This window comes from Eubalaena glacialis, chromosome 16, assembly GCF_028564815.1.
Source record: "Eubalaena glacialis isolate mEubGla1 chromosome 16, mEubGla1.1.hap2.+ XY, whole genome shotgun sequence".
In the NCBI taxonomy this organism is placed as follows: domain Eukaryota; kingdom Metazoa; phylum Chordata; class Mammalia; order Artiodactyla; family Balaenidae; genus Eubalaena; species Eubalaena glacialis.
In genome coordinates, this window is record NC_083731.1 from 68,762,489 (window position 1) to 68,827,715 (window position 65,227).

Sequence of the window (65,227 nt, forward strand, 5' to 3'; positions counted from 1 at the left end):
TATGCAGGCAAGGGAAAGAGCCCTACACTGGTCTGGAACGACTGAAAGATACCCTTTCTGTTCAGCTGAATACCAGGCTGAGCGTCAGAATTTCATTATCCTGTATCACCCAGGAAAGGGAATGGGAGTGGTTATTGCCACCCACCAGCGCTCAGAAACGACTATTTTATGTTCTTGATGCCCTTGAGCACAGTCCAAGTGTATTTGTGTGGTTCTAACAGGCCTTTGAAGAAAAGGTGGGGTGGGGTTGGAGCAGGGGCCTTTGCTGTGGCCGCCACTTCCTGCTTTGTAAGGCTTGCAAACAAACTCACAGGAGTCTGATATAGAAAACTCAGAATGTCACTTCATGTATGTTAAGTGAAAAATGCAGAGTAGATGTGAAACTTGTAGTCACTGCCCAGAACATTTTCCCCCAAAGCAAAGCTATACAGGAAGTTAAGTGATCGTCAGGGTGCTTGGTAAGTCCATCTCCTGAGCCTCGATTTCTCTGTCTAGAAAATGGGGGTAATAATTCCTACCTCCCATGGGTTGGTACAAGGATTAAACAAAATAATGTATGTCACACACAGCACATAAACATGATTTTATAAACCTTGAGCCCAAAAGTCAATTGCTGAAATAAATTTAAAAACTGATTATATATAATTTTATAACTAATGACAACGTGAATAACCATATCCTATTAGTTAACTGAATTCTTGGCAATCAGACCTGTTTGGTTCAGAAGTCAGAAAGATTGGACCCTTACTACAATGGACCCCAAGTTTGTGTCCCCTCAAAATTCGTATGTTGAAATCCTAACCTCAGTGTGATGGTGTTAGGAGGTGTCGCCTTTGGGAAGTGATCAGGTCATGAGGGTGGAGCCCTCATGAATGGGATGAGCGCCCCTATAAAAGGGACCCTACAGAGCTGTCTTGCCCTCTTTCTGCCATGTGGGGACACAGCAAGAAGACGGCAGTCTGTAACCCAGAAGATGGCTTCACCGGCACCCTCATCTCAGAGTTCCAGCCTCCAGAACTGAAAGAAATAAATGTTTACTGTTTATAAGCTACCCAGTCCATGGTATTCTGTTAGAGCAGCCCAAACTGACTAAGACGGTTACCAAGGTTAATTCTGAAGTATCTAACGAAGGCCACACTTAAGATGCAGGGTGGTAAATGCTGTGTTGCACAAAGCTGTCCTGTAAAATCCCCCTCAAGGCAACATTTTGCTTGGTGTTAATGTTTGTATTCCTGGTATCAAGCCTTTAAGACTGTATGCTTTCACTTTGCTTTCTGGTAATTCCCTGGAAATCTTTAAAAGTATAGCCTCCTTCGATGAATTTCACTGGAGCTTTTGCACTTTACTGCCTTTGTCAGCTCTAACTATGACCTGTAACAAGGTCACCTCCCAATGAATAGTGTCCCATGATCCTGTTTACAGTCCAAAGTAGTTATTTGGCCTCAGGACTTTTTCAGTTTGGAAGAATTATACTCAGCGGATTTTCTTCAGTCATCCAGAATGTTAGCCCAGGGCATCTTAAATCCACTTAATTGCCCTCTCTGAATCTTGCTGTTTTCTCTTGAGTGTTCTGAGTTTTTCTGGAGATGAGAAATTTTACTAGAGGAAAGTGTTTAAAGTCACAGGAGAAACAGGTGCAGAGTAAGGATGAGTCCAAAAGGAGATGAGGGAGAGGAAGCCCTTTGGTAAAATTCTAGACTCTCTGTCAAACAGCAAGTGTCATGGAGCAGCTATTATGTACAAAATACTGTGCTCATTGATGGTAAAGAGAAGCATAAAGACGTGATGTCAACGCTAGATTTGAGAGATAAGCTTTCAACTTATGAAAAGTTAAATAATATAAGAGAGGAACTTCCCTGGTGGTCCAGTGGTTAAGACTCCACGCTTCCACTGCCGGGGGCACTGGTTGGATCCCTGGTCGGGGAACTAAGATCCCGCAGGGCGGCCAAAAGGAAAAATAATAATAATACAAGAGAAGTACCAAGCTAGGCTGATGGCCGATGCTATTAATTAGTGAAGTAATAGCATCAGCAGAGTCATTCTTTTTTTTTTTTTTAATTTATTTATTTTATTTTTATTTATTTTTGGCTGAGTTGGGTCTTTGTTGCTGCGTGCGGGCTTTCTCTAGTTGCAGCAAGTGGGGGCCTGTCTTCACCGCGGTGCACGGGCTTCTCATTGCAGTGGCTTCTCTTGTTGCGGAGCACAGGATCTAGAGCGCAGGCTCAGTAGTTGTGGCTCACGGGCCTAGCTGCTCCACGGCATGTGGGATCTTCCCAGACCAGGGCTCGAACCGGTGTCCCCTGCAATGGCAGGCGGATTCTTAACCACTGCGCCACCAGGGAAGCCCAGCAGAGTCATTCTTTCACAACGTACTTGGTCCCAGCCACTGGGATGTAATAGTGAACAAGCCACATGGTGAGGCATCCTGGAGGACTGGCCATCCATTCCAATTCAAGTGAGGAGAGAGGGAAATGACGGTGTGAACAGAGGCACTAAAATCTGGGATGGATTTATGGGACCAGGAGTAAATCATTTGAATTATTTCTTCCAAAGCACAATACCTGACATGAGAGAAACTTGTTAGGAGGCTTAATTTTTTTTTTTTAAGAGAATTTTTTTTTAATTAATTAATTAATTTTATTTTTGGCTGTGTTGTGTCTTCGTTGCTGCGCGCGGGCTTTCTCTGGTTGCGACGAGCGGGGGCTACTCTTCGTTGCGGTGCGCGGGCTTCTCATTGCAGTGGCTTCTCTTGTTGCGGAGCACAGGCTCTAGGCCCGCGGGCTTCAGTAGTTGTGGCTCGCGGGCTCAGTAGTTGTAGCTCGTGGGCTCTAGAGCACAGGCTCAGCAGTTGTGGCGCTCGGGCTTAGTTGCTCCGCGGCATGTGGGATCTTCCCGGACCAGGGCTGGAACCCGTGTTCCCTGCATTGGCAGGCGGATTCTTAACCTCTGTGCCACCAGGCAAGTCCCGAGGCTTAATTTTTGATAGAGCAGCTCTGAGCTGTCCTCAAATTAGGTCAGTCACTTTCACTTTCTGGTCAGAAAAGGCCCTGTTGTGCTGGAACCTGGCATGACATGCGGGATAAAGGTCTAGGACAAGCTTGGGGCACAGTTCTGAAGAATTGGAGGAAAGTGGAAGCTGACGCACCTGTGCTTGAACCCAAAAGGCCTGGGACCTGCGCCAGCACCCTGTTGCACTCCCAAACTCCCTGTGTTCTAACTCCGGGCATCAGTGGCCCTGCTGAGCTGGGGCAGCTCTTCCTGTTCTAACCAGGGAAGCAGGGGCTCCAGGGTTCTCTAGGGTGGGAGACCCCTGTGAATAGACCTGTCTCACCTACCGCAGCACCTGGTCTGATTCCATTCCCTGGAGCTCAGTGGGACCCTTTGAGGAGGAACTAGAGAAAGGCTAAGACGTCGTTTGCATTAACAGAGTCCGTCTTAAAGGAATAAGGAAACTTAGAGGTCGCCCAGGCTCACGTCTTTGCTGAGAGATGGTCAGACGCAGCTTGTTAGTGATGGAGCCAACCCAGAGCTCCACCACGCTTCCCGTCTTTTGTGGGAAGCGTGATGTCATTCAACTCCTGGGCTAGTGTGTGCCACCAGCTGTTGTAGGTAATCTCAACTCCCATGTGTCTCTGACACTATTATTTGCCTTTTTCTTCGTCTCTGAGTCCTCTTTTTATCTTCCCTTGGTTCTTCACTTCTTTCTCAGAAGAAAAGGTAGTATCCTCCACCCCAGAGTTTATCTCATTTGTCCTTTGGTAAGTGATGGGTCGGCCATCCCTTCCCAGGGGCACTGCCCCCTCGCTGGCTCTCTGGCCCATGTCTCCATGTTGGCCTCTTCGGAGGTGGCTCCTCAACCATTGCTCATCTCACTGTCCCTGGGAGCCCACAGCCAGAGCTGTGGACTCCCCTGCTGCTTGTATAACTTCAGTTAGTCTACATTCGTTTCTAGCTCCTACTTATTTCCTGAGCTCTAGAGCCGTATAACAAATTGACTCTTAGACACTTCCATGTAAAGTCTCTCGGACACCTTAAACCAGCATATCTCAAACAGAAGCATCTCCTTTACCTCTAAGCTGCCCTCTTCCCCACAGTCTCAGCTCTGAGTGGCACCACCAGACACCTTTGGACACAAGCCAGGCACCCAGGTGTCTGCCTCAACTACTTCTCCTCCACCTCCATGGTGATCAGTCAAGTTCTGTGCATTCTGCCTTCTTCACCTCCCCAGTTCCCACTATCACTGTTCTAATTTAGCTCTTCAACTGGGAAACCTACATTGATTCTTCAAGACTTGGGCATCTCAAGTGTCATCTCCCCCAGGAAGCTTTCCAAAAGCCTGTTCAGACCATTAAATAATTGTTAGATTCTTTTTTTTCTTTTTCATTAGACCATAAATCTCTAAAGGCAAAGTCTTTAAAGTCTTTTTTCCGCTTGTACCCAACATGGCACTTAATCAGTGATTGTTCAGTTCATGAATGCATGAATATATAAATGACCAAGGTGAGAAAATAATTCTTATTTTCCATAGCTGCACATAGGATTCATGGTCAAATGTGGGTGTTTCCATGTTTACCTACCACTCTCCACAGGTTTTATCAGTTTTTTTCCTAGGCATGTTTTCTCTTGTTCTATTTCATTCTCTGCTTTTTACTAAATACAAAGGGAAATAAGACTCAAGACTCAGTATACACACTAGTGGCTGGAAATTCAATTCTGGTTTCTTGGACCAGAGAATTAAGTGAATATAAATCTTCAAAGGAAGTTAAACTTGCAAACCACAGTTAGACCAAATTAACAATCAGAAACCCCACTGTTCTACACAGGAGAATCTTTTTACATCTCTCCCGGGGCTGGCTGTGGAAACACCACTGTTAGACAATGTACCTCCCTCCTCTTCTTGTGGGATAGTTGGCTGTTATGGTTCATTTTAAGGTAAAGTGTTGTTAGGGGGTGAGTGCAAATAATAAAATCTGAACTTGGAGACATTCATTATGGATAAGCCCTGATGGTATTCTTGTGATATTCTCACAGAAAACGGAGGCCAGAAAATAACTGTCAGCCTACTCTTGTGAATTTCCAGATTGGCATCACTGATTATAATTTACCTAACACTTATTAATTAGTCACATCTTGCTGTGTATCATATAGTCACAACTGGGAAAGCCATCCCACCAACATTTTTTCTTTACAGCATAAATGGAAAGCGAACAGTGAACATCACACACAAACCATCCTTAGTTTTTATTTTTCCATGAATTCTGATTAAAGGAAACATATTTGGGGAAAGGGTCATCCTGTTTGTTTATGTAGGACTTTTTTTAATTCGGGAAAGAGATGTTGACTCAAAGTGTGGAGGGCATTCTCTTGAACGGATCAATATGCCTCACCTAAGGTAAGTAGGTGAAAGGGTAACAGTGGTAATGTGTGTTCTTGTAGCTCTGGCTGTAGAATTTTCTCCAGGCTGCTGGAAAATCTAAATTAAGGACAGGGGTTCCTGGTCATATATTTAGGGACCGCTATCAGTTCAGAGCCCTTGTGTGATGTTAGTGGAACAAGTCTGGCATTTATCCGCTCTGAGAGGAAGGCATGTTCATGGAAGGCATGTTCATGTGACTCAGCCGGTCAAGTGAGAACCGGCCTTGACCTGTGGGGAAGGACGGTGATGATGAGAGAAACCCGACACGACATTATCAGTTTCAACATAAGCGTGGGGTGGAGACGTGGCTGCTGCTTGTTCTCCCTTCTGCAGAGGACTTTGATAGTTCACCAGCCCTGGTTGAGTGTCTGCTCGATTTAGAGCTCCTGTTATGTGGGCTGCCTAAGGATGTGCTCTTCAGCTCATAAATACAGTGAGCATTTTGAATAGACAATATGTGTGTGGCTTGCATCTCTCTAGGAACCATCCGCTAATTATTTTATGTAGGGTTGCATCGATTCTGTGCTAGTTCTCTTTAACGTAAGCTGTGATCAAATATGCTTAACTGCGTTGATAATTCGGTTCTTCGCGTTCTTACTGCATGAAACCACATCCAGCAGCCAACACGAGCAGTGTCTGTGTAAGAGGCACATTCAGACATAAATTATTCCCTTTCAGATGCCTCCGCAGAGCCTAGGCACTGACCTGTGCAGAGGCTGGGTCCCCTTCGTGCATCCCCTTAGCAAAACCCAAAGTGATGTTTGAAACTGGAGATTGTATAAGGAGTTGTTGGAACAACTGGATGCATCTGTGGAATGAATAATGTGCAATTTTTAAAAGTGTACTTAAGAAAATTATAAACCTATAAGACATATTTTGTTATTAGTTTTATGTATACACTAGTATATGTATTAGTGTTATCACGTAGGAAATCTGCAAGTAATAATGCCTGCTTAAAGTGATATTTTTCTCATAGAACCAGAAGTCTGGAGGTAAGAAGCTGCAGGCATTGGCGTAGCTTCCCAACAATGCCAGTAAGGACCCTGACTGTCTGCCGGTCCTGCCCCTCTTAGCATGTGGTCTTTTGTTACCATGCTTGTCATTTTGTGATCCTAAGATGGCTGCCACAGCTCCGGGTACCATGTCTGTATTACAGGTGGGAGGATGGGGAAGGGCAGTGCCTGTGGCCGCTGCTCCTGGGCCTGGCCCTTTTATAAAAAAGTAAAAGCTTTCTCAGACACTCTCCCTTCCCCACAGGAGCGACACCTTTGTCTCTTTGGCCGGAACTTGTCACTTGGCCATGCTTAGCTGCAGAAGGACTGGGAAAGGAAGTATTAGATTTTCCAGCTTCTGTACTGGAGGCTGGCAAAGCAGAGGAGGGTTAGGGAGAAGCTGTCCTACCAATAACATCAGAGAGCAGCCCATCAGGGAAGCAGCGAGTGGCCACAATCCTTTGGGTTGCTTCCTTTTGTGGCACTTAAATCAGATTCTACCCAGTTTCAAGTCAAGACACCTCCTTAGGTGACTTCCACTTACAGGCTACACATGGAGGTAAAGGAAGCAGTAAGAGACTGGAAGTTGTCTCAGGCTACACCTGAGGCAGAGTAGGACGGTCCCACATGTAGTCTTTGCTCCATTACTCTGATAGCAGCTCTGGTGACACGGTCACAACAATGCCTGGTAGGCAACTCTTCAGAATGGGGCACTGTGGATCCGTGCTTTGGGCTCTACCATGATGGTGACTCAGATATTTTGCCTCTGAACCTGCTATTTCTGCCTTTTCCAGCGCTTTTCCTGTGTCTTCTATCAAATGTCCCAAGAGGGAATCAGCTGGACAGCCCTCACTATCTACTGGAGGCACTCCTATGGGGCGGGTGCTCGTTCAGGCCTCTGGCTGCCTTGGCAATGGCTCCCTTGGTCTAGTAATGTGATCGGGGCGAAGGATCGCGTTCCACCTACCAGTCTTGGTCATCTCAGGGGTGACCAAGGGGACCGTGGGGGAGGGAGGCTCCCTGAGACTTTACAGAGGAGGTAATGAAACGATGGCTGGTCCTGGATTCCTAGTTCTAGGCTATTTGCTAAGCTGTGTCAGACTGGCCTTTTTTGGGGGGTGGAGGTGGGGATTGGAGCTGTTTTACTATTTACAAAGAGTTATCTGCCTTTCTAGCTTCATTTGCTCAAAGTTAAAGCCCTAAAAGTTTTCTGCATTGACTACCCAGGGTATCAGAAATCTAGAATAAATAAATAAAGCAGCAACAACAACAAAAAACCCCTACATTGCTCTGGTGGTATGTATTCCTCTGTTTTTTTCCCATTAAAAAAAATTGAGGTGAGGGACTTCCCTGGCAGTCCAGTGGTTAGGACCCCGCCCTTCCACTGCAGGGGGCGCTGGTTCGATCCCTGGTCGGGGAAATAAGATCCTGCATGACGCGCGTTGTGGCAAAAAAATAAATAAATAAAATAAATAAATTGAGGTGAAATTCACATAGATAGACCTAACCATTTAAAAAGTGTATTTAGTGGCATTTAGTGTATTTACAATGTTGTGCAACCGTCCCTCTATCCAGACCCAAAGATATGTTTTTTTGTTTGTTTGTTTGTTTGTTTTTTAACATCTTTATTGGAGTATAATTGCTTTACAGTGGTTGTTAGTTTCCGCTGTATAACAAAGTGAATCAGCCATATGCATACAGATATCCTCACATCCCCTCTTGCATCTCCCTCCCACCCTCCCTATCCCACCCCTCTAGGTGGTCACAAAGCACGAGCTGATCTCCCTGTGCTATGCAGCTGCTTCCCACTAGCTATCTATTTTACATTTGGTAGTGTATATATGCCCATGCCACTCTCTCACTTCATTCCAGCTTACCCCTCCCCCTCCCCGTGTCCTCAAGTCCATTCTCTACGTCTGCATCAAAGATATGTTTTTGAACAAGTGATCACGAATGCTGAGGATGATCTGGTCTTCTGTGTTGAAAAGACTGTTGGCGCTGCCCGCCAGACTCACCCCAGGAGCCATGCACTTATGGATTCGGTACAGACTTTAATGAAGAAAAAGCTATCTTTCTGTTACCGGACATCTGTCCCAATTCTCAGAAACCTCCTGCTCTCCCCCTTTCAAACATCCCTCAGCTGCAAAAGTTGCAGTGAGAAGCTGTTTGTTTGCTGAGGATTTGTTGTTTAACCACTTTATGGTGGCTCAGATAGCAGTTAATTCACACCAAAACCAGCAAATGATGAACAAACTGAGTCAGGTTCAAGGCCATGGGTGGACTTGGTGTGACATGAAAATAGAATCTCTCCTTTGATTCACCCACTGGGAGAGGAATTTTCCAGGTTAAGTCCTTAAGATGAGCTATCGGATGGCCAAGTCACTATTCAACCCTCACAACGTTTGTCACAGAGCCCTTTCCCCTTCTTTGGCATACTCACAGCGTCAGCTCCTGGGATCCTCACGGCAGTCCGATGAGGGAGGCAGGGCAGGGTTTGCCATCTTGCGAGAAAAGGGGCCTGTGCTCTGAGAGCATCGCCCGCAGCAGACAGTGGCTGCCTCTCTTCTAAGCACTCACCTCCTCTAACTGTAGAGATAGAAAAGGAGGGCTGCAGAGGCCCCTCTAATTACAGACTAACTCGGAGAGATTATGATTTGATTTGACTTTTATAACCAGTATTTTTCAAACTGTGGGTTTTCCATTTAGTGGGTTATGAATAGTATGAACAAAATGAAAGAATAGAATAATAAATATCAGAGTGCATTGTAGTCATAGTAAGTATTCTTTCCTGAAATGTTTGCCTCAGTCGTATGTGTGTGTGTGTGTGTGTGTGTGTGTGTGTGTGTATGTGTGTATGTGTACTGGGTCATGATGTACAATGTGTTTCCTAATGTGGGTTACAGTTTAACAAATTCAGATTTGAAAGCCGTGGACAGAAATGGCTGCGGTCCCTTCAGCACTGTTCAGATGTGAGCACTGCCAGCCTTAGGCCTCGCCTGCTGCCCTGACCCTCCAAATATTACCAGGATGGAGATGTCGTGTGTGTGTTGAGAGTACTGTGCTCTTTATCAGGGGCAAAAATTTGGTGTGACCATCTGCCCCAAAGGCAAGTTCCAAGAACCAAGAACATGACTGTCACTGGTTATACAACTTTTTGACTTTCCAGTGGTAAAAAGTGTCAGTCCTGGTTTTGCTGTCCCCACTTATTTTGTGAATGTCCTCGAACATTCTAGGGCATTTCTTTTTTTAAAAAAACTTTTAAATTTTATTTATTTTATTTTTGGCTGCGTTGGGTCTTTTTTTTTTTTTAACTTATTTATTTATTTATTTATTTATTTTTGGCTGTGTTGGGTCTTCGTTTCTGTGCGAGGGCTTTCTCTAGTTGCGGCGAGCGGGGGCCACTCTTCATCGCGGTGCGTGGGCCTCTCACCGTCGCAGCCTCTCTTGTTGCGGAGCACAGGCTCCAGACGCGCAGGCTCAGTAGTTGTGGCTCACGGGCCTAGTTGCTCCGCGGCATGTGGGATCTTCCCGGACCAGGGCTCGAACCCGTGTCCCCTGCATTGGCAGGCAGATTCTCAACCACTGCGCCACCAGGGAAGCCCTGCGTTGGGTCTTTGTTGCTGCGTGCGGGCTTTTCTCTAGTTGTGGCGAGCGGGGGCTACTCTTCGTTGCAGTGCACGGGCTTCTCATTGCGGTGGCTCCTCTTGTTGCAGAGCACGGGCTCTAAGTGCGTGAGCTTTAGTAGTTGTGGCTTGCGGGCTCTAGAGCGCAGGCTCAGTAGTTGTGGCGCACGGGCTTAGTTGCTCCGCGGCATGTGGGATCTTCCCTGATTAGGGCTCAAACCCGTGTCCCCTGCATTGGCAGGTGGATTCTTAACCACTGCGCCACCAGTGAAGACCTCTAAGGCATTTCTACAGTCGCTGGCGAGCGCACAGACCTGCCTCCCGGCCCCAAGAAGCACGCTGCAGGGAGCTCTGGCTAAAATTACCCTGCAGAGGCTACCTGTTAACCTCCTTTTATCCTGTGCCTCTCAGCATCAGGCGGCCCGGATCACTTACACTTCCCCAAATCCTTTTTTGTGGAAAAAGCCATTTATTCCATCTACTGGAGATTGCAGTTGGCCCCTTTATTTTGCTTCTGGTAAACTGAAGTCTGATAGTTTCTTAGGCAGTGTCTACGTGAAGGTACCCAGAAAGGGAGTAAAATATTTAGCCAAATGATTGACTTAAAGAAATGCAGGACTTCCCTGGTGGCTCAGTGGTTAAGAATCCGCCTGCCAATGCAGGGGACATGGGTTCGAGCCCTGGTCTGGGAAGATCCCACATGCTGCGAAGCAACTAAGTCTGTGCGCCACAACTACTGAGCCCACGTGCCTAGAGCCTGTGCTCCGCAACAAGAGAAGCCACCGCAGTGAGAAGCCCGCCCATTGCAACGAAGAGTAGCCCCTGCTCCCTGCAACTAGAGAAAGCCCGTGCGCAGCAACGAAGACCCAATGTAAATAAAAATAAAATAAAATAAAAAATAGAAATGCAGACAGAGAATTCCCTGGCAGTCCAGTGGTTAAGACTTTGCGCTTCCACTGCAGGGTGCGCGGGCTCAATCCCTGGTCCTGGTAGTGGGAACTAAGATCCCGCATGCCGCTGGGCACCACCAAAAAAAAAAAAAAAAAAATGCAGAAAATTCCAATTAAAGCCCAGAATGATTTTTTTTTTTTGGGGGGGTGCACATTGAATTGGCTAGTTTTCATAGTGTTCCAAAGATATGACTTGCCATAAGAGCAAGTAAGTAACCATTTTGGTTTCTGTTCCTATTGCATTTTTGAAGCTGTATCACTCAATAAAAATTAATTGGAAGTGCTGAGTATAAATCTCAGGACAAAACCACTAAGAAACATGAAAGGCTTTAATTTTAGACTCTTACCCTGTTAGCAATACTGGTTTTACTTAAATGGAGTGGGCCTTTTTTTTTTTTTTTTTTTTTGGCTAAACAGGGATTGAAGCCAGGCCTTCGGCAGTGAGAGCGGAGAGTCCTAACCACTGGACCTCCAGGGAATTCCCAGTGGAGTGGGCCTTTTGTATATAACATGAACGAGTCATTTGGAATAATGACAGTCATGATGACGGTAATACTAACAATGGCAATAGTGATGTTGATTATATGCAAGGCACTGTGTTCACGATTTCATTTATTTCCTTTAATTGTTACAAAAACCCTCTGAAGAAAGTACGTTTACGATTTTACTTTTAAGAGAACTGAGAATTATAAAGAAGATAAATAACTTTTAAAGTTCTCCTGAGTTGGATGCCAAATCCCCAAGCTGCATCTTTGTGGAGGGAGAGAAATTCGCCAGGCATGTGGACCCTTTGAGCCATTTTCATGGAGGTGTTTATACTTTTTTGTTCCCCCTCCTACCTGACTGTTCTGCCTGTCAACTCACCAGGTGCAAAACCGGAGGGGAGGGAATTCCCTGGTGGTCCAGTGGTTGGGACTCAGCGCTCCTTGGTCGGGGGAACTAAGATCCCACAAGCCGGGCAGTGGGGGGCCGGGGTGGCGGGGGAGAAAGAAAAAAAAAAAAACTGGAGGGGAAAAACTTCAACACATTCCTGAGTGTTTATGGAGAGACCGGGAGAAGTGAAGATCAGTTCCCAGGAGCAGGTCCCGGAAGACCCAGGCATGGACCCGCCAGAGATCCAGACGCGCAGGGGAAAAACAGAGGTCTTGTCGGGGAGGGAGATTAGTTGCAGACCCAGCTGACATGGCAGGGAGATGAGGGTGGTCAGGGGAAGAGTCAGCGAGCATGGGTTAGTGTTCTAGTGCTGCTATGACAAATTACCACAAACTTGATGCTATAAAACAATAAACATTTATTATCTTCTGTTCTAGAGGTCAGAAGTCTGGAATGGAACTCATTAGACAGAAATCAAGGGGTTTTCAGGGCTGTATTCCTTCTGGTGGCACCAGGGAAGTCCTCAGCTGTTTCTTCAGGCATTTACCTCCTTGATTTCTAATAAGCTGATTTATCTGCCATTTCCTGATTTTTCTCCTTTGATATCTATAGACTTCCTTATTCTGAAGACAAAGATTTACTCTTTACGCCCATCCACACTCACCCTCACACCTACTCACACCTACTCACACAGACACACAGAGCTCTTCACTATCCTCTAATTACAATTATATCACCAGTTTTGGTTAAACGAATATATAGGTTTTTTTTTTTTTTTATGAACATTTTTCTTCAGCAGTGCCTCGCGGCTTGCAGGATCTTAGTTCCCAGACTAGGGATCGAACCCCTGCCCCCTGCAGTGGAAGCGCGGAGTCCTAGCCACTGGACCACCAGGGAATTCCCAATATGTAGTGTTTTAGTTACTCTGACTTTGTAAATGTTATTTATAGCTGAGCCATGTAGTATACCATGATTATGTTTCCTCTTTTTATGACCTCTGGTTTTCCCTGGAATTAAAAATTGTCGTCATTTAAAAGGTTTTTGGGGACTTCCCTGGTGGCGCAGTGGTTAAGAATCCACCTGCCAATTCAGGGGACACGGGTTCGAGCCCTGGTCCGGGAAGATCCCACATGCTGCGGAGCAGCTAAGCCTGAGCGCCACAACTACTGAAGCCTCCGTGCTTAGAGCCCGTGCTCTGCAACAAGAGAAGCCACCGCAATGAGAAGCCCAGTCACCGCAACGAAGAGTAGCCCCTGCTCGTTGCAACTAGAGAAAGCCCGAGCACAGCAAAAAATAATAATAATTGGGCTTACTTTTCTGGGTGCCTATTTCAAATTCATCCCCAAACTCTCTCTTCGTAGTTAAAGCCCCCTATCACTACTTTCACAAACATCAGGTGATTTATCAGTCTCGGTTTTTCTCTGCAATATATTTCCGGGATCTCTTTGTACTCCTGCTCCGATCTAGGCTGGTTGCTATTGTCCTGAGATTGATTTTCACTGTCATCTTAGGAAGTCCTTTCCCCACCCTCCTGCGTTGGAGCTCCTATTTCCCACGTATACCTTTTAAAAAAGTTTATTCCTTAGTTTTGAGAAAATATATCCTTTGTTAGCTTTTCTGAGGCCACATACAGAAGAGGCCAATTCTTTGAGACCTTGCATGTCTGTAGCTTTTCATTTTTTTTGGTTAGATATGGTGTTGCAGTTTGGCAATAATTTTCCCTCACATTTAAGGCATTCAATCGTTGTTTTCTAGCTTCCAGTATTGCTGTTGAGAAGTTTGAAACTGTTAGTATTCTCAGTCCTTTAAATGTGACTTGCTTCTCTCTCTCTCTCCACCTAAATCAGGCTCTAAAACAAACACATTGGGTTTGCTGAGGGAAAATGACCAGGGATGAATGTAGAGAAACGAAATTCCAAATGAAAGGCTTAGACTTGAGGTCCCTGCTCTGTATCAGACACAGCCCCTCTGTAAAAAGGGAACACGTAACTGGAGTGTATCTCACAACACTTTAAGATAATCTTATTGATGTCCTGATTTTTTTCATTATCTAGTTACTCAGCTGACCTGAGCTAGTAAATCTGCTGTTAGTTGGGTACATTATTATATGATTATATAACCCCGAGAAGGTTTAGAATTAAATATAGCAATGGTGAGCTAAATCAAGCCCATAGTACTAATATTTTTAGTACTAACCTTGAAGTGTAAGACAACCCTTATGTGTCTGTTATTTATGTGCAGTGTCTGTAATAAAAATAGAAACTATACTCTAGAGAATCTGACAGAATACCTTGTGATTTCAATTTGAAGTGTGTAATTGATTTTATATTTATGATTTTAAAGTGAAGGTGCAAGAGAATTTGGTTAAGTGTGTAAACTGCATTGATTGTATTAAGAGAATCATGGTACAAATCTGTCCTGTCAGGTGCCAGGGGTCTTTGTGAGGGTCTCATGATAGTCGGTTCTGCTACCATCAGCTGTCACAAGGCTGTGCTCCTCCCCCTTTACCAAATGAGCCCCAACAGGCTGATGACACAATAGCCAAAGCACAGCTGAGATCAGAATGGAATATTTAAGTGCAAATATGCTAAAGGATAGAGCAGTGGTCAGCAAACTTCTTCCATAAAGGACCAGATTGTAAATATTTTGCTCTTTGCAGTCCAGGAGGCAAAATTGAGGATATTCTGTAGGTACTTACATAGCTATTCAAAAGGTAACTATTGGGGATTCCCTGGCGGTCCAGTGGTTAGGACTCTGTGCTTCCATGGCTGGGGTCACGGGTTCGATCCCTTTTCCGGGAACTGAGATCCCACATGCCATGTGCGGTCTGGCAAAAAAAAAAAAAAAGTAACCATTAAAAAAATGTAACAACCATTTCTATGGCTATACAAAAACAGGCAACTGTCCATATTTGGCCCATAGGCCATAGTTTGCCAGCTCCTGGGCATAAAAATTAAAAGGACACTAAAAGGATAATAAAAAGGAAAACAATGCAAAAAGTAGCGTAAAGGTAGATAAATGAGATCTCCAAGTACAGCTCACCAGAATTCATGTGAGATTCCCTGCACTATTCTTCCATTTTCTCTACTGAAGCACAACTAGGGAAGCTTTGATCAAACAAAACACACAACTGATATCAATGAGAGGAAGACGGGGTGGACCATTTTGAAAAGCCTTTCATCTCTCTGCCAGATCCCAAATTATATAGACTCTTCAAATGTGTGTATATTAATTGACTGCCTACCACATCAGGTGCTGTACTGGGTACTAGGAATACAGTAGTGAGCAAGACTGCATCCCCACCCCGAGGAGCTTACTGTCTGGTGGGGAGACTGACAAAGAAACAAGTTAATTCTACTGAAGTGCCGTAACTGTTCTGATCGCAGGATGGGTGTGCATGGGGGCACCTACTATGCCTAGATTTTAGGAATCTAAACTGAAGCCTGAAGGATGAGAAGAAATTAGCAAGAGAAAGAACTTAGTAGGTGCAACTTAGCGTGTGCAAGGTTCCAGAGGTGAAAGGGAGCAATGGCATGTTCAGGGAGCTGCAACTATTTAATACAAACACTCACAGACTTACGCAAAAGATGTGCTCTCAAAAGAGCACCTGTAACCAAGAAAAACATACGCCAAAAGCAACATTCCTACAAAACAGGATTTTTCAAACCTCAGCCCAATTGCCATTTTGATAATTCTTTGTTGTGGAGGCCTTTCCTGGGCATTGTAGGATGTTAAGCAGCATGTCTGGTTCCCACCCAAAAGATGCTAGTAGCCATCACTCAGTTGTGACAACCAAAAATGTCTCCAGGGACTTCCCTGGTGGCGCAGTGGTTAAGAATCCGCCTGCCAATGCAGGGGACACGGGTTCAATCCCTGGTCCGGGAAGATCCCACATGCCACGGAGCAACTAAGCCCGTCCACCACAACTACTGAGCCTGCGCTCTACACCCTGTGAGCCACAACTACTGAAGCCCGTGCACCACAACTACTGAGCCTGCGCTCTAGAGCCTGCGAGCCACAACTACCGAAGCCCACATGCCCTAGAGCCCGTGCTCCACAACGAGAAGCCACCGCAATGGGAAGCCCGCTCGCCACAACTAAAGAAAGCCCATGGGCAGCAACGAAGACCCAACGCAACCAAAAAAAAAAAAAAAAAGTCTCCAGACGTTGCCAAATGTCCTCTGGGGGGCAAATCTCCTGGTTGAAAGCCACTGCTGTAAGAGGTGAGGATAAAGAATTTCACTGGCTCATTCCCCAAGCATACCAGCTGGGAACACCGCCTATCCAGCTGTTCTGGTTAGGAGTAGCTATTGCTCATTACTGCTCCACTTTGCCAAGGGCAGGGGAAGGTGACCAGATGTCTCAGATACAATGTTCTCCACCCCACCAATCACTGAAGGCTATCCTAAAAGTGGTCTGATTCAGGCCTTTCATTCTGCATGGCATCAAGCATCCAGAAAAACTCAAGAGACTCCTTCCTGACAAGATGTAGGGCCATATTACAATGTATCAATATCATTCCCATAGTTTAAGTTAGTTGCATACACACTTATTAAATTCTAGCTGATTCCAAAGCATTCATTCTTCATCACAGTACAAATGTAACTACCAAGATGATGAAAACCAAGATGTGGGTGAGGAATGGTTCTTGCTGCCCAGCTCCTCATGAGGCCTGGCATAGCCCACCTTATAGATGGTGGCTTGTTTGAGGACCTTACTGTTCTAAACAGTGGCATACACAATGTGCTAATAAAGGGCCTAAATGGAAATACGGCGAAGAGTCCAGCTCCTTGAGATGGCCAGACTTTAGAACGCAGGGTTGAGAGGCAGATGAACAGGGGAGGATGGGGAACTGGATTCCTGTGACTGGAAGCTCTAAAAACCACACGGGGAGGGGCTTCTCTGCCAGGCTAAGGGCTTATCCTTGATTCTGAAGACACCGGGAAGACAAGGGAGAATTTTAAGCTCGTGAGTGACATAGCCAGATGAATTTAGAAGATATTTCTACAGCACTTACATTTTACAGAGTGTGTTTCTGCACACATCACCTCATTTAACATTCTGTAAGGAAGGTATTGTTTACATTTTGCAACTGAGGACTTAGAGAAATTAATTAATCAAGGTCAGAGAGCCAATACAGTTTGGCCAAGATTGAGTAGAATTCAGGTCTTCATTTCCATGTTGCCATCTGGGTGTCTTGACTGTAGTCAGATAAAACACACATACAAAGGGCTGTTACAGGGCAAAGGTGAGAGCAAAGAATAGGTGACTGGCACTGAGTAGTTGTTAGTAGATTTGTTTCTAGACTTACCATTTCTTTTTTGTTATTGTTGTTTCAAAACTGGTTATGATGATGTAACCATGTTACTATTCCCTAGAGCAGCGATTTCCAACCCATGGATCAGGACCCTTGGGGAACCCAAGGTTATTCAGAGGGTCCTCAAGTTCGGTGTGAATTTTCTTGATAGATGCTGAAAGTACTACCATCCATTTTATAGGGACTCCAAGAGTTTTAAAAATTTAGTTTGTATTACAGAGGGATCTTTATACGTGAAAGGGATCTTCATACTAAATATAAATTACTGGATATGATCTGTGTGTTACTAAGGATGATATGCCTACTAGCAGAGGCTGGTGGGGCACAGGAAAATAGTGGAGCTTGGGTGTCTAAAGAATCTATAGGAAAGGGTGTGTCACACAGTCATGAGTCTGGAAAGGACTTGGTGAGGTGAGAGTTGGGGTAGGAAAAGTCATGTTCTTATTTCCCTGCCCTAGAAAGGAAAGCATTCCAATGACCTTCCCCACAGCCTGGGGATTACATTTTTTTTTTTCAGGAACTGGTATTTATTATCAAAGTCATATTCGATGTCAAGAAGATGCCACAACTACAAAAAAAAGTGTGCACATTGCAATCTCAATGCAAACATACATTTGTCTTTATGGCAGGATTCATGTGAAACCTCAAACAGGTCTAAACTGTACTGACTTCAAAACAGTGAGTGGACAAAACTCCAGGGTCTCACTTAGAGCTCAAGTTGGAGAGCGGAAATTGGGGTTGTTTAAGCCCAGCCTGGGGCCTGAGCTAGAGAAACTGGAAAAGGGAATGAGAGAGAGGGGGCTCTGGGCTCTGGCTCTGGCATAGACCAGTTACCTCCTGAAACCTCAATTTCCTCATTTATAAAATGGAAATAACAATTTTTTTGGCTTGAATGAACCATTGAATATAAAGATTCCTGGAGGAGCGCTTTGCATCAATAAATGCAGGTTTTGTACACATGCATTTGCTTTTTGACCCAACAATCCCACTTCTGGGAATTTACCCTGAAGCTATACCTCCTCCAATGAACACAATATATGCAAAAGTTTCTTCATTATCTCACTATTTGTCATAGCGAAAGATTGCAAACCAACTATATGCCCCATTTATTCGTTTTCTATTGCTGCATAATATAAAACCACAAGTTTAGCTTCAAGTGACACCCATTTAGTAGTCGATCAGAAGTGTGGCCTGGTGTGGCTGGGTTCTCCACTCAGGGTATCACAAGGCTGAAATCAAGGTGCCGGCTTGGTTTCGTTCTCATCTAGAGAACTCAGGAGGATGAACCTACTTCAGAGTCATCCTTATTGCTGGCAGAATGTAGTTTCTCGTGGTGGCAGGACTGAGGATACTGCTCCTCGTGGGGTGTCAGCTCGGGACGCTCTCAGCTCCTAGAGGCACCCTCATTCCTTGCCGTGTGAAGCCTCACCGTCAAGCCGGTGTGTCAAATCCTTCTTGTGATTTGAAGCTCTGACTTTCCTTCTGTGACCAGCTAGAGAAAATTCTCTGCTTTTAAAGGGCTCATATGACTAGGTCAGGCCCACTGAATAATCTCCCTATCATAGGGGCAACTGATTTGGGACTTTATTTTTATTTTTTTTAATTAATTTATTTGGTTGCACCGGGTCTTAGTTGTGGCAGGCAGGCTTCTTAGTTGTGGCATGCATGTGGGATCTAGTTCCCTGAGTAGAGATCGAACCCGGGCCCCTTGCATTGGGAGCATGGAGTCTTAACCACTGTGCCACCGGGGAAGTCGCTGGGACTTTAATATACATGCAAAATCCTTTCACAGACTTACCTAGATTAGTGTCTGATTGAATAACTAGGAGAAGGTATGTGCACATCAGGGGCCAAGAATCTTAGGGGCCATCTTAGAATTCTGCCTATCACACTACAGGAAGCTAACTGTTAAATAACCTGGGTCCATCCACATGAGGGAGAACTATGCTGTAGTAATGAAGGATGAGAAAGGCCTCTGGGAACTGCTCTTTTTTTTTTTTTTTTAAATTGGAGCACAGTTTATTTACAATGTCATGTTAGTTTCAGGTGGACAGCACAGTGATTCAGTTATACATATACATACTTTTTCAGATTCTTTTCCCTTATAGGTTATTACAAAATAATGAATATAGTACTGAGAACTGCTTTTGTTTCCGAATCAAACTTGGGTCACCTGCTTGCAGTAAAGCCAATCTACTGACACAGGGTTGTGGTGAAGGAAAGTGCAACGTTTACTGCAGGTGCCAAGCAAGGAGTCCAGGGCAGCTAGTGCTCAAAACACCCGAGCTCCCCAATGGGTTTCAGGAAAGCATTTTTGTTTATTTATTTATTATTTATTTATTTTTTGGCCAAACCACACTGCTTGTGAGATCTTAGTTCCCCGACCAGGGACTGAACCCGGGCCCTCCGCAGTGAGAGCACGGAGTCCTAACCACTGGACCGCCAGGGAATTCCCGGGAAAGCATTCTTAAAGGCAAGGTGGGCGGGGGTGGGTGGGGGTGGGGGGGGTGGGGGTGTCACAGGCTGTGTGATCAGCTCGTGCACAATTCTGATTGGTTGATGGTGAGGGCGGTGTCACAGGGGTCAACATTATCCATCCTTAGGCGCCAGTAGGTCTGGGGGCTGTGTGCTCATGGTCATCATGTAGTTAAAGTATTCCATTTGGTGGGGGTTTTAGCATCTGTAAAACAACTCAGGAATTGTACATCAGATAACTGTTATCTAGGTGCTTCAGGGAGGAGCTAAAGCAGGAGATGGGGGAGGGGTCTGTCCTGGGAAGGCCCCATAGGGTCCTGCTCAGTTATACTCCAGAGTGATTTCCAGGATACATTATCTATTGTTAAACAGCGAAAATAGCAAGGAAGAATAAAATGTGCTAGCTTTCATGGAAGAAAAAAGGGGAAGTAAAATAAAGTATATAAATTGTGGCAGGCAGGCTCTGAGATGGCCCCCCGATCATTGCCTATTGTGTAATCCTTTCCCCTTGAGTGTGGGCTGGACTTACTGACTCTAGAAAGCAAGTAAAGTATAGCAAAAGTAGTGAGATGTCACTGTTAAATAATGTTACAAAAAGACCGCGGATTCCATGCTGGAATCTCTCTCTCTTTTTTGCTTTTTCTCTGTAGTGTGAAGCAAGCTGCCATGTTGTGAGTAGTTTTACCGAGAGACCACGATGCAAGAAACTGATATTTTCGGTGGTTGTGGGTTGAACTGTGTCTCCCAGAAAAACATACTGAAGTCCTAATCCACCTGGTATCTGTGAAGTGACCTTATTTGGAAACAGGGTCTTTGCTACTGCAATCAAGTTAAGACGAGGTCATACTGGATTAGGGTGGACCCAAATACAATGACTGGTGTCCTTAGCAGAAGGAAATTTGGACACAGACACACACACACACAGACACACACACAACGTGATGTGAAGGCAGAGGCAGAAACAGAAGTTACGCAGTTACAAGCCAAGAACACCAAGTATAGCTGGTAACTGCTAGAAGCCTGGAGAGAGGCAAGAAAGGATTCTTCCCTGCTGACATCTTGATTTTGAACTTCTAGCCTTCAGAACTGTGAGAGAATAAACCCCCCATTTTTTTTTAAACATCTTTATTGGAGTATAATTGCTTTACAGTGTTGTGTTAGTTTCTGCTGTATAACTAAGAACCCCCCATTTTTTTTAAACCATCCTGTTTGTGGTAATTTATTAAGGCAGCACCAAGAAACTAATTCACTGGCTGACAGCCAGCAGGGACCTGAGATCTGCCAACAGCCATGTGAGGGAGCTTGAAAGAGGATCTTCTGAGGCCAACTAACAGCCAGGTTGAGTGTGTTTGGAGGCAGATCCTCCCCCAGTCCAGACTTGAGAGGATTGTAGCCCCAAGTGCCATCTTGATTGCATTCTTGCGAGAGACCTGGAGCCAGAGGTAGCTACCTAAGCCCTTCTTGGATTTCTTTTTTTTCTTTTTCTTAAAAAATTAGTTAATTAATTAATTTATTTTTGGCTGTGTTGGGTCTTCGTTGATGAACGGGGGCTTTCTCTAGTTGCGGCGAGCAGGGGCTACTCTTCGTTGCGGTGCGCAGGCTTCCCGCTGTGGTGGCTTCTCTTATTGCGGAGCACAGGCTCTAGGCGCATGGGCTTCAGTAGTTGTGGCACGTGGGCTCAGTAGTTGTGGCTCACGGGCTCTAGAGCGCAGGCTCAGTAGCTGTGGCGCACGGGCTTAGTTGCTCCGCGGCATGTGGGATCTTCCCGGACCAGGGCTCGAACCCGTGTCCCCTGCGTTGGCAGGCGGATTCTTAACCACTGCGCCACCAAGGAAGTCTCTTCTTGGATTTCTGATGCACAGAAACTGTGAGGTAATAAATGTTTGTTGTTTTAAGCTGCAAAGCATAATTATACAGCAATAGATACCAAACAAATAAATACATATTCTTAATTTTGGGGGGGGAATGGGAGAATAAACTAGAAACTAATGACAATGGTTAGTGATAGGAGGTGAGTGGGAACAGAGTGCAGGAAACAGGAAGGGAGAGCTTCCTCTGAATAAAACATTTGCAAGATTTGATTTTGAACCAGGTGAATGCTTTATACATTCAAAAAATAAAACTAGATAAGATGAAAAAAGCAAACTAAAACTATGCAAATGAAAATAACAAACCTAACAGTATATCACATATGTTGCACATCGTTGAGAAGGGCCGTATTTATAAAGATAAAAAGAACTGCAAAGAAATCCTGAACTTAGAAGTTTTGCTGCTGGTATTAGTACTGAAGTCTCAGCTCTTTTGTGTATATTGTAGGATAGAATAAATGAGTAAATATATTGATGCTGATGGGAACCAGCATTTTCCTGCATTTTTACCCCCGCCATGTTTACTGTTTTTGACATCATATTTCACATCTTTTTGTTAGTAACCAGGGTTTTCATTGTGGGAGAAAAAAGATATAAATATGGAAAGAGGAAGGCTAGAATGAACCTTGCAGTGTTGAATTTTTAATTGGGGGTATCAGTATGAACTCATGATTTTAAAATATATTTGCGTAAAGACTGTACTGTTTACTGTTTTATATCTATATGAATATATATACACTTGGTCCACTGAAAGGGCCTAGAAGAAATGACATTCCAGTAGCAAACACTCAGATCTAGTTTTCCAAGTACCATTTCCTACTAAAAGGAACTAAGGTTTCTCTGCATAAGGCAGAGAAAATGCAAGGAGAGCTTGGGAGGTCCTGGGTCAGAAAGCAAGGTAATGTTCAAAGACCGATAGGATATATGTAAGGAAAAAGGAGCCGGGTAGGGGGCTTCCATGGCTCACAAAAGGGCAATTTGAGCACCACAAATAATAATGGTATTTGATTACAGTAATTTAATTAAATTGAATTTTAAAAGAATGCCAGAGTTCACACTGTTATTCAGAAGAAGGAGGAGGGGGAGGGGAATTGTGAAGGGGAGGAGAAACAAAAAAGAAAAGGAGAAAGGCGGGGGGCGGGAGTCCTCTTCTTTAGAAAGGAATGCCAGCTAATAAACGGAGAAGGAATGATAGAATTAGAAAATCTCCATTTTATAACGTTTGCGCTAAGTGTTTGCTACCACTATTGGGTGAAAATACTCACCTGGTTTCAGCCTAGCACTGCAGATATTATCTGTTGCAGAGGGAGAGAGGATCTTTGTGGAGAGAACTACCAGACCACCCTTGATCAAGTGATCAAGCTTGACATCACGGATAATAGGCCAAAAGGATACTGTGCCTGCTGATGGAAGTACACAGCATCACCTCCGACTTTTCTTACTAAAAAGTTTGACTTGAATCTAATCATGAAGAAACAATTCAATAAACCCATACTGATATAGTCTACAATTGGCCTGGACTTTTCATATATGTCAAAGTAATGAAAGTGTAATGGAGCAGGACCCCATGGGGCCTTCCGGGGACAGGCCTTCCCCCATCTCCTCTGTTTTGGCTCCTCTCTGAAGAACCTAGATAATAGTGTTTGATGCACACTTCGTGAGTTGTTTCGCAGAAGTAAACACCCCTCCCCCCCCTCCCCCCCAACAAATGGAAGATGTTAATTACTTGACAACCCCTGTGAGCAACTTGCCCCAGGCCTTCTGGAGCCTGAGGACAGATACTGTTAACCCCTGTGACACCACCCTGCTACTTCACCATCAGCCAGTCAGAGAACTGTGCACAAGCTAAGCACATACCCTGCGACCCCCCTCCCTCACCTGGCTTTTAAAAGTGCTTTGCTGAAACCCTTTTGGGGAGTTTGTTGCTTTCAGGGCGTGAGCCGCCTGTCTCCTTGCAAGACCTTGAAATAAACATTTCTCTGCTCCAAACTCTGATGTTTCAGTTTGTTTGGTCTCGCTGTGCCTCCGCCCACGAACTTGCGTTAACAAAAGATTTTTTTAAATGTGAGAGTACTAGTACTAGGGTAGTAGACTAAAGGAGTTTGTATACAGAGGCATGAAATCAAATGCAACGAATCCTGGGTAGATCTCGAACTGGAAAACAAAATGTGTGTGTGTGTGTGTGTGAGAGACCTTTAGGGACAACAAAGGAAATTTAAATATGGACAGTATATTGGATTTGACAGAAATGGTATTTAATTTCTTGCATGTTCTAATGCCGAGGTATTTTGGGGGTGAAGCAGTGTTGTTTGCAACTTTCCAATGGTTCGGGGTGAAAAAAACCTATACAGTGAGAGAGAACGCAAATACTGTGAAATGTTAGCATTTAATTTAGTGCAGGGTATACTGTTCAAGTCTTCAGTCGGTTTATAAATTTTCACACTAAAAAGCTGGGTTTTTTTAAAAAAAAGTGCAAGTTTACTTCCTTCTGATTGCAGAGGTTCACGTGAACAAAAAGAATCAGCACCCTGAGAAGGCTCTTCCGTGGCTCTTAAATTTCTCTTTCACCGCGGAGTTGACCTCGAGGCCGTCGGAGGCGTCACCGAGTCCGGGGAAGCTCCTACCCCCGCCAGCGGCGACCCGGAGTCCCGCAGTCCCGTCCCTCTGCGGCCCCTCTCCGCCGGCTGCCGGGTGCGCGACCTGGGCGTGGCCTGTGCCAGGAGCGGCCAATGGGCGCCAAGGCTGCGGGCGGGGCCGCGCAGGGCGGGGCGAGGCGGGGCTGCGCGCGGACCCCTGGGCCACTCCCGCCGCTCCCCAGCCTTTCCTCCAGTTCCCGGGCGGCCGCTGGAGCCGGTTGCTGCTGCGCAACCGGGGAGTAGGAGGTGCAGGGCCGCCGCCACCCGGTAAGTGTCTGACTTCAAGGCCGGGGCCGCGCTGGCCGCTCCGCGCCTGCTCCGGGTCGCCCCTCCTCCGGCCCGCCCTCCATTGCCCCGCGGCGCCCAGAACCACTGGGGCGGGACTCCCGGCCCCAACGCGGCGGCGCTACCCCTCTGGTCGGCCGCGGTCCCGGAGAGCCCCGGCGCCGGCGGCCCTACCCAGGGGCCACCTCTGCTCTCCGGTTTGCTTGCGGGGCCTGGCTCGGTGGGGCGCGAGGTTCCGGGGTGGGCCCCGCTCCTCGGGTTGCAGCTGCCTGTGGCCCGGCGGGTTCTGCAGGAGCGCCGGCTCCTGGCCCTCATCACTCTGTGGCGTGGGGGGTGATTTCTCTTCCAGCGTCACCGAGATCAGGCGTGAGGCCCGTCCGGCATCTCGGCGTGCGTGCCCTTGCCGCCGAGGTGCGTTTCTCCTGCCTCTGCATCCCTCACACCTGCGGTTCATTCAAGAGCGTGCAGCCCGGGCACCTGTGAGCTGCCTATTATGGGAAAACGCTCTCTGTACTTTGAATTGCTCCTGGAACACACCAGGCTGGCTCATGTTGGCAAGGACCGGTCGAATTCATTTGCTCGGAAAGTTAATGCAGCTCTGGATTTTAGCGTAATTCTAGGTGTGAGATTTCGTGTAAAACAGTTGCAATGGCATTGTCCCTGCGCAGGAATAGCAAAACGTGTCCAACTGCCCTGTAAGAGTCTAGATTCGGCCTCCTCCTCTGGCGAGGAAAGTTGAAAGGCATGAATTCTGTTCTTGACTTTGCTGCTGCCAAGCTTTGTGACCATGGACTCAGTTAATTCACGTGAAATAAGATAAATTTCTAAGATTCCCTTCAAATCCCACGTGTCATTAGTCTGATGAGCTTATTTTTCGCCCCGTACCTTTAATAAGAATGAGAATTAGGAAAAAGCCATGAAAGGCAGCCCTGCGAGGAACAAAGATTTATGAGTGCACAGAAGTTTAGAGACTGGATTGGGGTTTAAGATTGGGGACTGAAAAGGGAGCACAGTAAAAGTGAAAGAACTTAGCCAGAATTAATTATATAAAAGAAACTTGGAAAGCTTTCAGAAGTTCCAGCAGCAATTACTGTTTTTAATTCCCTCTCTTTGTAGCTGTATAGATGAGGTAAGGAGAAAATAAATGCTGTTATAGAAAATGTAGTAGAGAGGAATGTAACTTAGCATATATCTTAAGTGTAGGGAAAATCCTTTGTAGTTCTTAATTTGTATAGACATTTCTGCTCGGGAAACACTTTTTTTTGGTTGTTAAATAGATAAAAATTTTTGTACATCCCGCTCAGGAAAATCCTACCTGTATTTTGAATATGTCGATTTCCTACCCTCCCACCCACCGCTTTTTATTGTATTCTTATTATTTGCGCCAAGATTTTTAACAGCCTTTGGTAAATAGCGTTTGGCTTTGTAGTTCATAGAGGAAGGATCAGCTTTCCCTCAGGGAGAGCTCAGTTTGAGTACTTCATAGCTGTGTGACTAGGCACAGTCACTTTCCCTCTCTCAGGCTGTCTTTCCTCAATTGTGAAATGAGATAATGATACCTATTTCATAGGGTTGTGAAGGTTAAATAAAATCCTTCATGTGGAAGACATGTAGCGATGCTTGACATGTCAGGTATGAATAATGACAGTATTGTGTTCACAGTGCAGCACAGAGAAGTGGTCTCTGGGTTTTAGTTTGGCTGGAAGGTAGGGCCCCAAGAGGAGAACAAAGTGGCAAATGATCAGTAGCCATTTCCCTGCCGGATGCTGGAACTTTTGCAGGTTGTAAGCCCTTCCTTCCCTGAGTCTCCGGCTGAGCTGCTGCTCAGACACTAGTGATCGCTAAGGGACACATCAATCTCCCTGACTGTGTTGGCCTGTTAGTCTTGACACTTGAGTAGAGTTGGGATTTTTCCCAAAAATTGAGCTAGCAAGTTAAGGAATGTGTGTGAGGACAACCCCTCAAAGAGAGATCAAAACAAAGAAATGGTTTAGTTTACTGAACAGAGACTTCAGCCCAAGATAACTGAAGCCCTTCACCGCTTGCCGTGGCCAGTACAGCTTACTGGACATACAGTCTCCTCTTTCAGTATTAACCAGAACCTTTTCTTGTTTAGATGTTTGACCACTTACTGATACTCTCTGGTTGTTATTTAAACCAAATTATTCTTTATTTGACTCTGCAAACAGTAACCTGGGAAGGCACGGTGGTCTTAACTGCTCAGGAATCTAGTCGTAGCTTTGGGAAAGGAAAAGAGAAGAGCCCCAAAAGTTAATTTACCCTCGTCTTAGTTAGCTTTTAGACATTGTAGTGAGTAGACTGTACTTTCTTACAGTTTAACCAGGGATACTGGAGGGGGGACCCTTGTTTGTGGAAGATAAGTTATTGTGGGGTAATATGTGAATAGGAACTAACGGGTGTGTGCTTCATCCCACGTGATTCAAAACCCTGGGAGGCAATTCCACAACAAGGTCGAGCTCTACTTGAGTAGTTGCATATGAGTATAACCCAGAACCTCTGGGTTTTAATATTATAACTAAAAATTTAATATCAAAACCAGCAGAAGAAAAAGTAGCCAAATCTCATTAAACTTAAACTGGCAAAAGTATTGGCAGGAAATCAGAAAGTTAATGGGTGAGATGGCATGAAGTCATATGACAACATAGTTTTTTTTTTTTTTTTTTTTGGTACATTTTTCGCTGCGTTGGGTCTTCGTTGCCGTGCGCGGGCTTCTAATTGCTTTGGCTTCTCTTGTTGCGGAGCGCGGGCTCTAGGCTCACGGGCTGAGTAGTTGTGGCTCGCGGGCTCTAGAACGCAGGCTCAGTAGTTGTGGTGCACGGGCTTTGTTGCTCCGCAGCATGTGGGATCTTCCCGGACCAGGGCTCGAACCTGTGTCCCCTGTACAGGCAGGCGGATTCTTAACCACTGCACCACCAGGGACGCCTCCCAACGACATAGTTTTTAAAAAATGTTTCTAATTAGAGATCAGAAGTTATAATCCCATTCCGAATAACGTTTTTGCTGACATTTTAGAGGATATCTTGTGTGTGTGTGTCTATTTTGTACACATACATTTATGTATACACTGTAGAGAAAAAAATCTCTACTAAATAAGATGAATGCAAAGAAGAACCGGCTATAACGTCATCACTACCTAATCAGCTACCTAGTTTTAAGTGATACGTATTCCAAGGCCGTCATTTATTTGACTCATTGATGCTTGGGATTTCCCTCATTCAGTGGCTGGGGCCCTGTGTGTGTACTTTTAAGAAGCTCCTCAGCCAGGTTAGGAACTACTAATAAGGAGTCCTGTGTCCCATGCAGATGCTTGATGCATGTATAGTATCACAGCCAAGAAAATAAGAATCATAGAGGCCAGGGGGAGGGGGAATGGAGAGGAACTGCTTAATGGTTTCCTTTTGGGGTGATGGAGTATTTTGGGGCTAGATAGAGATGGCGGTTGTACAAAGTTGGAATGTACTAAGTGCCACTGAATTATTTGCTAAAATGGTTTATTTAGTTTTTCTTTGTTTATTTTTGGCTGTACCGCGCAGCTTGTGGGATCTTAGTTCCTCGACCAGGGGACCAGGGATTGAACCCTGGCCCGGTGAGTGAAAGCGCCCAGTCCTGACCACTGGACCATCAGGGAATTCCCTGGTTTATTTTGTAGTACGTGAATTTCACCTCAGTAGAAAACTCTGGGAAAAAATACGAATACTATCTTTGTATACTGTGTATTGGAAAAATTAATTATAACTGTTTAGATTGACTACCTTCTGAACATATATTTTTCTCTTAAGACTTTTCTCTTAAAGCACATTTTCATTGTTTCTAAGGTACATCTTATCAGTAGTACCTTTTCGAAGGTGCTTGGTAATATTTTCTCCTTAATTAAAATGCCATCACTCCTTTTTGATCATGTACAGCCTCAGGTGGTAGCAGAAAGAACATTAAACTTGGGATCAAAGCATTTGGGGGTTGGAGGTCCACTTCTGCCCCATCAGCCATGTGGCCTTGGACAAGTTGCCTTCGTGAAACTCGGTTTCCTTGTCTCTTTTTCTGTCCTATCCCAAACTTGTGGGGGGATCCACTGAAATCATTTATGTTGAACACTTTTGTAACGGCAAGTTACAGTGCTTCCAGACGCCACTGTTACGTAGGTATTGTTTTGCTTTTTAACTTGGACTCGGCAAAACCCAAGAATGGGTTGAGGACAGTAATGAATTATTGTCTTTATTATTAATGTGTTTTATAGTCTGTAACTTATGGTGTTAATCGTTCCCTTAGTTTTGAATTTAGTAAGGCTAAGAATTAAGTACAGATATTGAACATTTTTTTTTAAATTTTTTTTAAATTTATTTTTGACTGTGTTGGGTCTTCGTTTCTGTGCGAGGGCTTTCTCTAGTTGTGGCAAGCCGGGGCCACTCTTCATCGCGGTGCGCGGGCCTCTCACTATCGCGGCCTCTCTTGTTGCGGAGCACAGGCTCCAGACGCGCAGGCTCAGCAGTTGTGGCTCACGGGCCTGGTTGCTCCGCGGCATGTGGGATCTTCCCAGACCAGGGCTCGAACCCGTGTCCCCTGCATTAGCAGGGAGATTCTCAACCACTGCGCCACCAGGGAAGCCCAGATATTAAACATTTTCAAGGCTAATAGTGAGATGAGTTTTGGGGAGCAGGACTTGTTCTTTGGTACTGAAATACGTAAAACATGATTTTTTAAGTTCCATGCTCAGGGAGCCTTCTACCTTAGTCATCGGTAACCGCTCTGAATTTGGTTAATGTCTGTAGATGAGGAACAGATATCTGTATGTCTGTTAGGGTCCTTTTTGAGTTCCTTTGTTTTCTCTAGGTATAAGGAAGCCCCTTGGCCATCTTGTGAAGTGACGTTCTTGGCAGTAGTGACTTGTGGTAGGTGTCCTGGGAAATACAGACTTGGGAACACTCCCCAAACGTGCGAAGTAAAAACATTGGGCATATTGCTTGCCAATGACTGTAGTAAATTAGGGTTTTATTTTAAACTGACAAGAATTAGAGTTGATAGTATATACAGAGAAGTGTGCTAATTTCCATGTGTTTCCTGTTAATTGGCGCAAGGCCAGATTTGCCGACTGAAATCACATAAAACTGCAGAACACGTAATGAATGTGGGGGGGCCTGGCTGTGGCAGGTGCGTGCATATATGTCACAGTGAGTGAGGACCTATACAAGGAAAGGAGGATGGAAGGCAACATTTGTGTCTTTTTTTTTTTAAATAGATCTTTATTGGAGTATAGTTGCTTCACAATATTGTGTGAATATTGTGAATTTGAATATTGTGAATTTTGAATATTGTGAATTTGTTGTCCAAACAACATCTGGAGAATTACCATATGACCCAGCAATCCCACCACTGGGCATATACCCTGAGAAAACCATAATTCAAAAAGAGTCATGTACCACAATGTTCATTGCAGCACTATTTACAACAGCCAGGACATGGAACAAACCTAAATGTCCATCGACAGATGAATGGATAAAGAAGATGTAGCACATATATACAATGGAATGTTACTCAGCCATAAAAGGAAACAAAATTGAGTTATTTGTAGTGAGGTGGATGGACCTAGAGTCTGTCATACAGAGTGAAGTAAGTCAGAAAGAGAAAAACAAATACCATATGCTGACATATATATGGAATCTAAAAAAAAAAAAAATGGTACTGATGACCTAGTTGCAGGGCAGGAATAAAGAGGTAGACATAGAGAATGGACTTGAGGACATGTGGTGGGAGGGCGAATCTGGGGCGAAATGAGAGTAGCATCAACATATATACGCTACGGAATGTAAAATAGTTGGCTGGTGGGAAGCAGCAGCATAGCACAGGGAGATCGGCTCAGGGCTTTGCAAGGACCTAGAGGGGTGGGATAGGGAGGGTGGGAGGGAGGCTCAAGAGGGAAGGGATATTGGGACATGTGTATGCATATGGCTGATTGGCTTTGTTGTTTGCAAGGACACAGGCGGCTCACGCCCTAAAAGCAACAAACTCCCCAAAAGGGTTTCAGCAAAGCACTTTTAAAAGCCAGGTGACGGAGCGGGGTCGGAGCGGGGTCGCAGGGTATGTGATTAGCTTGTGCACTGTTGTTGTTTGTTCCTATTAGCATTTTCTTAATTGTTTTGGATTTGTTTTTGTGGGTCTTTTTTTTATGTTTCCCGCTTAGAGAAGTTTCTTTAGCATTTGTTGTAGAGCTGGTTTGGTGGTGCTGAATTCTCTTAGCTTTTGCTTGTCTGAAAAGCTTTTGATTTCTCTATTGAAAATGAATGAGATCCTTGATGGGTAGAGTAATCTTGGTTGTAGGTTTTTCTCTTTCATCACTTTAAGTATATCCTGCCACTCCCTTCTGGCCTGCAGAGTTTCCTCTGAAAAATCAGCTGATAACCTTATGGGGATTCCTTTGTATGTTATTTTTTGTTTTTCCCTTGTTGCTTTTAATATTCTTTCTTTGAATTTAATTTTTGTTAGTTTGATTAATATATGTCTTGGTGTGTTTTTCCTAGGGTTTATCCTGTATGGGACTCTCTGTGCTTCCTGGACTTGGGTGACTATTTCCTTTCCCATGTTAGGGAAGTTTTTGACTATAATCTCTTCAAATATTTTCTCAGATCCTTTCTTTTTCTCTTCTTCTTCTGGGACCCCTATATTCGAACGTTGGTGCGTTTAGTGTTGTCCCAGAGATCTCTGAGATTGTCTTCAGTTCTTTTCATCCTATTTTCGTTATTTTACTCCTTGGCAGTTATTTCCACCATTTTGTCTTCCAGCTCACTTATTCGTTCTGCCTCAGTTATTCTGTTATTGATTCCTTCTAGTGTATTTTTCACTTCAGTTATTGTGTTGTTCATCTCTTGTTTGTTTGTTGTTTAGTTCTTCTAGATCTTTGTTAAATGTTTCTTGTATTTTCTCATCCGTGCCTCCATTCTATTTTCGAGATTCTGGATCATCTTTACTATCATTACTCTGAATTCTTTTTCAGGAAGATTGCCTGTTTCCTCTTCATTTATTTGGTCTTGCAGGTTTTTACCTTGCTCCTTCATCTGTGATATATTTTTTTGCTGTCTTTTTTTTTTTTTTTATGAGTGGGATTGTGTTCCTGTCTTACTGGTTGTTTGGCCTGAGGCTTCGAACACTAGGGTTTGTAGGCTATTGGGTAGAGCTGGGTCTTGGTGCTGAGATGAGGAACTCCGTGAGACCTCGCTCCGATGAATATTCCCTGGGGTTTGAGGTTCTCTGTTAGTCCAGTGGTTCAGACTTGGACCTCCCACTGCAGGAGCTTTGGCCCAACTCTGGGCTCGTGAACCAGGGTCCCGCAAGCCACCTGGGGTGGCAAAAAAAAAAAAGTAAAAAATAAAATTAGACTAGGAAACTAACAGATATGTTGGGAAGAATATAAAAATATAGATGAATCAACAACCGGAAGGTGCATCTTTACCACAATAATAAATAAAGAGGAGGAGGGAAAAGAAAAAAAACAAGTGTGGGGGAAGTCCTTGGCTGTGGAGGGCGGGGCCTAAGCAAGGGCGAGGTTTGGGCGGTGGGCGGGACCAATGCTCAGGACCCACAGGGCTGGAAAAGGCCCTGGGGGCTGTGGGGAACAGAAGGGGCCTAGGCATGCCCCCCACCCCTGGTCTCAGAGGGCAGGGGACCTCACCTGGGAGCACAGCAGGCTCCCCGGGCCTGAGTGGCCAGGGCAAGCGCCCTCCACTCCTCTCGCTTCTCCTGCATGGCTCCTTCCGCCTACCTCTCCTGATCTCCCCAGCCTCCCTCCTATGCCCCCAGGACCCACGTGGCCTGGATGGGGTTTGGAGGGGGGGCGGTACCGGCCTGGGAGCTCAGCAGGCTCCCGGGGCCTGAGTGGGCGGGGCAATCGCCCTCCACTCCTCTCCTGATCTCCTGGCCTCAGGGGCACTGATCCTGTCTGGCCTCCACTCCTCCTCCCCCCTCAGTCCCCCTACGTCCTGCTGGTTCACTTTGGGGTTTCTCCCGTCTCCTTGAGTGTCAGAATCTCCCACCAGTGGCTGGCAGGCACCCTAGTTGTGGGGAGACGCTAGCTCTGCGTCTTCTCACACCGCTATCTTGACTCCACCTCCCGTGAGTGTCTTTTTTGTATTTAATTTCCGCAGTAGGCGTGAGTAAAGGTGTGGACTCTACCTCGGATTGGTTGTATTGGCTGCTTCAATTATGATGATGATGATGACGGAGAATTTAAAAACCTAGAGGTTAGCAGCAACTTTACTAAGAAGGAGGTGATGAGGCTCTGACCCCATAGTCTGCCTCGTTCCTTCATCCCAAGCCGCCTCACAGCTAGTAACATAACGTGAGTAAGAGAAGAGAGCTAACATTTATAAACTAGAGGAACATTTTGGTCGTTTTAAGTAATTATCATTTTAGCTTGTGACACTGGGTTGCAACATTTTTCTGCTTCTGTGTATCTGAAAGACTCCAGTACCTCTTGGGAGGGACTCACTAAGACAGTGGCAAGCAAATAGCAAATATTTATTAAGTGAAGAACAGATTTAAGATAACATGGACTACCCAGAAAATCCCCTCCATCGTACTACACTAATCACATGCATCTCAAGGTATCAGTATATCGGCTTATTGAAGGCCTGGTGAGAATTAAGGCAACTGATCAAGTGATTTGGGGTTTAGGAAATAGGGGTGCTTTGCTTTATAAGGTGAGGATCATCTTGGGAATTGTGCGTGTGGGTGGGGGCAGGGTTCAGGGGTAGCATCTGGTAGCGCTCACTCCAAGTGAAACACACGCTTAAAGAAGAAGCTGCCTGTGTGAGAAGTTACAGCACTGAAACACCTTACTTTTGTGTCCAGGAAAAACCCTGTTGGAGGCCATGCGTCTGTGAACAAAGGAGAAGGGACAGCGGTGAGCATGTCAGCCCTGAACTGGAAGCCCTTCGTGTACGGAGGCCTGGCCTCCATCACAGCGGAGTGCGGTAAGGGGCCCAGGGCGGAGCCCGGTCAGCTGCCTGCTGCACGTGATGAGGCTGAAACGTCTGGGTGTGATCATTGGGTGTCATAAGACTTACGGTGTGAGTGTAGTTCAAGCACAGAATGTGAGATTATGAAACACTTAATCTCAGAATTCAAAATTTCTTTCTTCCTTTGGGATACTTTTAAGACAAAATAGTGACTTTGGCTGCTTATTAGCAGTTTAGGGTTCAAAGTTCAGTGGGGAGACAGTTGGACCTGTTGCTCAAACGGAAGTTTCATGAATCATTGTTGGATGCCATCTGTCCCCGTTCTCCTTGTCCTTTTCCCCGCTTCATCGCTGTTAACACATTTGGCTTTAAAGGAGGTTTAGGGAGCCCCAAGGCCTTCCTGACCCGGAGGCGAGTGACTGTCATCGTGCCATCATGTTCTAATCGTGCCTGTTGTTCATGTCCTGCTGGTGACTTCCTCATCAGCTCGGTTCCAATCAGATCCTATTTGTTCCTTTGTTTATTCCCCAGATCATTCATTCAGCACATGTTGATTGACGGGAATTCCCTGGCGTCAATGGTTAGGACTCTGCACTTTCACTGCCCGAGGGCCCGGGTTCAATCCCTGGTTGGGGAACTAAGATCCCACAAGCTGTGTGGCGTGGCCAAAAACAAAACAAAACACATGTTGATTGAGATGCTGCCAAGTGCCAGGTGCTGGGCTGAGTCGCTGCTGTCCTGGGACAGAGGCTGCCCCTGAGGAGCCAGTGGGGACCAGGGCTGAGGGGTTGAGGCACATTAACCACCGACCACTGGCTTAGGCTCCCCGTGTAGATTCACTGACACAGTGACTCAAGGTTACTGTGTATGGGTTTATATGTTTGGATGGACTGTCTCTTAGGTACTACATTAAACATTTTTACCTACATTAACAGAGTCACTTTTAGGCTGTAACACACAGGTGAGAAACTCCTTTAGAAAACGCATTTATCTCCGTTCATGTTGAACCCCATATCAGCCTTCACATGTGTGAAAAATAGTAACTTACATTTTATTTTTATTTTATTATTATTATTATTTCTTGGCTGCACTGCGCGGCTTGCGGGATCTAAGTTCCCCGACAAGGGGTTGAACCCGGGCCCCAGCAGTGAAAGTGCCGAGTCCTAACCACTGGACTGCCAGGGAGTTCCCAGTAACTTATATTTTAAGATGGATTTCCTGTTTGTGTAAATCATTCCATGTACCTACCTTTGACAGCACTGCAGCCTCCTCAAATCCTAGGTAGAATAAGATGGGACATAAATAAAAATGTACAGAAAACACAGTTATGCATTTTTAAAAAGATTTAAAAAAATCTTTTGGTTCCTAATTTTTTTTTTTTTAAATAGGAAGATTGCAAAGTATCTGCCATTTCTTAATTCTGTCTCTTAGTTTACGTTATAGTCTGAATGTTTCCTCAGTAATGTATCCCTGTGTATCCTTTGTTTAGTGAAATTTCTTTCTATTAAGTGAAACATTTCCTTCTTAAAAATTTTAAGGTACTTTTCCAATTGATTTAACCAAGACACGGCTCCAGATTCAAGGCCAGAAGAATGATGCAAACTTTAAAGAAATCAGGTATCGAGGAATGTTGCATGCGTTAGTGAGGATAGGCAGAGAGGAAGGCCTGAAAGCACTGTATTCAGGGTAAGTAGACTTTCTTGTGTTTATATTTCACTGTTGAGCTTTCAAGTGAACAGACTTCACACTAAGACTTCATAGAGAAAAAATATAAGTTTGGGGTGTATTCAAGAGCAAGTAGCAATGGTTGATTTTTTTTTTTTTTTTTTTCATTTTTCATTTCAACTTTATTTTCTATATATGTGTTTTAATGTAGCGAGTGTTGTGGTGAAACTATGTTTTCATTATATTCAAATACAGATAATAATACAAAAATTGCATTTGTTTTAATAGCCCTTCCCCTTGGTTATTCTGAATTACTGAGGTTTTTGCTATAATGAAAATGATATGATATTCTCCATAGGTAAGAGTTGCAGTGAACAGCTTTTCTTTAATCCAACATTTAACAACCAGTGTGCTGCAGGCACTGGTTAGGAAAGTGAGTAAGGTGGGGTCCTGCCTATGGCAGTCAGAGGCCCTGCAGGAAACAATTCGTTCGGGTGGTTTAAATGAAGGGAGATTAATGAAAGGGCTCCTTAAGGGTTAAGGGAACGAATGAAGGATTTTGAGGTACCTAGAAACTAGCAAAGTGAGAAATTGTTACCAACCCTAGGACCAGAGGGACAAGGATGGGAATGATGTTAGCAGAGCCTACTAGGGCTGGAGCCTTGAAGGAGTCCACAGGAGTTGTTGAGAGATGCCTTGCTAGTGCCCAGGGAGAGGAAGAAATACCTCCACTTCTTCTCCCTCCCCCCCTCTCTCCCTCCCTCCCATCTTCTACTGGCTGAATCCGCCTGGAATCAGCTGGCAGGGGAGCCAGCTGGCAAGGGAGCCGGGTGGTGTCCTCCGTGGCGCCAGCCTCGGCACAGAGCAGCACAGAGAGGGGTGAGACTGGATCTGGGTGGACACATGGGAATCGGCAGCAGCCCCTGCCCTGAAGGAGCTGTGGTTGCGTGGGGACTGCGGATGTGGAAACGGGATTACGGTGGCGTCTGCCAAGTACTAGACTCCGGTTGAGGCAGGGCATCAATCCCAGACTAAGAGGCCCTGGATCTGATCTTGAAGGACCAAGAGGAGTTAGCTGGGTGAAGTTAGAGGGGAACTCTGTTCATGCAGAGCCAGTAGTGTGTGCGGGAGAGCACGGCACATTCTAGAAACTGCAAGTGATTCAGCATGGATTTAGCACGGGGGTTAGTAGCAGGAGATGGAGTTGGAACTGTAATAAGGAGTCAGGACCTGCACGACCTCGGGTCGTGCTAAGTCAGCATCTTGCTTTGGGGCAGTACACCAGGTCCAGATCCCAAACTGATGTCTCACAGCCCTCCCACCCACGGGTCCCCAAAGGTTTTTGTCTTTCAATTGAGCCAGTCTTTTAAATGCGAGAAGTTGAACATAAAAACCATTCGATCTTCTCAAGGAAGCTAACATCTGGGCCCACATTTGGTCACTTATGATAATAGTAACTGGTGTTAAGGATGCTTTCTCTGGTTTACCAAACCTCTGGCACTCACATAGTGTAGGTGTGCAGTTAGACCCAGCCCGCTTCACGCGCTCATAGCATTTGCCCGGTACCTGTAAGTGTGTGAGTTTAGTATACCTGTGGCAGACATAAGCCACTGAAGGGTTTTGAGTAGAGGGACTGACATGATCAGGTTTCCGTTGTAAAAAATTCCCGCCTGCCGTTGGGAGAAAGAGAGACAGTGACAGTGGAAGCAGGCTGACACATAGGAAGCAGAGACAAGGATCTGACCTGAGGAATTGTCTTGGGGATGGAGAGAAAGAAGGCAGGCTGTTTAGGGCAGAGGATCGACATAGTGTACGACCTCATACATGAGGGGTGGTGGGGAAGGAGGAGACGGGCTAGTGTCTCTTTCTGGTCTGGCCAGTGTGCAGATGGAGGTTCCATTCCTTGGTCTAGGACACAGAAGAGGAAGAGCGGATTGTTTGGAGAGGGAGGTTAATTAGTTGTGTGAGACACTTGCTCTGGTGGTAGGTGTAGGACATGTGAATTGAAAAATCTGGGAAGCAGCTGGAAATGCATCTTGGGATCAGTGTTGGAAACATGAATTTAGGAGTCATCACTCTTTGGACAGTTGAAGCCATGCGAGTAGATGAGCTCATCTGGGGAGTGTGTGGAGCCATGAGAGAAGAGAGGAAGGACAGAATTCCTGGGCCCCTCAGAGGACAGAGGTAGGATGTGCAGAGAAAGAAGAGGAATTGGAGAGAGTGAAGTTATGGCAGCTCAGGGAGGAGACGGCTGCAAGCAGGACAAAGAGTGGACCATAGCAAATATTGGAAAGACAAAGAGGCTTTATAAGATGCTGATGAAAAGCATCATTTAATTTAGCTACAGAGATGTCCCTTGGGCCCCTTTTGGTGAGGGGGCTATTGATGAAGAGGGTGGAAGGAAGCCGGATTGCAATCTGAGAAGGAGGTGGGAAGTGTGGCAGGAGAGCCTGCGAGTATGAATGCCACAGGGTGGTTTTGGGGTGGGGAGGGTCCCGGAGGAGGGAGAGGGAATAACTGGAACAGGGCCCCCAGGGAGGTGGGAGATGAGCTCCAGAGCAACCCTGGAGGATGCTTACAGAGGCCAGATTTTACCAGGCGCTTTGTCCTGAGAAAGGAAAGCCCTCCCATTATAATGTGAATGGGCAAATAGAACTCCGTGTTCACATACGTTTTCATTGAGGATAAATATGAGGGGCTGAGCTATCACTTAGGGAACTAATAACTTGCACACATTTAACTGAACCCATACACACACACACACACACACACACTCACACACACACTCACACACATATATACATATATTTTATTTTCTGCTCCACTGTGTGGCTTGTGGGAGCTTAGTTCCCCAACCAGGGATTGAACCTGGGCCCTAGGCATTGAAAGCGCCTAGTCCTAACCACTGGACGGCCAGGGAATTCCCAAGAATCCACCTTTAAAAAAATTTTTTTTTTAACTTTTTTCTTAAAAGATTTTTAAACTAATTATTTATTTGTTTATTTATTTTTTAAATTTAATTTTTATTTATTTTTGGCTGTGTTGGGTCTTTGTTGCTGCGCGCGGGCTTTCTCTAGTTGCGGCGAGCTGGGGGTACTCTTCATTGCGGTGCGCAGGCTTCTCATTGCGGTGGCTTCTCTTGTTGCGGAGCACGGGCTCTAGGCGTGCGGGCTTCAGTAGTTGTGGCACATGGGCTCAGTAGTTGTGGCTTGCGGGCTCTAGAGCGCAGGCTCAGTAATTGTGGTGCACGGGCTTAGTTGCTCCGTGGCATGTGGGATCTTCCCGGACCAGGGCTCGAACCCGTGTCCCCTGCATTGGCAGACGGATTCTTAACCACTGCGCCACGAGGGAAGTCCCTATTTGTTATTTATTTTGTTTATTTTTGGCTGCGTCGGGTCTTAGTTGCGGCATGCGGGATCTTTGTTGAGGCATGCTGGATCTTTCGTTGTGGCACACGGGCTTCTCTCTAGTTGCGGCGTGCAGGCTCCAGGGCACGTGGGCTCTGTAGTTTGCGGCACACGGGCTCTGGTTGAGGCGTGAGAGCTCAGTAGTTGTGGCACTAGGGCTCTAGTTGAGGTGCGTGAGCTTAGTTGCTCCACAGCCTGTGGGATCTTAGTTCCCTGACCAGGGATCGAACCCACGTCCCCTGCATTGTAAGGCGGATTTTTTACTGCTGGACCACCAGCGAAGTCCTCCACCTATATTTTTGCTGGATTTTAAACTCTTTAAGAAATCTGTCTTAGTGTAGTTTGATTGTGGAAGGCAGATACGTGATTGCGTCTCCTATGTGTGTCTTCTAGAGGATTTTAAGTGTTTTTTTAGAATTTTTTTGTCCCTTTGTCCGTTGGTTTGGCAGGATTGCTCCTGCCATGTTGCGCCAGGCTTCCTATGGCACCATCAAGATAGGCACCTACCAGAGCTTGAAGCGGTTATTTGTCGAGCGCCCGGAAGGTGAGTGGGGAGTTCTTTTTCCACTTGTGGACAGGAGGTGGGTTGTTTGTCTTTTTTATTCAAGTGGTTTGGGATCGATTTTGTTGTTTGTGACTTTACTACTGTGGAGGAGAACTTTGGGTTGGGTGTAAAATCTAGATGAATTATACTTAAAGCAAGTCAGATACCAGGTGAATTTAGTGGGGGAGCAGTTAGAAAGAGCAGTCTTACAAAGATCTTAATGAGTTGTCCTCGTTTCCACAATGTCCAGACTAGAGGGTATGTTGTTGTAGTTCTAGCCCACTTAAAATTCTCTACAATCATAGGAATTATCACCTATTTTTCAGGAAAGCAGTGACTACATTTTCTTAGTATTAAGAACTCTGAGTTCTAATATTCTCTTGCGGGTTGATTCTTCGACTTTGCTTTAATCCATAGAAGTTTCTGTCTTTTTTACAAAGAGGTGAGCACTAGTTACTGTTCTGTGAGAGCAGTGAGCAGGAGCAAAGATGTTTTAAAAGTGCTTCAGTAGATTTCTTTTTTTTGTTTTTTTAGAAGTTATATTGTATTCTGGGCAATATCGTATTCGAAAATTTACCCGCTTTTTTGCTGTTTTTAAACGAATGCTTCAGAAAAAGTTTTGTTTTTTTTTTTAGCATCTTTATTGGAGTATAATTGCTTTACAATGGTGTGTTAGTTTCTGCTGTGTAACAAAGTGAACCAGCTATACATATACATATGTTCCCATAACTCTTCCCTCTTGCTTCAGTATATTTCAAATTAAATATGTATGACATGCTTTAAAATTTTATCTCCACCTTATCTCATAGGAGGGTATCTCTTATTCTCCTACCAGTTGGTGTACGACCTCATCTTAATTGCAGTGGTCTGCACTTACACACAAAAGTGAATTATGGTTCACTTCCATGATAATTCACATGGTTACTCTTGCGTGATAATTCACATTCCTTTTTAGGTGTCAAGAAATTTTGCTAAGCAAAATCCCTAATCCTTTGAAAATTACTTGATTCATTAAGCATGTATTTCTGTAGTTTCTTAAATGAACAAGGGATGTGTAAGTGAATTACACCTGTACATGAGTTACTCATATGAAGAGCCCTGTACGTATGAAGAGTCAAATAATATGTCTTTGTTTGCAGATGAAACCCTTCTGATAAACGTGGTCTGTGGAATTCTCTCTGGAGTCATATCCTCAACCATTGCTAATCCAACTGACGTTTTGAAAGTAAGCAGTGCTACCTGTGTCTTATAGGCACACTCTGCATTTTCTTATTGTAGTCAACATTCAGATAATGAAAATCTGTGAGTATATACTCACATATACTCTGTATGTGTGAATCTTTACAATTTTAGTGCCATGAAGACTCAGAAACATACACTAGGTGGATTTCCCACTGATACAGAGAAGCTCACAAATAGGGCCCATTTTTGGAGACTGGTGATTTTGGAGGTTTTGGTGATTAACCAGAAAAAAGAAAATTAGGCTTAGATGCATTTGAATTTCATTTTTCATTGAAAATCTCCCTTGTTTTTATTGGTTCATTAAAATAGATGGGCTGTTGGGAATTCCCCGTTGGTCCAGTGGTTAGGACTTGGCGCTTTCACTGCTGAGGGTGCGGGTTCAGTCCCTGGTCGGGGAACTAAGATCTCGAAAGCCGCACGACGCAGCCAAAAAATAAAAAATAAAATAAAATAGGTGGACTGCAAGTTTTACAGCAGTCTAGGCAGCTCGTTGATGACCGTTTCTGAAGGCGTTACGTTTTCCATTAATTTGATTTCAGGAAATAGTAATGAAAATATTTACATAGCTACAGTTAGACGTAATGCATTAGATGACCTTATCAACAATACCAGGGATACAGCCTCCTTAAATCCTTTTTATAATAAGGCAAGGGACTAACTAATTAAAGAAAATCAAAATTAGGTGTGAGTTATTGGTCAAACCCTCTCAAGTTATTCCTTTCCTTCCCTTCCCGCATTCTTTTTCTTTCCCCCATTATTTAAGCAGCATTCACTGTGCTTCTACCTTGCACCAGTTGGTGTACTATATGCTTAGAATCCAAAAATGAGTCAGGCAAGGACCCCGCCTTCAGCTTTCAATCTAATAGGAGCTTCCGACAACATCAGAATTGCATGCAGCAGGGTGTTGGGTGCACTACAGTTACACACGGTGTGAATAGAAGTACCAGGCCCTTTTGCCCTAAGTTTACCCTGTGCTGGGGTAAAATTGCTAGAGAAAAATATCCACACTCCTATTAACCTCTTAAATGTATATCAGGGCTATGGAAAGGCAATTCCTGCATTTTGTTTTGTTTTCTCATGTTAGCCTGGCAATAACAGTTCCCTTTAGAATTAGAGGGTAATGCATGTGCTCCCTAAACCAAAATAAGGTACCAGTTTTTTAGTGAGAAGTCCCTTTTTATTCTTAAAAATGCAGAGAGCCTACATCAAACATTATTTTTATGTTGGAATATTGGTCATGTGAATTCCATGGCGGTTTGTAAAGTTCACTTGTAAGTTCCCGTGTAACAGAGTGTGACGGACATCACATGGCCATCCTTTGGCCAGCACGTCTGCATACCTTGGGGTTTGGCTGGTTGGAAATAATAGGGCTTGGAGTAACTAATTTAAGAAATGTGCTTGCCCATGCTTGGTGCTGCCAGGTACACTGGATACTCATTAATTATGTTAAATCTTTAGAATTAACCATGATTTTCTCTCTTTCCTACTTAGTAACTAGAGGGAGATATGCCATTTTCTTTCCTTTTCAAAAGACTATTTTAAAAAAATTTCTTTTTGACACTTAATGAGCTACTGCATGCAAGACTGGACTCTACTAGATTCTTTTTGTTGATTCTTAAGTGCCAAAGAACCAATCCTGATAAATTTAAACTAACATTGTAGTAATATTTATATTACAGTATTTTTCTTCTAATGGTTACTAAACAACAGATTGAATAATTTTTTTTAAGTCTGCATTTGGGGAGAAACATGCTAGTTTCTTTCTCACGTTAGTCTTTAATTTCTAGATTCGGATGCAAGCACAAAACAGCACCCTTCAAGGAGGAATGATAGGCAACTTCATTCACATTTACCAGCAAGAGGGAACAAGAGGACTTTGGAAGGTAAGCTTGAAAAACAGACCCAACTGACTTAGTTCTTCCCCTTTTTTAAAAAATTTATTTTTCCTATTTTTATTATTTTATTTAATCCAAATGGTATAATGGAGTAAAGGAAGAAGGATGACATCTGCCCTTGAAGAGATCTTCTTCCTTAATTTCCTTAATCTGTAAAATGAAAACATGTCATGATTTTACATAAGGAGTATGTCGTGATTTTAAAGTACCTTTTGAATAATTCATATGTAAGAAATTCTGTGAGGGTTGAATACTTTGTTTGTTTGCTTTTTTTCCCCCTAAGTTCTTATGGAGAAGGGGTTATAGTTACATTGGATTTTTTGATCTGTATGGTTTCATGGCTCTTAAGTGAAGACTGTATGCTGGTATGGAATGCTATTTCCTAGTATTCTAGGGACTGTCATCTCATAGATTAGATCCTAAAGGTCATCCAGTCTGATCCTCTCCATACATACAAGGCAACCGGAGGCTCTGAGAGGTGAGTCGTCCTGGTCAAGGTCGTACAGTTAGTGCCAGAATCAGAATTAGACTTTGGGGCTTCTGACTTCTTACCGTCTGGATTTTTCTACTCTTTCACTCTACATTTCTACCTACCAGCAGGAAAACGTAAAAATTGGCCATAGTTTGTAGGAGAGAGATATCTGACTTGTTATTATTGATATTTTTACCCAGGGCGTGTCCCTTACTGCTCAGAGGGCTGCTATTGTTGTTGGTGTGGAGCTGCCGGTCTACGACCTCACCAAGAAGCATCTGATTCTCTCGGGCTTGATGGGAGACACTGTGTATACCCATTTCCTGTATGTTTATGGATTTTAAAAAAATTAATATTTTAGGTATGCATGAGCTTAGGGTAGAAATTTGCTGCAAATTTATAGACATTTTAAAGAAAGTTTATTATAAAAGTATTATATTCTCATATTTGAAAAATTATGATACGGAAGTAAACCAGGAAAAAGTATGTCCTTACCCCTTTACATAGGTAGCCATTGTTAACTGTTTGATATGTACCTTCAGGTGTTTTCTATGCATATGCAAATATGTCTACAAAAGTATATTACATGTGCTTTATTATACAGCTACGATCATGCTTGGCATTCTCTTGCTTGCCTTTTATTATATTTTTTTATTTTTCTGCTTTATTGAGGTATAATTGGCAAGTAGAATTGTAAGATACTTAAAGTGCACAATATGGTTAGATACACGTATGCATTATGAAGTGATTACCCTCATCGAGTTAATTAACACATCCATCATTTTATGTCAGTGTGAAAACATTTAAATTCTACTCTCGTAGCAAATTTAAATTATATATAATACTGTGTTGTCAACCATAATCACCAAGTTATACATTAGATCCTCAGACCTTATTCATCTCATAACTGAAATTTTTGTACGCTTTTAGCAACTTCTTCCCAACCCCAAGTTCTGGTAAACACTTTTTGACTCTCTGTTTCTATGACATTTGGCAGTTTTGGAGACTGTTCTGATTCTTATGTGCTAATGACATCTACTGGGTAGAGGCCAGCGAGCTGCTAAACATCTTACAATGCACAGGACAGACGTCCACAACAAAGAATTATCTGGTCCAAAATGTTAGTAGTGATGAAGTTGTGAAACCCTACTCTGAGTTAGTTGATACCAGGGCTGGTCTATGGTAGTCTTGTGACTGAAAGTTTAGTAGAACCCAGGGCCCTGGTGGGCATCACATTACAGTGAGGAAATCTTTTTCTCTGATCTCTAAGAGCAATATAGTTGTGAGATGGCTAAAATTACTCTGATGCCTATTTGTAGGTGAATAGATAGATAAAATAGATCATCCTTGGAGGACGTTCCTTCCTGTTTCTATGATTCATTGACATTCCAGAACCTCAAAGGTATTCTTAGTCGAGGCTGGAATTTATAAGCCAGTATAAACAATGCTGGTGTTTAAGAAGTCTGTGCAGCTCTTTAGATGAGGGCCTCATTCTCATATATTCCATCCTGTTACCTGTTACTTTAACCTAGTTTGGGAGGAAGCTGTTTCCTGCCCTTGATAGTAGGGGCTGCAGCTCAGGGGTATGAAATTTTTTATTTTTCAAATGGTCTCTTCTTTATAGCTCAAGCTTCACCTGTGGGCTGGCGGGGGCCCTGGCCTCAAACCCTGTCGATGTGGTGAGGACACGTATGATGAATCAGAGAGTCCTTCAAGATGGCAGATGCCCTGGCTACACAGGTTCCCTGGATTGCTTGTTACAGGTGAGCGGGGATGTCCGTCTGTACGCTGTTGTGAATGCCTTTCGTGGCTCATTGGTTTCCATGTTGCCCTCTGAAGAGTTTCTTTTCATGATTTAAAAACACAAGGGTTTAGAGCCTGACGAACCTGTGATTCTGTCATTTGTAATCGTGTGACTTCACCTCGGTTTCCTCACAAGTGAAATGGGACAATAAATAATAATAGCACCTACATCACAGGATTATTATAAAAATCACTGAGATCATACCTACAAAATAGCACAGTGCCTGGAATAATGTTATGTAGAAACATCATATACATTTATAATAATAAGTATAGACATAATAATAAAACCTTGTTAGTATAATAAGGGACACTATGGTGAAGTAAGTACATTTATTTGTTAGTCTTCAACATTCTCATGGATTGCTTCAATCTGTGAAACAGCCCCCCAAATATATATTTATATTTGTATTTATTTTATTTATATTTATTTAACCAAAGAAGTATCTAAATTTTGAGGGCTAATATAACTAAGATGAGTGATGCTCTAAAGCCTTGAGATGGTACAGAGTTTTTGCCACACGGGGCTAACTTTTATAAATACAAAATCTAAATGAATATTTAGAAGTGAAAGTTCATTTTTCTTATATCTCTGCTCTGCTGTGAAGCATGAGAAAATAGTCATATTTTCTGTGATTATAGTAGAACTGTGTCTCCTTCCAGAATATATCACCTTCCTGTTGAGTCAAACTGGAATGAACATCCTTCATTCGGACATCTCTCAAAGGAACACATGAATCTTACCTTAATTCTCAGTTTAAATAATTGGGCCTACTGTTCCTGAGTAGATGAAAGTTTGTGACTGTCTCCCCTACTGGATTGCCAGCAGCCAAAGATGAGGGACCACTTTTGTGGTTGCTGTTTTCCGGCATGATGCTGGCACATCCCTAGACTTCAAATATTGCTTTAATGAAGCAAAGATACTTAATGTTATCTATCCAACAACATGAAATAGTGGTACTCTGAATTATGTCTTTACTGCCATTGCCTCCTTTTTTTATTTCTGACCTGCTGTAAGACCACATGGCAAGGAGGCAGAAGACTCTAGTTGGAATTAAATGTCATTTCTTATTCATCCAACTGCTGTTTGCTTTGGGTGTGGGATAGTTTGGTACAGAGCCTTAGTCTTCACCTGTGCAGAAACCTTTAAAGAACGAAAAGAGGCAGAGGGCAATGATTTCTTAGATAGTCCTTCCAAACAGAATTTTGTTTTTAAGAAAAATATATCAGTTCAGTCTGGCTACTAATTATTAATGCATATTTGACATAATTGGAAAGTTGGATGTTAACTTTTTTTTCCCCCTCCCTTATAACAGACATGGAAGAATGAAGGGTTTTTTGCTCTATATAAAGGGTTTTGGCCAAATTGGTTGAGACTTGGTCCTTGGAATATTATTGTATCCTTTTCTGTTGCAGTAGATCTGAAAAAAGGTATAGCTGAAGAATGTTGTTTATATAAACTGTCATGTTATTAATTATAATTTAGAAGTAGGTTCTTATTCTGTTAAGTTCCTCTGATTCAAGAAATAACTGTTCAGTTTCTTTTTCAGGAGGTATAAGGTCTGTGCTAGGCACTGTGAAACTTGGTTTAATGGTGGTGTTATTGAAAGGCAATGGTATCAGTAAAAACTTTTCTTTAGACTCTGCTGTAGGAGCTGAGAGTGTTTATGATTTCAGAGAGAGGGAGAGACAAGGATTTATTTATTTGTTTATTTTTTCAATCCCTAGCCACACTTGGGAAGGATGTGGTTTGGCAGCCGTGATCTAGAATGCTTATTTCAGAGAGTGCCTAAGGATAGACAGGAATTAGCTCCAGAATTATTTGGCTGATTAGCACTTTTCCCTCTATGCCAAAGTGGGAGGCAGGAAGGAAGAGACAGTTTATTAGAAATGAAAGGACAGAGTTATAAAGCAGGGGATGTCAGTTTGCACCATCCTTGTTTATCTGCGCCTCCCTCCCAGGCAAGCTTGCCTACTGGCAGCCCTGGAAGAGAGCTCCCCTGGCTTGCTCTCTTTCTCTTTCTCACAGAATTTACTGTTCTGTAAAGTCTTCCCAAAAGTCAGAAAAGCTAGCAGTGTGGATGTAATCTTAGAAGCTTTTGGAGCTGATGCAGGGGATTTATGTGTCTCAGTTGTGGTCTGTCTCTTCCAAGCTGACCTTGGGAAGGTTAATGGGGAGATCTCTTGGGGTGGTTGAGAATGGAGCCCCTCACGTTTAATCATGTCCACGGCATGTGGTCTGCCCAGAAATATTTGTTAGGAGGTGTGCTATTTGTGGGTCTGTCTTGATGCGTTAGGGTTAAGATGGCATAAAATGTCAGCCTTAACTAATACCTGCAGTTCTTTGTGACATATGAGCAGTTGAAGAAATTGGATTTGTGACAAGTCAAGACTGCATGAGACATCCCGCTGAAAATGCTCACGTCTGAAATAGCGAAGCTTCCTGTCTTTCCCACTGCTTCTCACTGCTTGGCCCGCCACAGATTCTGAGGTGTGAGCAACAGTTCTGAACACTGGGTTAGCTCGGATTGCTGTGTCCTGGCATCAGACGCTCTGCACCAAATGTTTAATGGCATAGACTGTAACATCCAAACATTAGTCCTTACCATTCAAGTGCCCTTCGACATCAAAGATAACATGAAATGCATGTTTCTTGCTAAAGAAAACTTGCATGAAGATCAGGAACTGTGGACTGATTCCCTCAGGGGAGAATAACTCCTGATGCATCTCAGCTCATAGCTGAGACTCCCAGACTGTTCGAAAGAAGCTCTTCGGAACCATGGAATGAATAGAGCCTCCAAGAGGGTGTTATTGTTCCTGAACTTCTGGGGGGGCTTTGGCTTTGTGTCTGCTGAAGAAATTCACACATGGAGACCTGGTATACCCCAGGTATAAACAGTGCAGGATATAGATCCCTGGAATATTGCACTGCTTTCTAATTTCTAATTTTGGCAGGATCTTTCACTTATAATAAGTGATTTTTAAGCCTTTGACCACTCTACCTTTGTGAGGAATTGTTACAAAGCATTAACATCTAAACTCATGATGGTGTGATAGGTTGGCTTGGAAGGTGGCAAAGTCTGTGCTGGTGGGAGGTGTTTTTAAGCTACTTGGGTTCTGTCTTAAGTAATGTTTGTAATTTGCTCTGTGAATTTAGCAAAGTTTCTATTTCCCAATCTGTAAAATGGGGATAATAACCTCTATTGATATTGAGGGTCAGGTGAAGAAGATAGTAGCTGCTACTACTTGACTTGTAGGATTAGTGTGTTTATATCATGCTGTTATACAGCCATCATCCCAGAATAAATGGTCCCTGTGTATGGAAGAGAGTCATTTTATTATGGGCTTCTCCTGAGTGAGATCCTTTGTTAAAAGCCTTGTGAAAGAAAGAGGTTAAGGTTTTATTACCTTTTCTGTAGCAAAATGTTGCAAGTGAATCAAAGAGTTGATTTTTCCAGATTTCCCAGGTTTTACTTTAGTTCTGGTCACATTTGTCAAAATACTTCCTGTCTTGGACTTCCTAATCAGTTTGGAATGAAAATACTTGCTTGAAATTCAAAAGGTGATTTTTTTGTGTGTGTGCCTGTTTATCTGGAGTCTGATAAGAGGTATATAATGTCTTCCTTCTTTTCTTCTAAAGACAGGATATCATTCTTCTTTTTCATCTTCATCTTATTCTTTTCAAAATAAAAAGTGATTCTGAGAGCCCCACAACCTTTACCCTTCTAGAAGACAGCCCCAGGAAAGGGACGATATTGAATATTTACTTGGGTACCTTCGGTTCTACTCTTTGAGAGTAACATTAAATACATACTCACTGTGGCCTCCAGGACACACACCTCTGCAGTATATGCAGGTTCCCAGTGGGTCCAGCCCCTGGGCTGCTTCCTCCCTTGAAGCAGAATGGAGGGCACGCATGTTTTTCTTGGGGATTGGGCAGTTTTGCTCCCAGTCACCTTGACCTTGCCTTCTTTGAAAAAGATTTTGTGAAGCAGAATTTTAGTTCCAAAAGTAAGAGCTAAGTCAAGAAAGGAGGAGGCCGGAAGGGCAGGTAGGTGTTGATTGCTTCAAGGCTCAGATGGAAGCCCAGTTCTCCCTGACCAGTTCTGGACATGACTCTGGAGAGCTGAGCCCGTTCAGGCCTCGCGCCTTGTACTGAACCATATCTTCAGAGAGCAGATTATTTTTCTTCTTACTAAAACATTCCATTGGTATGGTAAGGGCTTTCTATAGAAAGCCTTTTTCACTTTTGAGTTCCTTGAGTTTAAAGGATGACTTTTTATGAGCCACTCTTTTTTTCTTTTTTTTAATGTAGAAAACATGTTAAGTGTACATATAATTCCTAAAACAGTAGAAGCAAGTTCATTTTGAAGACCATGTAAAGATTGAATGTCATGCAATATTCATTATATCAGTTTATTCAAAAATGTACATGTTCATACCAGGGTGAAAGGAAAGCCAAACCTCACTGTAAAAGGTAAGTGTTTTTTTTAAAAATAAATTTATTAATTTTATTTATTTAGTTTTGGCTGTGTTGAGTCTTCGTGGCTGCGCGCGGGCTTTCTCTAGTTGCGGCGAGCGGGGCCTACTGTTCATTGCGGTGCTCGGGCTTCTCATTGCGGTGGCTTCTCTTGTTGTGGAGCACGGGCTCTAGGTGCGAGGGCTTCAGTAGTTGTGGCACGCGGGCTCAGTAGTTGTGGCACGCGGGCTCTAGAGCTCAGGCTCAGTAGTTGTGGCGCACGGGCTTAGTTGCTCCGCGGCATGTGGGATCTTCCCGGACCAGGGCTTGAACCCGTGTCCCCTGCATTGGCAGGCGGATTCTTAACCACTGCACCACCAGGGAAGCCCGGTAAGCATGCATTTAAGATGAAAATATAGTATTTCTTCAGTGCAGATTTATTAAATACCTTATACAACAGAGTCTTAACTTGTTTTGATTTTTTTTCTGCTTCTTGAAAGAGTAATGCAGTTGTTGAAGCTTCTAACCAAGAAAGAAACTTGAAGAACTGGGAGACTTGGTTCCCTTGTTTCCAGGGCCGTGACTACAAGTCCTCCATCCCCTTTGGTATTGCTAAATGTGGCAAAGGGATTTTTAGCTTTGAAAACCAAAATGACAAAAGTGCATTTTTTTGTTTGCTTGTGGATTTGTGTAATCATAGATGCTAAATGTTGGCTGATTGTTATATAAAAAATGGCTTCTTTTCTCCGTATTTATTCATGTGCTAGAAATAGTGTATATTATATAAAGACTATAAAAGTTTTCATAAGCCTTTATATTTTGAACTCTTTATTTAAACATTGTTGGAATATGTGGCATAAACCTGGTTTCAGTATTTAATAAACTGGAGTAATAGATAATAATAAAAAATGCCCCGTGGTTATTTCAAATGAATAGAAACATTTAAACAAAGATAAGCTGCAAAGCGTCCAGAAGGCTGGAGTAGAAGTAGCATTCGTGAAAGTGGCTGTAGACATTTCTCTCTGCTTAGAGGAGTTGTTGGGACCATCTTACTAATTGCCTGGAGACCTGTGTGGCCTCCCAGTCTATGAAACACTCTGTAGCTCAGTAGAGGCCAGTGAATTCGGTTCGTGGGCTTGCTGGGCAAGGCACCTTGGAGATTCAGAACACCAGTGGGATGCCATCAGTGCCTTGAAATTTCAGGACCCCTCAGTCCTTCTTCTAGCGTCTGGTGTTGGCTAGAGGCGGAGCCGGGATCCTTGGTTAACTGTGGGCCAGGTAGAGACACCTCTGGTTGGTATAAAACAACCAGTGAATGAAATGCAAACCTGGTTCATTATTTTTTTTATTTGAAAATATTTTCAAGGTGCCTGTCTTAATATTTGAGTTAAAACACAGTGGTCTATTGAAAAAACAGAATTGGCAAAAAGAGGGAGCCTTAAATGCCTGGAGAACTCATGTCCCACTGGATCAGGGCACCTGTTAGAAGCATTGGGCATGAAATCCAGGCTACTTTTTTTTTTTGGCCATGTTGGGTCTTTGCTGCTGTGCATGGGCTTTCTCTAGTTGTGGCGAGCGGGGGCTACTCTTCATTGAGGTGCAGTGGCTTCTCTTGTTGCGGAGCACGGGCTCTAGGTGCGCGGGCTTCAGTAGTTGTGGCACATGGGCTCAGTAGTTGTGGCTCGAGGGCTCTAGAGCACAGGCTCAGTAGTTGTGGTGCACAGGCTTAGTTGCTCCGCGGCATGTGGGATCTTCCCGGACCAGGGATCGAACCTGTGCCCCCTGCAGTGGAAGTGCGGAGTCCTAACCACTGGACCGCCAGGGAATTCCTTCATCACTTTTTTAATTTGCTGCACTGCTTTGTGCTTTTTTAGCATAATAATTTGCGCAGAGTAGATAATACCAAAAATACTTGCCGTGTTAAATGGAAGCAACTTACTAAGATTTGCTCATTACTTCTGGGATTCTTACGTAGTAAATGTTATCTTAAGGTCACCAAGGAGTCTGAGAATTGGGTTGAGAGCACTGCATGTAGTATTTCCTACTGACTGCTTTATTTACCCAGTTTCTCTTATGACACTCAAATCAAAATCTCTGTCAGCTAGTGTTCAGTTCAGGCTGATATTAATTATTTTTAATTGTGGTAAGATATTCATTTAAAAAGTTACCATTTTAACCATTTTTAAGTGTACAGTTTTGTGGCATTAAGTGCACCACCATCCATCCCCATAACTTTTCATCTTGTGGGACTGAACTCTATATCCATTAAATAAGAAGTCCCCGTTTTCTCTCCTCCCAACCCCTGGCAACTCCCATTCTACTTTCAGTCTCTAGGATGTCTTCAAGGTTCATCCATGTTTTAGCATATTGCAGAATTTCCTTTTTTTTAAAAGCTGAATAATAATTCTATCATACCTTTATGCCACAGTTTGCTTGTTCATTCATCCGTCGGTGGACACTTGGGCTGTTTGCATGTTTTAGCTGTTGTAAATAATGCTGCTATAAATATGAGTGTATGAATATATCTTTGAGACTCTGCTTTCAGTCCTTTTGATCATATACCCAGAAGTGGAATTCGCGGGTCATACGGTAATTCTAGTTTTAATTTTTTGAGGAGCTGCATACTGTTTTCCACACCGACTGTACTAGTTTACATTCTCACCAATGGTGCATAAGGGTTCCACTTCCTCTACATCCTTGCTAACACTTGTTTGCTATTTATTTGATAGTAACCATCCTATTGGATGTGAGGTGGTATCTCATTGCAGTTCTGATTTGCATTTCCCTAATAATTAGTGATGTTGAGCATCTTTTGCTGTTCTTATTGGCCATTTGTATATCTTCTATGCAGAAATGTCTACTCAAGTTCTTTACTTGTTTTTTAAAATTTATTATTAATCCCTCTATTCATTTCTTTTTTTTAATATTTCTTTCTTTTTTTTTTTTAATTTTGGCTGCGTCGGGTCTTAGTTGCGGCAGGCAGGATCTTCGTTGTGGCACGTGGGATCCTCCGTTGTGGTGCTTGGGCTCCTCATTGCAGCACGTGGGCTTCTCTGTAGTTGTGGCGCACGGGCTCCAGAGCGTGTGGGCTCTCTTGTTGTGGCCCACGTGCTCAGTAGTTGTGGCACTCGGGCTTAGTTTTCCTGCGGCATGTGGCATCTTAGTTCCCCGACCAGGGATAGAACCCACATACCCTGCGTTGGAAGGTGGCCTCTTAACCCCTGGACCACCAGGGAAGTCCCAATTTCTTTTTTTTTTTTTTAATTTATTTTTATTCTTACTTGATTTATTTTTAGCTCTGTTGGGTCTTCGTTGCTGCATGCGGGCTTTCTCTAGCTGCAGCGAGCGGGGGCTAGCGACTCTTCGTTGCGGTGCACGGGCTTCTCATTGCGGTGGCTTCTCTTGTTGTGGACCACGGGTTCTAGGCCGTGGGCTCAGCAGGTAGTTGTGGAGCACGGGTTTAGTTGCTCTGCGGCATGTGGGATCTTCCCAGACCAGGGATCGAACCTGTGTCCCCTGCATTGGCAGGCAGATTCTTATCCACTGTGCCACCAGGGAAGCCCCCGAATTTCTTTACTTGTTTTTTTTTTTTTTTTTAAGATGTTAGCCACGGGTTTTTCTTTTTTTTTTTTTAATTAATTAATTAATTTATTTATTTTTGGCTGTGTTGGGTCTTCGTTTCTGTGCGAGGGCTTTCTCTAGTTGCGGCAAGCAGGGGCCACTCTTCATCGCGGTACGCAGGCCTCTCACTATCGTGGCCTCTCTTGTTGCGGAGCACGGCTCCAGACGCGCAGGCTCAGCAATTGTGGCCCACGGGCCTAGTTGCTCCGCGGCACACGGGATCCTCCCAGACCAGGGCTCAAACCCATGTCCCCTGCAGTGGCAGGCAGACTCTAAACCACTGCGCCACCAGGGAAGCCCTGAGATAATTTTTGTATACGGTATTAGATAAGGGTTCAACTTCCTTTTTTTGTGTGTGGATATTCAGTTTCCCCAGCACCATTTGTTGAAAAGACTGTCCTTTCTCTATTGAATGGTCTCGGCACCCTTGTCAAAAAACATTTGACCATGTATGTGAGGATTTATTTCTGGGCTCTCATTTCTATTTCATAGGTCTATCTGTCTGTCTTTATGCTAGTACCACACTGTTTTGATTGCTGTAGGTTTGTAGTAAGATTTGAAATCAGGAAGTATGAATCCTGCAGTTTTGTTGTTCTTTTTCAAGATTGTTTTGGCTATTTGGGGTCCCTTGAGGCCCCATATGAATTTTAGGATGGGTTTTTCTGTTTATGCAAAAACCATCATTGTGATTTTGATAGAGATTGCATTGAATCTGTAGATTTCTTTGGGTAGTATTGACATTTTCATAATATTAAGTCTTCCAATCCATGAAAATGGGATGTGTTTACATTTATTTGTGTCATCTTTAATTTCTTTCAGCAATGTTTTTTTTAAAATTATTTATTTATTTATTTATTTACTTATGGCTGTGTTGGGTCTTCGTTTCTGTGCGAGGGCTTTCTCTAGTTGCAGCAAGCGGGGGCCACTCTTCATCGCGGTGCGCGGGCCTCTCACCATCGTGGCCTCTCTTGTTGCGGAGCACAGACTCCAGATGCGCAGGCTCAGTAATTGTGGCTCACGGGCCTAGTTGCTCCGTGGCATGTGGGATCCTCCCAGACCAGGGCTCAAACCCGTGTCCCCTGCATTGGCAGGCAGGTTCTCAACCACTGCGCCACCAGGGAAGCCCCTCAGCAATGTTTTTATTGTATAAGTCTTTTACCTCCTTGGTGAATTCCTAAGTATTTTATTCTTTTTGATGCTATTGTAAGTAAAATTCTTTTAAATTTTCTTTTCAGATTGTTCATTGTTCCTGTATAGGAATGCAACTGATTTTTGTGTGTTGATTTTGTATCCTACTTTGGTGAATTCATTTCTTAGTTCTAATAGTCATTTTTTGTGGAATATTTATGGTTTTCTACATTTAAGATTATGTCATCTGCAAACAGATAATTTTACTTCCTTTCTAATTTGGATGCCTTTTATCTCTTTTTCTTGCCTATTTGTTCTCACTAGAACTGCCAGTACGATGTTGAATATAAGTGGTGAAAACGGGTATCCTTGCCTTGTTCCTGATCCTAGAGGAAAAGCTTTCAATCATTCACCATTTAGTATGATGTTTGTTGTGGGTTTTTCATATATGGCTTTTATTATGTTGAGATAGTTTCCCTTTATTCCTAGTTTGTTGAGTGTTGAATTTTGTCGATGCTTTTTCTTCATCAATTGAGATGATCATGTGGGTTTTTTTCCTTCATCCTGTTGATGTAGCATATTACATTGATCAGGTTTTATATGTTGAACCATCCTTCCATTCCAGGAATAAATTCCACTTGGTCATAGTGTATAATCCTTTTAATATGCTGCTGAATTCTCTTTGCTAGTATTTTGTTGAGGATATTTGTATCAATGTTCATAAGGGATATTTGTAGTTTTCTTGTAATGTCTTTGTCTGGCTTTGTTATCAGGGTAATGCTGGCCTCATAGAATGAGTTAGGAAATGTTCCCTCTTCAGTTTTTTGGAAAACTTTGAGAAAGATCGGTATTAGTTCTTCATAAATGTTTGGTAGAATTCACCAGTAAAACCATCAGGTCCAGGGTTTTTCTTTGTTAGGAGATTTTTTTTTTTTTTGGCTGCACTGTTTCTTTTTTTTTTTTTTTTTTTTTTTTTTGATTGATTGCACTGTTTCTTCATCGCAGTGTGCTGGCTCTTCGTTGTGGGCTTCTCTCTAGTTGCAGTGCACGGGCTTCTCTAGTTGTGACGCGCACTGGCTCCAGAGCACGCAAGCTCAGTAGTTATGGCACTCGGTCTTCTCTAGTTGTGGCATGCGGGCTCCAGAGCGCACAGACTCAGTAGTTGTGGCGTGTGGGCTTCTCTCTAGTTGCAGCACACAGGTTTAGTTGCCCCGCGGCATGTGGGATCTTACTTAGTTCCCCAACCAGGGATTGAACCCACGTCCCCTGCATTGGGAGGTGGATTCTTAACCACTGGACCACCAGGGAAGTCCCGTTAGGAGATTTTTAAATTACTGATTCAATCTCCTTACTAGTAATAGGTCTATTCAGATTTTCTATTTCTTTCTGACTTAGTCTTGGTAGGTTTTCTATTTCTAGGAATTTGTCCATTTCATCTAGATTATCCAATTTGCTGATGTACAGTTATTCATAGTAGTCTCTTATAATCCTTTTTATTTCTGTAGAATTGGTAGTAATGTCCCTATTTTCATTTTTGATTTTAGTAATTTTAGTCTTCTGTTTCTTAGTGCATCCAACTAAAGGTTTGTGAATTTCGTTAATCTTTTCAAAGAACCAAGTTTTGGTTTCATTTATTTTCTCCATTCTCTATTTAATTTATCTCTGCTCTAATCTTTATTATTTCTTTCATTCTGCTAGCTTTGGGTTTAGTTCATTCTTCTTTTTCTAGTTGCTTAAGTTGTAAAGTTGTGTTTCACTTTCATTTATCTCTAAGTATTTCTAATTTCCCTTGTGCCTTCTTTGGTACGTTGGTTGTTTAAGAGGCAAGGCTAGGAAATCAAGTCACCAGAGCCTAGTGAAAGTTGCAGTTGTGGAGGAGGGGCCATTGGGCTGGAACTGTGATCATAGAAGGACACAGCTATGGCCAGGGACACAGCAGTGAAACAGGGAGAGCATGAAAGAATGCCCTGTTCTCTCTCCCTCTCCAATTTCCTGCCGCTGTTTTCACTGAATAACCCAACTGGAAACTAGAAAGTAAAGAGACCTCAGTAATCCAATCCACATTCAAGGAGCCATCACCCAAAAGCATAGAGCAGGGTGTAGATGTAGTAACTCTGGGGGGGCTAATGGAGACTCACCACCTTGACCATGGTCATAGATTCAAGACTTCCAGCCCTGGTAGTACAAAAGCTACTGTTTGAAGTCTGAGTGGTCAGATTTTCTCCCCCCCCCCCAGTTATTTTCCAGTGACACTTCTAACTGGGGCTGGCACACTGCAGCAGTCCACTTCTGGTTGGCGCCTCTATATTGTTCAGAACCATCTATAAACCAGGCTAAGTTTTTTCTTCCTCTGTCAACTGGCCATAGGGAAATCCCAGTGATGCCGTAGGTGTGGTTTGAGGGCAAGGTAGTAATGCAGTAGAACTACCTGCCATGGGAGCCTGAGCCCCGTACTCACGCCTTTAGGAACGGCTCATGCTTGATGCTGTCTGTCTATCCCGCACCGCTTCCGTTTGCTGCCAGACACCCTGACCCCTCTCTGGCCATTTTATTTCAATTCAAGTAAACCTCAAGCCCTGTGGATTTTATCTTAATATCTCTTCCGTTCATCCTCCTTTCTCCATCTCCATGAACACTCCTGAGTTCAGGCCTTCTAGATGCTGGAACAGCCTCCACTCTATGTCCACACCTCCGGTCTGGCCTGTCAATACACACGTCATCCTATCAAGGACCTTTCTACAGCCAATCTGACAGTGTCCTCACTACCCAGTCTCCTCAGTGTAGAGGCCAGACTCCTTAGCATGGCGCCCAGGGGTTTCCTGGTCTCATCCCTACTCACTTCTTTGGCTTCCTCTCTCATCACCTTTCCACCTGCAACTCCAAATTCCAGCCATATTGTAAAATTTTTGACTTTCTAAAAATGTGCTATATTCTCACTTCTAGGCCTTAGCTCACACTGTTTCCCTCTGGCTTAAAAGGGTTTCTCCTTCTTTGTCCTATTTTCCTTCAGATGCCAATTCATTCAAAATACACTTATTGAGCATTGACTATATGCCAAACGCTGTGCTTAGAGGTCCCTTCCTCTCGGACACCTACCCTGGTCTTTCAAGAATGGATTCAGTGTTTTTCTTCTGTGCTTTCTGTAATATGTAATTATGCTTATTCCAGTGGGACTGCACCTCAAATCGTAATATACTTTCCAGTATTTGTCAGCTTGTCTTACTAGATTGTAAGCTTCTTGAAGGCATGAAATGTTCTTATTTAGTTTTGAAGACTCAGACCAGCACACAACATGGCACCTAGTAAGTACACACCAAAGATTTTAATAAGTGGATGAGCTAATGAATAAATGGGTAATTGGTTATGTTTTGAGATCCCTAATGCTATACAATATATACATGCCAACAACATAAAATATATAGGAATAATATATGCCATCATTATAAGTAACACTCATTTAAAAATATATAAAAACAAAATACCAGTAAAATTTAAACAATTTAAAATCACTGTCTTAGTAGGCCATCAAACAAATTTACCATAGTTCTATATGTAAATTGTTTACAAATGTTTGTTAGTAGCCTATGATGAACAGCTTTCTGCATAAAGCTTTTTTATTTTTTTTAACTTGAGTTATTTTGTGTGTGTGTGTGTGTACTCCTGATTTATTGAGGGTGGGAAGGAAGGAAGGAAGGGAGGGAAGGAAGCAAGATAGGGGTGGAGAAGTTGCTGCACGGGAATGTGGTGTTATGTTCTGCTTTCAGCCTGATCTGGAGGGGAGCTCTGGAGGGTAAACTGAAATGCAGAGTCTGAAGCTTTTTTAAAAAAATATTTAAGATTATCATTTTTGAAAGAATCCCAAAGAAGAAGTAAAAAAATGAATATTATAAAGCTAATGATAGATGTTTCCAAAGATGTTTTACCAATGTTGCCAGTGTTTATTTTTATCACCGTAATGTAATAATGCTTTTTATTCCATTTCTTTTAATTTTCTTACTAGCAAAGATGCAGTTCATAGCTTTTTGAGGTTGAAATCTTGACAGGTAATTATGCCTTTCTTCAAAATATGCCTTGATTCAAAATATTCTAAATTCTAAGCTGAGGGACCATTTGTCTGATGTAAGGAAGCAATTCTTCTGTTATGAAATAGAGCCCAAGCTGCTATTTAAATAAATTGTCAAGATTTAAAGTGATTTATACAGTTCACTGATGTGTGAATGAGAAATTGATACAGTAAGTAAGCAAGGAAATAATTTGAAAAGGGAAACATCTTCAAATACTTGATGAAGCTATAAAAACCAACACCAAGAGAAGTGATTCTGATAATAGGTTGGAGGATCGGACATGAAGAAATTCAGCAATTTCAAATTAACATGCTCTGAAAATTGAGGAGGGAGTTGCAGACATGCAGGTGGCATAAGAATTTTTTCTTTTAAATCATTTCATTTTGTGACTTCATTGTAAGCAATGAAGTGAAATGGAGCATGGAAGCCTGATGTTTTGTCTTTCCTCCTCATCGATGCTATGATTTAGTGTTTTGGCGCTTGAACTACTCCTGCCTTATAGTAGAACAGAACGTACCAAAGCTTCAAGCCTTTTCCTCTTAGAGGCATTCCTTCAAGCCTGTAATGCTCACCCTTAGGACTCATGCTTGCTAAAGTGCCCTATTACAGAAAAGCACGAATGGGTTTAAATGTCTGTCTTCATGTCACTCCCTTTCATAATATCAGTGTAAAGGAGAAAGAGAAAGTCTTGTCAGGAATCCTGGTTCCGCTGACACGTCTGCCCTTTACTAACCATTATCCTGAACAGGTCACAAACCTCCCTGGGATTCAGTTCTTCACTCTTTGAATAAAGATAATACTAATAACATTCACCAACTTCCTCCTGGGTTAAAGTAAGGAGCAGGTGAGAGGTATTTTATAGTACAACATCAGCTATTCTCGCGATGTTACATTATTAGCAGGGGTCTTTTGCAGTGGTCAAATTTTAGTCATTGAGTGGGGCTGACCGAGGTGAGACTTGAAGTACCCACTGTAAGGAGGTCTTGGGATCCCTATCTCCATCTCCTCCGCTTTCTCCTCCCATCCCTGACCTGGAACACCCTTGCCTCTTGTTCCTTAGGGCATTTTTTCCACAGGCCTATTCTTTCTTTTCTTTTTTTTTTAAAAATTTTATTTATTTATTTATTTTGGCTGTGCCAAGTCTTAGTTGCGGCACGTCGGATCTTCATTGTGGCATGGGGGATCTTTTACTTGCAGCATGCGGACTTCTTAGTTGTGGCATGCATGCGGGATCTAGTTTCCCAACCAGGGATCGAACCCAGGCCCCCTGCATTGGGAGCGCGGAGTCTTACCCACTGGACCACCAGAGAAGTCCCCCACAGGCCTATGCTAAGACATTAATAGATGAAGTCTTAAGAAGCAAAGTTACGGCTCTGGGGACATTTACAGAAGGTAATAGGGAAGTTTCACCACTATCTGTCTATGCCTTTAGGGCAGCAGGATATAGTGTGCGGCATTTCTAAAACCAGAGCCTGTGGACAATTTTTTAAGTATGTATTTTCATTTCATATACTTATATATATATATATATATTTTTTTTTTTTTCCTGAATCATCAACATGATTGTCTTAGGATTGCCACGTGATTTCACCTTCCACCCCACCACCCTCCTTATTTGTGTATTTAGACTATTTTAATTAAGCTATTAAAGAAGAACAGGGATTGATTTATATGCAAATGGTATGTACAAGCCCATTAAAGGCAAGATGGTGTTAGGGATACAGCCTGAGTGAAGACTTCCTGGTGATTCGAATGTCAGGGGATCGAGCGTGTTGCTGGTGTAACATAAGTGCTTGAACCCCAAAGCAGCTGTGTGGCAGCAGTCAGCACCATCTTCGTGCTGCCAATAGCAATTTCGTTTTCCAGCAAGACAATATCATCCATCTCGTTGTTAATTTGAATATTGGTTTTGTACTTTTAGTGGTATGTAACTTATAAATCCATTTTAATGTAAACATACAAAGCTTAGGTCAAGTTTTCTTTTTATACTTGAGCAACATAATATAGTTATTTACATCAACATTGGGGATCTGCAATTTTTTCAGAGGGCTTTGTGCATTACTCAACTTGGGAAAACTCTGGGGTAGTACAAAGAGCACCAGCCCCAAAAGTCAGGTTATCTAAGTTCTAGTCCTAACTTTAACCACCTGTAGGACTTTGGACTGGTCATCTCGTCATCTCCTCTCTGTATGCCTCAGTTTGCTCATCTGTAGAATGAAAGGTTTGATTATATGATCTTTAGATTCTCTGCCAGTTCTGAATTCTCTTCTTAAAAGGCTAAAGAGCCCTTATTTGGGAACACAGCCAGGCACTGGTTTGTGCTATTTGTTCTCTGGGAATAAAGCCTGAAGTCACTGTGACCTTAGCTAGAGACTGTCAAGATCACCACAAAGCTGCTTCTAGCTGCTCTGACCCCGTGGAGGAGTAGGAAGGGGCCTCCTTAACTGTTGTTGGCTCAGACACAAGGCACACGCTTTGGATGTCCCTGGTGTATGACAGCGATCCCTTACGGGGCCTGGGGAAGGTGGGGTTGTCATCAGAATCAGGGCTTCTCAATCCAGCGAACTTCCATCTGGAGCCCCACCCCACTTGAGAACCAGGTGGAAATAGACCCCTGTAGCTGCTGGCAGTGGATCCAATCGTCTGGGATGTGGCACAGAAAAATGGTTGGAAAGCAGCTGAGGAAGTTGTCCTTGGAACGTGCTTGATGTTTCTTAAAGATCCCCACAGGCAGAGGTACAGCTGCACTCAAGTGCTAGAGACTTTGGAAGATCAGCCTGCAGAATTCCAGAGGGATTAAAATCTAAATGACTTGAAAGTTTCTCCTCGTAACTCCTCTCCCTCTCCTCCACTTCCTCCTCCTCCTCCCCACTCTCTTCCTCTCCAGTACCTTACTGGGCACCCACCCTGTGTCATTCTAGGGCTTTCACACAGATCATGTTCTATCCTCACCACACATCCAAAGGGCAAGTACTTTTATTATTTTATTCAGTACACATTTTCACATCAGGACACTGAGGCACAGAGTTTCTAGTTGCCCGTGTTCACCTGGGGAAGGTAATCAGGGTACACCCTTGGGTGGTTGGGCTCGGGGGGCCGGGCTGTTAAACACTTGTCAGCACCAACACGAGGACAGGCGAAGGCTGGTGAGCACCCTGGACCACTGACCCTGGGGCTGGCCTCATGGATATGAACGATTCAGCCCATCACTTGTGGAACTAATAAACCAAAGAGGCCCGAGGCCAGGGTGCTGACTACTGTCTGCGTTCTCCAGCGGGGAGCTGGGTCATGGCTGCCTGGGGTCTGCCTTCTGCGGCAGGGACAGGGGTGACCCCAAGCAGCCTGTTACCAGGTAGGCGGGGCCCAAGTCGCAGCTTCGTCCCGGAAAGGACCGGGGCTCTGCGGGGCTGTCGCGGTGTTGGGGTGAGCTGGCCACAAGCCCACTAGTACCTGGCGCCCGCCCGGAGCCGCCAACCACAAATGCTCACACTTGGGGAAGGGCGAGGGGAGGGAGGCCAGGACCCAGGACTATAGAAACTATGGCAACCCTGGTCCTGAGGCTCACCCACAGTTGTTCTTTAGCAAGCTCACATCCCAGTAAGGAGGTGAGAAAAAAGGAAGGAAAAAGTTCAAAACATTTTTTTCTCCTTCTTCCCCTGCTTAAAGCTGTCGGTTGGATTCAACAAAATGCCAGCCACACCTGATAAAAATCTGCAAATGAAAATTTTAAAATGCAGGATCTAGGTTATTCCGGGTGAATGCCCATTATGCCATGACATAATCATGAAAGTTATTTAATTTGAAAAAGAAGAGATATGTTTTTGCTTTTTGGTTGTTTTGTTTTGATTCATCAAAAACAAAACACCCCTCACATACCAGGCTGTTGGTTTTAAAACAGAAGGCTGGAAACCCTGTCTTCACCCAGAGGAGACCTCCAAAGGTGACAAATACTCCCCTCCCTTCATCCCAGCCAAGAGGAGAAGGAAGGGACCTACTTTGGGAGGAGGGGAGAACCACTTCAGACCTTGTGTCAGGGTTTGTTTATCTTAGATTTACTGCTAGTACATATTCACTTACATGTTCTGCAAGTGTAACCTGGTTCCTGGCAGGGGGTCGCAAGCTGAATGAGCACCACGTGGGGAATTAATACCAGCAGAGGCCAGTGGAGTGGTTTCCAACACTTGGTCAATCCCCTGAAGTCCTCCGTGCCTCTAGCTTTCCTTTCTTTCCTCTACAGTTGGCCCAGCTGTTGCTCAGTTTCCAGGCTCCTGTGATGTTTACGCTCATGTTCTTAATGTCAGCAGACAGTCACAGATCCCTGTCAGGAAAGCTCCTTTCCTCTACCCTTTTCTGAAAGACTCCTCAAACCATTGCAAGATTATCTATCTATTCTCACAAGATATATTTTTTAATATATCCCACAAGCAATCTTTTCTCTGTTTCTTTATGACAGGTCTGCAATAATAGTTGCACATATGTTGTAGAACATTATGCATTCTTAATGGAACATTAAAACACAAATTAGGGAATTCCCTGGTGGTCCAGTGATGGGGACTCCGTACTTTCACTGCCGAGGGCGCAGGTTCAGTCCCTCGTCGGGGAACTAAGATCCTGCAATCCAGGCAGCACAGCCTAAAAAAAAAAAAAAAATGCTGCCCATTCTTAACTACTCCCCCCATTAAGAAGTGGAGTCAATCCTTCCCCTTGAATCTGGCCTGACTATAGTGACTCACTTGGTGGAGTGCAGCAGAAATGACCTTCTGTGACTTCTGATGCAAGGGCAGAAGTGGGAACAATCTCTTCCAGCCCTGAGCCACATCCAAATACTCTGAGGTCTTCACACTTGAGAGACCACATGGAGAGAGACCCGGTGGACCAGCTCTGAGACTTCACGAGGATGCAGAGATGCACAGCCAGACCCCAGCTGTCCAGCCTGCAGCCATTTGTGTTTCGCCAGCTGTGGCTCCAGACATGGTGAGCAGGGAGGAGTCTTTTCTGATGTGCCCTCTAGAAATTCCTGACCTGCAAGATTATGAAAGATAAGAACAAAGTGGTGGTTCGTTTAGGGCATGATTTTGGGGTTAGTTTGTTAGGTAGCAATAAATAATAGGAACTAAACCATTTCCCCATTGAAAAACATTTAGGTTGTGTCCACTTTTTCTCCATTGCAAACTATCCTGTGCATGTACTACTTTTTTTTTTTTTTTAATATATAAGAATTTCTCTAGGATAGATTCTCAGATATAGAATTTTTGGATCAGAGAGCTATCCTCTCTGACTCCATTTCTCTAGCCTGTATTTTGATAGGTGTTGGCAAGTTTCCCTCTAGAAAGAGTGTAGAAAAGTGGTCTTTTCCTTCACCTTCCCAAATGTCTGATGTCTCACTTCATCATCCTGTGTTTTATTTGCTTAAATCTAAATGGGAGAATAACCTGCCTTACTCACAGGGTTTCAATCAAGAGATCAAAAGGGAAATCTGAATAACACCTCACAAACAAAATGTCATCTACTGTGATATGGGACCTTGATCACTTGCGGATGAGACTCCTCTGACCTCATCTTTGTCCTTTTCCCGAGATAGCCTATGCAATCCTGTCTTCTTATTTCTCTCTCTCTTTCTTCATGCACACACGATGTGAATACATGGGTGCTTTATATGTACATGCATATGTACAGATACATGCTATATGAGTGTTTACTATATCAACTTGAACATTTTTATGGGAACACTTATCAATACTTGAATCAAATAAATAATATTGTTAAAAATTACAGTAGAGGGAGTTAGTTCCCTGGTGGTCTAGTGGTTAGAATTTGGCGCTTTCACCACCATGACTCGGGTTCAGTCCCTGGTCGGGGAACTGAGAATCCTGCAAGCCGTGAGGTGCGGTCAAAAAAAAAAAATTACAGTAGAAAATTAAAACTGCAGTTGTATTTGTCATGACATCTAGTGCTTCTGGGAATAAGCTAATCACCAGCTGGAAACAGGAAGAAATTTGACTTGTAATACAGAGTATAAAAGTGGATCCATTGTAGGAACTTTGTACTTCTTCTGGAGATGGGGCACACTAGATAATATTTGTCCACACAGAAAAGAGCCCTAGAGTCTGAAGCAGAGTTCAGCATATTGCATACTACACTTTCCACTGTATTTTGAGCAACGAGTGCATTGTTTAAATGTATATACTTCTTTCTATGCTAGTGTTGTGCAATGAAAACACCCCATGAACACCGCAGTTACTGTTTCATTGCTCTTGTCTCTTCCCCGCCCTGCAGGGCCAGCTGGTGAGTGCTGGACCTTTGCTGTCCTCTCTTAGCTCCAGTTCTTCAATTCAGGAATAGTCCAGGCATTATTGTGTTGAATATCTACCCTTCTCTCCCCTCATTTGTCCTCACAGCAGCTGATTAGACATTCAGCCTTGTCCCAAATCTTTTCTGTGAGTACCATGACCTGCACTGCATCACTTTAGCATCATGAATCACCAGTTGGTAAAAATATTTTAAGAAATTAAACAATGTTTAGAAGAAAGTAGCATGATTATAGGTTTAGGAAAATCTGCAGTAGAAGAACATTTGTGAGAGAAGATGCTTATATTTGGCCCTTGAAGGATGATGTTTGGTGAAGAATTATCATCACAAAACTCAACAGGATAAACTTTATTTCTGAGATTTTTGGAATCAGCCTGGCCTGAAAAGGAGAAAGTGTTTTTAGGTATACTAATTAAAACAAACAAACACCCTTATGCTTAGATGCAAACCTCATTGGAAAAAAAAGAAAAAAGGAAGAAAATAATTATTAGTAATTCTAACCATCTGTGAATATTTTGGAAGTGTTTCCTTTGATCAATAGGATGATACACTGTTTCATTCTTCTTAATTATATCATTTCTCCAAGGAGATAAATATTTTCTACAACATGAGAATTTTAACTCTTGACTTTGAGATAATTTTAGACTTTAGAAAAGCTGTAAAAGTATTACAGAATTCAGATGTGCCCTTCCCCTCATGTTATCATCTTACATAACTCTTATCATGTACAACAATCAAAACTGGGAAATTAACTTTGGTACACTACTATCATCTAAACTGTAGACCTTATTTGGATATCTATATTTTATTCTATAGTTCTTCCTTTTCTGTCCCAAGATCCAATCCAGGCTCCCACATTGCATCTACTTGTCATGTCTCCCTCATCCCCAAAATGTAACATTTCCTCGGTCTTTCCTTGTCTTTTATGACTTCAACACTTTTGAAGAGTACTGGTGAATTGTTTTGTAGGATGTCCATCAATTTGAATTTGTTTGATGTTTTCTCATAATTAGAATGTGGTTTTGCATTTCTGGCAAGAATATCACAAAAGAAATATTGTGTTCTTGATATATCATATGAGGAGTTTCATGGTGATGATGTTGACCTTGATCATTTGGTTAAGGGGGGATGTCTTCCAGGTTTCTCCACTGTAAAGTTAACGGCCAGCCTCTCCCCCCCCCCATTAATAAATATCTTGGAGAGATACCATGCAAATT

General features: G+C 43.5%; 1 protein-coding gene across 4 annotated transcripts; it reads left to right on the forward strand.

Moving 5' to 3' along the window:
• The first annotated feature begins 24,288 nt into the window (after positions 1-24,288).
• Positions 24,289-47,754, forward strand: SLC25A30 (solute carrier family 25 member 30). 4 transcript variants are annotated; one of them, XM_061170604.1, is made up of 11 exons: positions 24,289-24,417; positions 32,589-32,782; positions 33,295-33,416; positions 34,940-35,087; positions 38,923-39,017; positions 40,157-40,242; positions 42,047-42,142; positions 42,827-42,951; positions 44,251-44,389; positions 45,746-45,826; positions 46,770-47,754. In XM_061170604.1, exons 3-11 carry the CDS (start codon positions 33,353-33,355, stop codon positions 46,809-46,811), a joined length of 876 nt encoding a protein of 291 aa, XP_061026587.1. In that variant the 5' UTR covers positions 24,289-24,417; positions 32,589-32,782; positions 33,295-33,352; the 3' UTR covers positions 46,812-47,754. The 4 variants fall into 4 exon arrangements, with proteins under 4 accessions (XP_061026587.1, XP_061026589.1, XP_061026586.1 ...); XM_061170606.1 differs by lacking the exon at positions 32,589-32,782 and having other exon boundaries at positions 33,295-33,346; XM_061170603.1 differs by lacking the exon at positions 32,589-32,782 and having other exon boundaries at positions 24,290-24,417.
• Positions 47,755-65,227: the final 17,473 nt, after the last annotated feature.

Coding starts and splice junctions, on each gene's coding strand:
- SLC25A30 (XM_061170604.1), top strand. CDS start 33,353: ATGTCAGCCCTGAACTGGAAGCCCTTCGTGTACGGAGGCCTGGCCTCC. Junction 42,143..42,826: donor GAACAAGAGGACTTTGGAAG/GTAAGCTTGAAA, acceptor ATTTTTACCCAG/GGCGTGTCCCTTACTGCTCA. Junction 45,827..46,769: donor TTGGTCCTTGGAATATTATT/GTATCCTTTTCT, acceptor TAATACCTGCAG/TTCTTTGTGACATATGAGCA.